This window comes from Phaenicophaeus curvirostris, chromosome 1 (genome assembly GCF_032191515.1).
Source record: "Phaenicophaeus curvirostris isolate KB17595 chromosome 1, BPBGC_Pcur_1.0, whole genome shotgun sequence".
Taxonomy (NCBI): Eukaryota; Metazoa; Chordata; class Aves; order Cuculiformes; family Cuculidae; genus Phaenicophaeus; species Phaenicophaeus curvirostris.
The window spans coordinates 4,990,643-5,062,731 of record NC_091392.1 but is presented as its reverse complement, the minus strand read 5'-3'; the positions used below and the strand labels follow the sequence as shown (position 1 = coordinate 5,062,731).

The 72,089-nt window shown below is 37.9% G+C and overlaps 1 long non-coding RNA gene across 1 annotated transcript; it reads right to left on the bottom strand.

The window, feature by feature from the left end:
* Positions 1–53,141: 53,141 nt before the first annotated feature.
* LOC138716569 (uncharacterized) lies at positions 53,142–64,804 on the bottom strand. Its single transcript, XR_011336684.1, has 3 exons — positions 64,470–64,804; positions 54,201–54,327; positions 53,142–53,383 (listed from the first exon to the last, which is right to left on the bottom strand). It is a non-coding gene; the product is annotated as an uncharacterized lncRNA (long non-coding RNA).
* Between the last annotated feature and the right edge of the window lie 7,285 nt (positions 64,805–72,089).

Genomic DNA, 72,089 nt, shown 5'->3' with positions numbered 1-72,089 from the left:
GAAACATGATCTGAAAAATCAATATATGGATGGTCAGACCTGGGCAGAATTGTTGGGCAAAACTGAGAAAAAAAATGAGAAAGAAAAAAAGACATTCAAAATAAGTAAGAATTTGGTGCAGAAGGTGTGAAACAGGCTGTTCAAATACCTTGCCTAACTTGGGAAAAAAATGGGATCTAAACCTGGAGGCCTGAAGAACGCCTTAGATAGCTTCTTAGAATACGGCTGCTGCACACTGTCCACCAGGAGCCTAAAGGTCTTTCTCAGTTTTTCAGATTGTAGGGTAGATGAATGTTTCTTTTTAACTGAATTCTTTATTCCTTTTGCTCAGAGATATTCTTGGCCTCAGCAAATATCTTGTTTGAATGTGCATGCTGACAGTAAATATGATAGGTAAATAGGTTAAGACTTTCTATAACTTATTTGTCTTAGTTTTTTCCTATGTAAATCATTATGGCTATCATTTTGATGTATCATGTCGCTTGATGGAAATAACTGTTGACACACACAGTTGGAATTTCCTTTTCTTCTTACAGTACTTCGCGGGAAGGAGTGAAGAAAATAAAAAGGTAGTTGTGATTACTTAAATTTTTCCTTTTAATAATGTGGTAGACAGTGATGATGATGTGATTCATTACTTGCCTATAACGTTAATTATACATTATTAGCTGTTTCACAGTATGATAGCTGGCAATTGGTGATATGATTCATAAAGTGCTATTGTTAAGCAAATCTGCAAATCTGTTTGATTTAGGTTAAAAGAAAGGGCGATAGGTCATAAGAAGTAAAAAAAAAAAGCGAGAATAAAGAAAAGACACCGACATAATTTGCGGTTCTATTTTTATATGAACAACAAGGTTTACAGTGAAGGGTTGTTGGATACAGTTTCGGTGAGCAAGGATTTTGCAGAGAGATTAGATCAGTTACAAATTGCTAAATCTGATGACTTAGATAAAAATTTAACCAGAGGCTTTGAAAGAGGTAGAACATGTTTCTGTGGAGAAGTGATTGCCCCGTGCTTCCGAGATAGAGCTAATCACAGAAGGCCGCATTGACTGTACCCACAGTGAAAACTGAAGAGTGAAGAAATCATTAATTTCGAACAGAGATCACTTTCATGTTTAACAGACTGAAAACTACATTTTGCTCTGCAAATGCACCCTACAATTTGGAGAACCCCCAGAAACCAGTCCCGCAAGTATATTATAATGTGCTTCCTTCCAATATAGATCTAGAAGGTCCATGTTGCCAGCTGAATAAATGGAATAAAACAATTTTTCCTTCTCCGTGATCTTTCTAAGATTCAAAAATCTTTTTGCACTTTCAGAACAACTTTTCCTTAACAACTGCTACAAAAACCCAAAGACAACAGATTTTGCCAACAGATAGCAAATATTTTCAATGTTAAACATTCATTCCAGACTGGTTCCTATTTATACTTTGTCTGAGCTAGGAAGGGGAACTGAACTTTCACCTTTCTTGCTCCAGCAAGCAGTGACTAGTACAGAGTGAACCTCCATTCAGTCATGTAAGTCAAAAGTGAGTTATATATCTTAACTCCTGTTTCCCAATAAGGGTACTGCCCATACAGGCACATCTCACAAACAGATTTCAATTTTTAGGAGTAAGTACTACCAGTGTAGAAACTACTTATTAAAAAACAAACAAACAAAAAAATCAAACTAGTAAAGCAATTCAAATAAATAATATTGCTTTGTTAATTTTAATATCTTTTTAAGTCCTAAGGGAGGGAGTTTAGATTGAATTGATATCATCTTGCTCTCAGAGGGTTTTTGTCTTCTCCCAGATAATGCTCCAAAGGAATAACAGAAATGCTACCTACCACACGGTTTTCTTATCCATTTCCTCAAATATTCAGCTCTTCTGTGAAGTGACAAACCTTATCCCAATCCATTCAGAGAAAGAAAGTACTGTGTTTTCAGAACTTCAATTGCATTAAAATATATGGCCTAGAAACACTTCATGGAAACTTTTAGGATCATTTGCTGCTATGTCTTATTTCTTAAGGAAATGGTTTAGTGGGACAAAGATAGGCCTTGGAGCTAGGAGTTCCTGAATAATGTCTCTCGTACTGTCTTGACTGTCTATTGCCTACATATCACAGTGATTGGGTGATTTATTTATAAAACATAGATTAGATTAGATTAGCTCAAACAAGATTAAATGAGATAGAACAAGTCATTTAAACTCTCACTGTGTATTTCCTCATCTGTTAAACAGTGATATCTATATTTACCTATTACACATGGTGACTGCAAAGATTACTTAACCTCCCTAAAGAATTATCATGATTATCATTAATATGGAACACACGAAACAAGTCCCGATAAGGAAACAAGCTTGTGAATCAGCTGAGGTGAAATAAAGGTACCAAAGCAATTCTTCTGCTGATCTGATAGTTAAGCATTCCTGATAAAGGTTTTGAGATGGCCTCATCTTATGCCAGGCATCTAAAAATGCAATGTTTAATATTAGATAGTTTTCTAAATTCCCCGGGTAGTCCAAATGTCTGTAGACAGACATCGTGCATTAAACGAATCAATCACCTCATGATTTTGGGATGAATCACCTTATGAATTCTCTTCATTATCTGTAGAGGGAGCCTAGGCAACTATCAAGATTTATTTTAGATAGTTAATGTAATGTGAGACCAAAATGAAGGATTTAGTAACTTATTTGAAAGACTACAGACAGATGTCATGTTTGGCCCACACTGCAGCAGAGTGAAATAATGACAAGTGCTGGTCTCCTCCAAAATGCTTATCATCATCTTCCTGCACTTTACCAACCCTTTTGAATAGTCAACAAGACTACACAACAGTTTTGGGAAAAATAACTCGAATCTTTTATTTCTTAAGACCCAAAATGCATCACAATATCAGCAAGTACCATAGCATGGTTAAGTATTTTGTCCAAGAAGCCCCTGTATCTGGGAGGAAGGATACAGTGAGGAAGAGCTTAGAGTACATTTGTGTTTCCTGGCTGATCTGTTCTTGGGGGAAGGATCAGGACTTGTCCCCAGAAGAAAACGCACCATTTTGGGGTCTTTAGCACATAGATCATCAGGACTCTTTTCTTCCCTTTGGAATACCTCCTTAGTGCTGCAAGGCAGGGGACTGGAAGAAAAGAGTGAAGATAAGCAGGTGGGAATAGACTAAGATTTACCATCCCTTAGTAAAGCTCAGCTGTGGAAAGGCTTTTAGGTTAGACCCAAAGCTTTTCTGAGCCAATAGGAAATCTGCCATCGATGTGAAGAATGCTGGAAAGGAAAGTTCCTTATGAAGGAAAAACAATGCAAAAAGCCTAGGTGTGAGAGGCAGTTTAAAACCTTAAGAACAATGACAAAAAGAGCAATAGGGTTGAGCAGACTTGTAGAAGTTCTAGAAACCAAAACATGACTGGCCTTTAATTTGTTATAGTCTTAGAACAGGGAAAAAAATCTTTCTAATCCCAAACTATCTCTTTGTTTTTCTTAGACAAAGGAAAACTATTTCAGATAAAATGAAAACCACCCTGAAAAGCCATCTGGAATTTGAAATTTATCCAGACTACCTGTGAGTAAGATCTGCAAAGAAAGGTATGCCTTTACTTGCATCTTGTACTGAACTAAGCATGCTGTCAGCACTTAATAAATAATGTTAATAGTAATACTTCTTTTCACACACCTCTTCACTTCTTGATGTTGGCTGGGATTGGGAAAAACAGAGCATTTCCAAATGGAAACAGAAAGCACTATAAATTACATTAAAAAAACCAAAAAAGCTAAACAAAACAAAACCAAACAACCAAGGCTGTGCTTAAGTTTTCAGTCCTTCAGTTCAACTTTGAAAACTCATTAGGGGTTGATAGTTCAGATAAGGTATGAATCCAGATGTTTCTGTGTTTATCTTCAGCAATACTAAGTCCAACATTTTACTAAAAAAATGTCTAGGCTTCTCAGTCTGTACTAAACATGTAAGAAAAAGCCTTGATGGGTAAGAGCATGAACACATTCAGTTTTTCTTGACCTTAATGAGATGTTCAAGGTACTTAACACTTTTGAATATCAGGCCACAATTCAGCAAAACATTTCAACATGTGTTTAACATTAAACACGTATTTAATCAGATTAAAGCATATACTTAAGCACATTCCTGAACCAGGATCAATTTAAACGTGTGCTTATGATCTTTGCTAAATATGGTTCTCACTTAATTTTCTAAATAAGGATTTGAGAGCCTAAAATTAGGTTTCAATTTTATGACATAGTCAATCTGTTCTGACTGCAATAAAAATTTAAGTGAAAGGCAAAACTCTTAATAGCCTTACTTATTTTGGTAATCACATTAATCAGTGCTTGAAAACAGTCAGGGAGCTAAAAATTTGAGTCAGTTAAGAGAAGTGAAAAAATAAAGTGTTGAAAAATGTATATCTTTCATGTTCAATCGTATTTGGATTCCTTAGATTTATGTTATGCCAGATATTTTGAATCGATATTATCCAAAATTGAAGATGCAAATGAAATTTCACTGTGATTTCCCTGATTTCATCCATAGTATTTCTCTTTATCTAGTTCAGTGTTTTGGTGGCTTAAGTCCACAGGGCTAGATTTCTAAAAAGGTGCAAGTGCCTAAGACCCACTGGGGAGATGATAATTTAAAACTCCAGACTCCTGAGCCTCAGTTTCCAGAGCCTGACAAGAAGCTTAGAAGATCCTGGTTAATTTTTTAGTTTACAGATTTGGGCCATATGGACTCATATGCCTCACAGAGGCCACCAGTCCCTTAGGAAGGCCAGGGCCTCTAAGAAAGTGGACATGTTCTTATCACCTTCAGGGGTCACGCTGTTTCTTATACAAGCCAGAATGCTGTTGGCCTTCTTGGGCACCTGGGCACACTGATAGCTTGTATTCATCAGGCTATCAACCAACATCCCCAGGTCCTTTTCTACCAGTCAGGTTTCCAGCCTCTCTTCCCCAGACTTGTAGTGTTGCATGGGGGTTTTTTGACCCGTGTGCAGGAATTTGACATTTCTTCATTTTTGTATTTCCCCAAGATCCCTGGAAAGGCTTATTTCCCCATTTGTGTTTAATTCGAGGGAATGAAACATTCTTACCACCAGTCTGCATCTGTCTCAAACTTTAACAGATGATGCTTCAGAACCACATCTCAGGTTTACATCTTGGCAGACTGAATCTCTAAGCAATTATAATAGATGCATTTTGCTGCCCTTTGGTCATGTAAATGCTAGGTGTTTGGTCAAAACTACTTGTTTATGGTTCCTTTCTTTTTCTTCAAGACACATGGCACCTCCAAGACAGTTAAGCCCAACTGAAGTCACCTCTCACTCTCTCACATCCATAGCAGCACTTTGGATAGTTTGTTTAGAATAAAAATCTAAATTTAAGATGTCTAAAATTTGATGGGTGCAAGTGAGGACTAAGAGATTCAGTGTTATATGAGGCTAAAGAAATCACTCCTGATAAACTGACATGATGGTTTATGATGTTGCTTCTGGTGAGGGTAAATGGTTATGTGGTTAAGTAGTTCTCAATGTCAGCTGGAGCTGGACTGACATGAAATCTAGTTCTTCTTGAAAACAGGAATGCATCCAAATCAGATCACACAGCATCAGTTTAGTCTTGATATATTTTTCCAGATATTGCTCTGTGAACTTCTTCCCCAGTATTTTAAAACACATTTCAGATACCAAGTCCTCCTTTTCAATATTAATTTAATACAACAAGAACATCTTGTCTAGCAAAGTGAAGGTGACTGAGAAGGAGAGCTCTGATCGCGCTCTAGCATGCCAAGCTGAGATTTTGGCTGGCACTAGCAAGTGTTGCAACATTCATTAATTCATTACTTGGGAAATTGTCTCACCCAGTTTCTTCAGGCAGCACCTCACTCATTGCTACACATTTGGAGAATAAGTTAAAGATGCCTCATGTTATTCCAGAGTCTTAGTCACTGTTGTTTGGGTGTGGGCACTCCTCAGCCTGGGATTCAGAAATTGAAAATAAATGAGAGGTGGAGGTACAGAAACTATTCTCATCAAAACCAGAGGAAAATGAAGAAGCAGAAAGATGAACCCTCAAGTAATTAGAAAAAAAAAAAGTTTTCTCCTTAATTCTTAATTCAGAGGGTATGGAAGAACCTGTATTGGATAGTGAAAATGCTGGGTGTTTGATATCCTGGAAGTCCACAAGTAGTTTTGAAATGTAAAGCAGTATAGTGCACATGGTATCTGAGGCACATCATATAATATTATCTGATATGCCTTCATATTTTGGCATTCCTTTCAATGTAGATCTTAGGCTCAGCAGAGATAACTGCCAACAGAAAATAAATAAGTAGTTATTAAGGCAGACTAGGGCTTCATGGTGATGCAGAGAACTTTATTTTATTGATGCCTGTCTGGTGTGTCTTCTTTTACCAATGTCCAAAAGTTTTGGAAATATTTCATGCAAGAAACTACCTCTTCCTGAAGGGCTGCAAGCGTTTTTGATGGTTCACAGCCTTGACTCACAAATGACAATGTCTTAGATTAGGACAAATATGGTCGTTCCCATCATTCTTCTCTTTTTCCCATCACTCTCTGAGGATATCTCCCAGGGAGCAGCCATTCATATTCCACTGTAGTTTACTGCAGAGCATATTAACATAAACCAGCAGCACCTTCATGTTCTTTTAATAAGCACCAAGCCACAAATGGTGGTTTTCTAAGCAGCTGAGATCTCCTTGAAACATTACTGAAGACTATGAAAAAATTGACACACAGACAGATGTGAACAAGACCCGCTGCTGCAAATCCAAGTCACGCTCATTCTAAGTTCAAGACCTTCCTGTCCCCAGTTTGGATTTTAGACTTCCAAGGACTGAGATCCTTTCCTGTGACCATAGTGATGAGATTCAGTGTAAAAACAGCCAAGGAAATCTGTATAGCCTGAGTTAGACAGAATATCAAACCCCTGTTATCAGGTCTCCTTTGTCTCTTATGTTTAATGAATCTATATGTGATTTCACAATATCAATAAGATTTTGGGAGTCTGTTGGCAAAGTAAATTGAGTACATGCAGAAACTATATCCTAATAGTAAAAAGAACTTTAACAGGTAAAAATATAAAAGTAACTAAATTTGCTTTCTATAGCCAAACAATAGAGTATGCAAATTACAAGGCTAGACTTAGTCTGGGCTAGTACATATTAAAAATAAATGAAAGAAAAATAATACAGACATTGCTAATTTAGCATGAAGGCAAAAACACTGCTGAAAGAATACTCTAATGCAGTATAGTTAATTCCTTTCAATTCTTTTTCATGGTTCTTAAGGATAGGTCAGAATAAATATTAAATCCATAAGAGATTTATTGCTTCCTTGGAAAATCAATATGCCATGAGTCAAGATTAACATGAGCTTTGGACATTCTGTGTGTTTTCTTTCCTGGGAATTCTTTTATGCCTGACTGTACTTGCATGGATTTTGACCACAACTCATGAAGAACTGTACTTAGCATCATGCCAGCTAATTGTGATTAATACATGGATTTAACTAGGTTTGAGGCTGGTGAGATCTGACAACATTCTTAAGCAAGGTGGAGAATTGAGAGTCAAGCTTTGAATGCAAGTGAGCTTGGTCTAAACTGACTTGAAGTCATAGTCAACATTGTGCAAGTGATTCAGACTTCACCAACGTGTTAAACACAGCCAACATTTGTAATGGAGAACGCCCCACCTGCCCAGCCTTCGCTAGTATTGCAGATAATTATATGTCATCAATATTACCACCCTCCTTTTCAGCTATCTCCCTTTTCATCTGCTGTTTCTGTCTGTTGCCATCACTGATTGAAATTTTGCTTGGATGCTATTGGAATGTAGGTTGGGTTTGTGTTGAATTCTGTAGAATTTCATACAAGGTTGGCGTACCTTGTTAACTTCTTGGGACTAAAAGTCAGGAGATTTGGGTAATACTTCCCCTTGAGTACTACCTGCCTGACTTAAGTGTTCTACTAATTTTAAGTCTGGTTTTGGTGTTGTTTAGTTGAGATTTTTTTTTGTCAAAAAAAACCCTACAGTCAAAAGTCCATTCAGCACAAAGTGTCATGGCATGTTATTCAACTCCAGATTCAGACACCTAAAATTGGAGGTAGGATTATATGAACGTAGACTTGACTCAGTTGCTCACACAGGCATTAAGTGCCATTTGAGACATTGTAGCGTATCTGAGACATGTTTTAAGCCTTTGCATGTCTGACCTAGGACTTATAAGAGATCCTCAGGCCCTCTCAGGCCCTTCTTAATACCCTTGGGTATCATGAGTGGTAGTAAAAGTCATGGTTAGGCACATATTTATATTTGGTCAGTTGAATTGTTCACATAGAGACAAAAATAGTAGTTTAAACACCAATTGATATAGACACCTGAATGGAGACATCTGACTTGGCTATCTGAGCCTGGAGTCAAGATATTCTTCAGCTATACTTGTTTCTGTTGCTTAAATAAAAATGTCTTGAGATATGCAAGGGTATCCCTCTGCATTCCCCATCTTTTCAAAAGGAAGTAGCTGATAGAACATTGGTCCTTGTTTCTACACCACAAGACTGGGCATCTTTACAGACCCCAAATGTAAGAATGAAGCAGAACACAAGCTTTCTGTCTGTGCTGAAGGTGGGCATTCTTCAAACTAGATCCAATGGGAAGAGGCTGGATCTTTGATTCTTGTTATCAGAGGTAATACTGCAAGCCTAATGAGGTTCCTGCAATAATCTCACTGTTTTATCTTGTTATACAGAAGTGAATCATGTTTAGGAACAGATTTATTTGCAGGTGCAGTGAATAAGGAGGAAGGGAGAACTGTGAGATATTAAGTTCTTCCAACGTCTTCCTTGCCTACCAAAACATGGATCACATGTATTTCTAATCCAGTGTAGCACCAAAGTTTCAGTCCCTTGAAACAGATGCAGGGAGCTAAGAGAAAGCTTATTTTCAGGTGATGCCTTGGCCATCTCCTCCCCATCTGAAACTTTCCCCTTTCTATATATTCTGTTTTCTGATTGTGAACTATGTCAACCTATTTCAGGGTTAACAAAGAGATTATGAAACAGTTAGTGGCTTGAACTAGAACTAGATAAGAATAATTTCAGTTGCAGCCAAATACAAACTAGATCTGAGTGGAAAAATCATTTCCTAAACTCTCTGGGGCAGGGTTTACCTCATACCACTGAAATGTAAAGTCATACAACAATTGGCCTTCCAGTTGTGTCCACATTGCAAATGATGGCAGAAAGTACTAAGTGTCATGATGCTGATGCTGTTGGTGACAACATAATAATAATAATAATAATAGAAGATATTAACTCTGAGAGGAGCCACTGCCTGAAAGTACAGAGAATGATGTTTAGGTGTAATATTTCTTTTTAATATAATTCTACATTACTATAATTATTATTGACTTTTTGGTTATCCATCAACACATGGTGGGTGGAAATATCTTGGGGTGTGACTGTTCGAGCTAGTTGTTCGTTTTTATTGTTCTTTTTTTTTTCCTGCTGAATTTCTTGATGTGTATGCTTTTTTTCCACGCAGATGGCACCTTTGGCAACAGCCTCCCTGGCAGGATTTCAGGGCACCATTAATCTATCAAAGCAATGCTAATGAAGTTGGACTCTTAACAGTTTACTCACCATCTGCTTCTAACTGTCATCCTTCACTGTGCTATCCCTAATGCTTCCCTTGTGGAGGATGGGAACTCTGAACAGCACTGATTAATGTTCTTAGCTTGCAAGCTCCCTGAGCCTGGTACAGTTACTGCCTTCCTGTAATGCTTTTGCTGCGAAACAGTGTTAAGAAGTCAAAACTACAACCATTGAAAAAAACTACTGATGACAAAGGTCATATTTTAGACCCAAAGTGCCTAATTTTGCCTAACCCTGTAGACACCTGGGTTTCCATGATTTTCTACGTTTCCTCTAGACTAGGTTACTTAACAAAAGTTATTAAATTCAGAATAATCATTATCAGTTTTTATTTGCAGTAAATGTTCCTGGGTTTACTGCAAATCTGAAAAAATTGGGGGTTATTTGCTTAAACCACTACCTGTTTTTTCACCAGTGGTGTCAGTTGCTCTAAATAAAGACATTGACTGTCTACAAACCTCACCTCAGTCTAACAGAGTTACCACAGCTACCATTCTTCCATTAAAATCCCTTACACTTATTCCACCACGGACTGGATTTGCAAACTAGGTGGTTTCCCTGCCTATCTGGCCCACAGGACCTAAGCCAAAAATATTCTCAGAGCATAGAGGAACTCATCCAAGGAAATGAGATTTATAACCCTCTTGCTGACTCCTTTTTACTCAAAAGTCTCATGGCTTCACTTGGAATAGGGCAGTCCCAGGTGCAATTTTCTCTTCTTCCTGAGGGGATTTGAAACCACATCTCTATTTCTCTACCTCCCAGGAGAATACCCTAACCACCAACAGATAGTCAAGGAGATTGTGGGTCTCTCAATCTTTTCCAGTGAATCTGTTCCACTTTAATTAAATATTCATTGTGTTTATGGAAGAGCTAATAACTCTAGACATAGGCAGAATGGGAAAACTTGGGTTCTAATCCCATATCTAACAGGTGATATGCTCAGGATCATGCACTGGGTTTGTGAAACTAATTTTAGGAGATGCATACGTTATTCTGTGAGTTTACCTAGGGGGAATACAGATTCCCTTTGCAGCTGCATACACCAGTAAGCAGCCAAAGTTAGAGACTGCAGCAATGAGCACTGTAGTGTTCCAGTCTTTCTGCATCTCCAGTGGCTAATACATCACTGCTGAATTATTTCCTTTTAATTAGAAAAAGGAAATAATAGCAACTCCCCAATGATGTAACTGTACATACCTGGTGATTTATTAATAATAATTGCTGTATATGGGCTAAGTAACATAGCACAGTGAGTAAACCCATTAATTATAACTGCTGCAATATTTATACGACTAGTCAATTCTAGTGACAAATTCAACATTGCAATTTGTGTGATTATCAATAAAATGATGAGGAAAATAGTAGAATTCTGAGCTTAACTTATTGTCACCATCAAAACAGAACAAAGCAAGGTCTTGGGAATGGGTAGTGGAAACATTTGAGGTACAGAAAAAATGTTTATAATGAAACATAGATTAGGAAAGAAAGAGTATAAACAAACATGAGGGATGTGATAGAGATCATGAGATGGTTGTTCCAAATTACCCTATTTCATATTACAAGAATAATGAAACATCCTATGGAATCGGATGGCAAGACATTCAGAGAGGATAAAAGGAAAGACATTTTTTCACAATGGATAATTGACCTGTGGAACTGATTGCCACATGATAGCTGCAAGTCTAAGAGCTTAGCAGGTTTTATAAAGGATTAAACATGTATAGGGATAATTAGTTCATCCATTATTAAACAAGATAAGTTTTATTAGTCACTAGTTACATTAAACAAGATAAAGTAAAGACCTTGTAGGAAACTTTAATTCTTACCCGGTGAGAAATTCCCAAATCTCAACTTTCAATGGCATTTTCAAAACCAAATGTTTTTCTATTCCTATTCCATGGAAAATTCTGAATTTTACTTCCAAAAAAGTTAGTATGCTTCTGCCTTCTCTTGTCTGATGTAACTAGTAAATAATATGATTTCATTTTGTCTTAAAGATGAATTAGTGCTGACATGTCCTGGCTAATATTTGGTATCTGCACTGAAGTAACTTCTGTAAGAGGAAATGGATATCAAGGGTTTTCTGCAAAAAAAAAAAAAAAAAGCACACAAGAGAGCTTAGACATCTTCTGTAAGTGTTTATGACTGAGTTTTACTTAAGTTTCTAGAAGACATTCTACCCTAAGAAAATCACCTCCTACATACTTTCAAGGTGGTTGGATGTCCTGCATTCTAGAGTGACAATGCTCATCTGGGGACTCCACCTATGTGCAATCAAATACCTTTCTTTCTTACTCATTTTGAAATTATTCCTTTTAACTTGGCCCAGGTTCCATCCCATGCTTTGAATTTACCAGAAGCATCTACAAGAAAGTATTCCTCCTTAGCTTTCTAGGCAATCAGTGGAAAAAGTTGCTACAACCAGATGGCAGTTTGAAGAATCATGAGATCACAGAGAAATTTAGGTTAGAAGGAATTTTGGAGGTCATCAGGTCACAGGAGGGCTAATAGTAAAGTTAGATCACACTTTGTAGATCTCTTAAACATCTGAATCACTCTATGGCAGCATGAGTATCTCTATAGAAAAATGTGGTTACAACAGAAGGAACCCACAAGAAGCCTAAATGAATACTTCAGCGTAAATGGGGTTAATCCTGGCCACTGCATTAAAGTTCTCAGATGGACTCCTTCTCTCCCTTGTATTATGTCCTTTCCACACTTCTTACTCATCCAACCAAATATATCACTAGCCCCTCAGCTGGCAATTCCCAGTAGTTCCAACAAAAGGATTGCCCTGTCCTGAAATGTTTACCATCTATGATACCCTTGCTCTGACCCCTGCTAACTCTGCAAATATACTTCAGCTCATTCCTGAAATGCAATTTTCCTTTGTCTGTCATTTCTCTCTCCCTGCCACTCACTTGTTTGTACTTTTCCCTCCCTTTCTCTTACAGTGCCTATTGCTCATAGCTGTGGCATATAACTGAAATATGTAAAACAGGTTTGGAAACCATCAGTACCAAAGCAGTTCCTTATAAGAAGTATGGCAATCTTGAGAAACCAAACTTTCTTTGGTGCTTTTTCTACCAAAAGAATATATTTTTCACTATTTTTCACCTAGGCAGCATCAATACCTTGCTCAGATTTCCACACTAACATAGTTAGATCACTAGCCTGCTTAAAGCTGACATAGGTATCTCAACATCATACTTGCAAATAAGGTGTAGACTTACCTTGTACATACTTCTTGATGGCAATCCTGTCAACCATTAATGCAAAAGAAACCCAGGATCTAGTTTCAAGAATGTGTGAGATTGATATCAAATTATTTCCTTCATTTGGCTTTTGATTATGGTGCCCTTAGGGGTATTCAGGTACAGGCACATCATCAAGCTTAATTTCATTTGTCCTGTATTAATAATTTTTCTTGATGGAAGTCAAGAATGCAATAGATTACTGGAACAGTGAATGTTTTTTAATGTATTTATCTTCACATCACTCTTATGAGGAAATCAAATACACTCATTCCCATTTCACAGATTGGGAACCAAAGCACAGAAAAAAAAACCTGTTTGTTGAGGGAGCATGCCCATGAAAAAGCAAGGAACTGAAAAATCAAACCCAACTTTCACTTGAGGGATTCATTCTTTCTATTGTACTGAAATCTGAGACCCTTCCATAATCACATTATTCCAGGAGCTGAAAATTTAAGGAAAAACACAAACCACAATAAATTCCCTGAAAACCTGAGAATTTACACCATGTTATAGATTGAGACACTCTTTCTCTGCAATTTTCTTTTAGATCCAACCCAGTATTTCCTTTTAACAACCAAATACCATGCATCTGTCCCCAAAACATCAAAAATAACAGGCAGATGGTGCTTCATTTCTCACACTCACTTCCCCATTCCAGTCTTTAGGTGTTATTTTCCTCTATCTCTTTTTATCACTGCTGTTGTTTTAACTCACAGTGCTGTGGATTATTCCCCCAAGCTCTGGAAAGATCAGTCACACATTACAGGATATGTGAGCAAACTGGCCAGATTACAGAGCAGCAGCTCTAGGTTAAAAAACAATGTGTTCCCGAAACACCTGTTAGAGTGCTCCAAAACATTTCACTCGCAGGGACTTGCTGCAACGCAGAGACCTTTTAAGGCACGTGCTTACCTGGGAACTTTCTGGTGCTGATTCTGTAGCTTGTCTAAATAAAAACCAGCTCTCTGCATGGCTAAACTTTCTCTCTGAGTGTTTCGACAAGGATGTACAACACTAAACAAAAAAAATAAGACCAAAAAGCCTGAATTCTGTCATTTAGTTTTAATTTATTTTTTGCTATTGATGAGTTGTGGATAGGTGGGTTAATCTGGAGATATCTTCAGGCGGTTAGTAATACCAATTTAGCATGGCTCTGTCTGCATTTTATCTCAGCTGAGATTCTAAATTAAACATGCATTTAAAAATAATGGCATTTGAACAGGATGTCTCGTTCAATTTTAGCTGGCTGCAGTACTTTCTTGTGTTTGCAAGTTACTCTGTAAATATTTGTGCTCCTTATCCTGATTACAGATGCAATTTTTACAGCCTGTTTATTGATTTTAAAACTTTAGAATGCCATTGACATTGGCCATAAGGAAACTAATTTGTCTGGCGAGAGATTGCAGCAAGAATATCAGACCTGATTAATTTGGTCTTGTGTAGCTATTCCACTTGAACTTGTAATAGGAAGTCTACATATTCATTGTATTGTTTGTATTCATAAAAAGCCAATGCATCACATTGGTGTATTTAAACACATGCAAGGTATTTTTTTTCTTACTCATTTTAGTTACCTTGTATAAACAGTTTGAAATAAATAAGTGTACATATGAAAATAGATAAGAATTCACAAGGTTCTGTAAAAGAAACACACACAAATAAATATGTACCATATTTCTCACCGTAAATTACAAATCTAAATAATACTGCATTTTTTATATTTAGTCATAGCCACAGAAGTTAAGTCAATTTCAATTTTGCCTGAGTAAAGAGTTCATGATCTGACCTATGAATTACCATAATATTTAGCACTAAAAACATAAATAAAAAAAAAACTTTTTCAAGGACACCTCACAGGCTGGAGTCTAAGCCAAAAATAACAACTGATTTAGACTTCACAGCAAGCCCATGGACTAAGAATCATCCCACTTTTCAGAGAAAAAAGCTAAAGCCCCGTAGCTAAAACTCCTTAGATGACACCTATAAAACCACTGTTACTATTGAATGAATGAAGAATTCACAAACAGTTTACAGGAGCTACAAATGCAGCAAACATTGCATCATGGCCAAGAAAACTGGTCCAATGTTAAATTATCATTGAAGAGTATTTGAAAGAATGTGTGACAAAGAAATATGCCTCTGGAAATTTTTTATATTACATTAATGCCACTGTTCTCCAAGCCATGCCTTGGACCTCAGCAATATTATAAACAGCTACAGATGGAAATCCATGGGGACAGGAAGTATCTGTGAGATGCTACCTAATGTTAGACAAGTTCTCCTTTGGCTGAATACGGCTTTTTTCCTAGTTCAGCTCTTATCTCCTGGGAATACCATTACTGGAAAATATGAAGGATTACATCTTTTTACAGCTTTCCCTAGAAAAAGGTGATTGATTTTTAAGAGATTTCATATTAACCATTCATGACTTGGCCAACTGCACTTGGCCAGGGAAAGAAAAACAGATAAAGCAAATAATTTCAAGAATGTACTCTATTAAAAGATTGACAATGTTTTAAATTATCCTAGAAATATCTAAAACCTTTTTGTTAAAACATAACAGAACTGATTTGTCAGCCATTATGAAGAGAAATTAAACCTTTCTGAAGGAACAGAGGAAAACAAGGGAGATGATACAAATTATTTCAGAATGTAAATCTCTTTACTGTAGAACTTATATCTGAGAGCAATCCTAATTTCTATTAAATCATTTCAGAATTTAGTCTAAAAGGGATCGACATTTCAAAGGAAAATAAAAATTTCCTTTATTACTCCAAAATGAATGTGTATTATTTGATTATAGCCAAGAGATGAGGTTCCATCTTAACTGGGCCTTAGAATAATGAAAATCATCATATTGAGCAGCAATCCAATATGACTCTTTTTTCAAAGTTGAGGTAACTCATGGGTTTTCTATTTTAAGACATCTTTTGAGAGTCATCTTATCCGATGAAATCCATAAACAGTGAGCCTTTCATAAAGTTCAGTTGCACAGCAGAGAGGTTGAAGTGATCAGCTCTGTGCAGAATTGTAAGAATGAGGATGTCTTCTGCTTTCCAACATTTAGGTGTGCAACTTCATCTATTAGCAAATCCGTCACTGTATGTTGATTTTATAACAGTTACTTTCTTAAATGACAACTTTAACGAAAGTCATAAAGTGAATTCCAGGGATAGCTGGAAGCCAGTATTCTCATTCTATCGCCAGCTTCTATTTCCAGAAAGATTCATGTATCACATTAACCTTGAGAAAAGAAGACCCTTTTGAGTCATTTCAGAAAATCATCAGACTGTAAACAAAAAGGGTAAGTGATGTGTTACCAGAAAAATACAGTAGAACTGTTTTCAAAGGGAAAGCAGAAAGTACCACAGCCAGTGATGGGAAAGATTAAAATCATGGGGAGAAGAATATTTCAGTACTAAAAACTAAAATTAAGCTAAAATCTGTCTTGGATAAAACACTGGACAGAGTAGAGCAGTAAGCAGAATCCTCCATGACCTGGGCTATCTCTGAAAGCCTAGAGATAGACAACAGCAGAAAGACGGAAAAATTGGGTACACCTGAGGTCAAAATAGATCAGAGTCAAAATAAATCCAATGGTTATGAATCACTTCAGGACATTGTTTAGTAGACATGGTGGTGTTGGGCTGATGATTGGACTGAACAATCTTAGAGGTTTCCAACTTTAATGATTGTATGTTCGCATGATTCTATGATTCTTTACTTTGGTCATGATATTCTAGAGGCAACCTTGGCTTCATTCCATGGATTTAAAATGGTACCATTGATACCAGCAGATAAGTATTAGACCTGTTTTCAGATAGCCTGATAGCTATGAAAATGTAGTATAAACTAAACCTCTTCCTGGTATAACTTCATTGAAATCAGTGAGATGCATAATGTAGACACAATCCTGTGGGGAGGAGTCTCCAAAATATCGTTTAACTTAAAATTCCAGATATCAGAAATTAAAATAAATGGGCTCATTTTACCAGAGCTGCATAAACAGAGCTCCCCCAACACAATCACCAAGGATGTTTCTTTGAGGATGGGCTAGGACAATACCCCTCAAAATGTTTGCATTATGTAAACATGGTACAGTTTTCAAGTGAGGCACAAAACAATGTCATTGTGGTATTCAAACATCTGATCATTTCAAAAAGGAGATACTGCTACATTCCACATGATGGCAGGAGATATGTTTTTCTTATTGCAAAACCATAGTTCACAGTTTCAGATTGTCCTATTAAATATAGCAAGATAAGAAATCTCTAGCTGTTTTATACTAATGTGTTCTCAATACATACTCAAAAGGGACATTTCTTCTTTCTATATTACAAAAAAAAAAAAAGCCAAACATGCAGAAGGAATTCTGCAAAGTTTACCTAAATGATAAAATAAGCGCCTTGTAAAATAAGATTTACAGTGCTTGCATTGGTTTTGTTGTACATAGTATATTAACTTTCTACAGATTTTTTTAGAATGCAGATTTTTTTATTTTTTTATTCTTTATGCCTTCTTTTTTTAATAGAAAAGAAATTTCAGGCACAATTTAATTTGAGTTTTAGATGTTTTAAATACAAGATTTTTCTGCTTATGTTTTTCAACTTAAGAAAAACTAGAAACATTAGGGATGATGTCTGTTCCTGGAGTACAAGGGGCTTCTGCTTGTCTTTTCTGAAGTGCTTTAGGAGCACTTTAATTGAGAAATGAAACATGGGATTTGTTACAAATATGTAACAAAAATGTTCTGTGTCCAAGTGTTTAGTAGGCAGCAGAATACAAAGAAATATTTTGAAAAATATGAATTTAAATGTTTTTCTTTCACTGTATTGAGTTTCATTATGTTATTATTTCTTTTCGTTCTCCATTAGCCATATGTTATTTACATATAAGAAAATTAAGGAGAAAATCGGAACTATTATATACTTAACAATGTTTCATTGTTTACTCATATATTGAAGTAAACAAAGCAGGAGAAAATCTCATGATTCCTTGTTTTTCTCTTGCAGGTAATTCATCTTTAAGCAATATGCATGAATCATTAAATACTTACACAAGAGAATGTTCTGCTGAAGAAGTGCACAGAGTTCATCCTGTGTTTTTCTCTACCAGGGAGTGCCCAATTCTTCTGGCAAGTTCCTCTTTATTAACTTGACTTTAGGGCCAGAAAACAATCATAACATGATATCCTTGTATCATTTCAGGCTTCCATTACCTACACTGTGTTGCTTCAAAGGCTGTTAATGACACAACAAAATCAGATGATTGGCAGTGACTGGCAGAAGATATTTAGACATTAAAGACATTAAAAGGATAGGCTAAATGCATGAATTTTGTCCTTTTCATGCATTAACTTCATTTTTATGGCCTTTTTTTCCCCCATCTGTCTCAGAAGTCAACCCTATATGTGGTGGAGCTGAAGCAGCGGGTGCAGGTTGCAGGACAGAGATGCTGGTGGTTCCCCAGCTCTTTCAGACTCAGTCTGCAGTAAATGTCCAGGTGTAACACCCAGAAATAACGTCAACAGCAGTTTGGACAGGATTCACTCTTTCACCAGGCCTAGAAACCCAGGGGACAGACCCCAGCTCGGGAATCACGTTTGGTTGCACTCTGATCAGGAGTTGCATGGTGGTCACACCTTCCCTATAGCATCCCCAGTATTTAGGCTGTGGAAATGAATAGAGTTTTGGGGACTATTTAGTGCTTGGGGAAACATAGAGCCAACATGCTTAAAATTTAACTTTAATGGATCTAAATATATCCTTTCAAAAGCAACACAAGACATTCCCCTTTTTGGTTTTATAATGCAGCCAGCAGAGAGTGAAGCACACTGCTTTAAGTGTGAGTCCATCAAAGGCTGGCACCTCCTTGCTTAATAAACCTTTCTCTTTGTGTATTTGACTCATACTTGATCATTTTAACTGCATTTTAGTACTGTTAGCTCTGGGGAGACAACTCAGCTTTTGGCTCAGAGATCAGGAACTGTAGAATAATCTTCAATTATGGTATCTCTCCTATTGATGATGAATGATACTCAAGAAAGAAAATAAAAACCTGAGCATGATAACCTAGTTTTAACTTGTAACCTAAACAGATGTGATCTGTGGACTTTGAGACTTAATAGTAATGGAATGCTATACTATTATTTTCCAATACTTTCTGAAAAGGAATTTCACTGAATGGGTGCTGATGACAATTTAAGAAAACATTTTTGCAGTGATTGTTCTTAAAATGCAGTCTCAGCTAGCCAAGCAGCATTCTCTGTGTAACTCTTCCTTGCTCTTGCTTTCAGCACATCCCTTAATTTGGACAGAACCCAGACTGATTACTTTCATTTTAATTTCTAGCCTGTTTTATGTCCCCACACTCATGAGCTACTACAAAATTTCTGTGATTAACTTGCAAACACTTGAGGGGAATATTTAATTAGATTTATTTATCATCTCATCTCCTTTTTTATACAACTTAACTAGATTTGGCTTGGGAAAAATCAAATCAAGAAACTCCAAGTAAGTCCCTGAATATTGAGCAAAAGTAGACCCAGCTAAGCCCCTTTAACAAAAGTGAGGGTGAATTTCAGAGAAGCCAAAGCAGCTGTTCCTTTTTTTCAGTACAAATGTGATCTTGAAAATCCACAAATCAAAATGCTTATCTTGTGTGGGTGACAGCACATAACGCATGACTCCTTGGTAGATGAGTGTCTACCCATAGAATGCATTATTAGTCTATTTAGCTTCATGTGCTGTGGTGACCTACTTTAACTTTTCCTTAATAATGCACAGCACTGGAGCAATATTGATTCATATACACTTTTCTCATATACTATGAGTCATCAATAATGCATTGTATTTTTCCCTCCAAAGTGAAGACATGGTTAAATCAAATAGTTCCTAATGTGAACATCAACAAACGAAACATATTGGCCCTTGTATGAGCAAAACAATATTTATAAGGAAAGTATTTAATTTTGTTTCCCTTCATGAATGCTTCCTTAAATATGTGATTGCTATTTTTATGGTGGGCAAGGTGGAATTTCTGGTTTTGTTAGGTTTTAGTATAACATTAACACTAGTTTTTCTTACCAGCATCTATTTTGAGCATATTTTCAAAAGCATTGATAAATCCTCCCAGAAGTAATACCTTACAAAAATCCCTTTAAAAATAGTTTTGTTAAAAGGTAACTATGTCACAAATGGGAAAAGATTCTGAGCCAATAACAGCAAAGCATTAATTCAAGGAGTTTGACACCAGCTCAGTCTAACGAGACAGAGTTCCTGATAAGAGAAACTGAAAAAAAGAGACCAATGAATATTATTGTGAGTGAGTAGTTGTTGTTGTTAATTTGCCCAACAAATATGTTTCTATATTCAAATCTTCCATGTGACCTTGAACATCTTGGTGAATCATTTAAAAGAATTCCCTGCCCCTTGCAATATTACTTTTGACTATTGTTATTTCCTAGCATGAACCAGCTGATTCTAAGTGATGACTGGACACATTGCAGTGCTGAAATGCAAGAAATCAGATTTTCTCCTTTCCCTCTCTATCAGGGTAAACTGCATCTAAAAAGCAACAGCAGTATAATATTTATATACACTGCAATGTCTCTAGCCACTCTCCTTGCACCATGAAATTCGGAATTAAGGTACTACATTAGCATCCTTAACTCCACTCCTTTTATTATTTTTGTAATTGTGAAATATGATTAACTCCGGTAAAACAGCAGCATTATACTACTTTCAAATAAGGATGCATGAGATAAGGGTCAGCTGGGATAAGTTAACCTTGACATATTTTAAACTATTGATTGCTTTATATAATTTGTTAGAGTGTATGACAGATCTGCAGTAATGAAATAATTAGCAAGCTCTGTTAAGTGTTAATAATTTGGCTTTTTTTTTTAAATAAATGAAAACTACTCCAAATTTTCAGCTTTAAGCCTAGGATAATACTTCAATTTTCTGTGGAGTTTCAAGAAAATGAGTTAATTACTTTTTCAGAGATCTAATCAGATGGATATTGGCCTTGAGAAATGTTTGTACATGTAATATCATGACTTTTAAATCTCTACTACTTCTAAAAGCCACCAACAGCAGAAAAAAATATTTTTTTTTAACATCATCACCTTCCCTGGAGGTGTTTAAGGGATGGGTGGACAAGGTGCTGAGGGGCATGGTTTAGTGTTTGATAGGAATGGTTGGACTCGATGATCCAGTGGGTCTTTTCCAACCTGGTGATTCTATGATTCTGTGATTCCTTTGGTGAATTTGGCAATGTTGGGTTAACAGTTGGACTCAATGATCTTAAAGGTCCTTTTCAACCTAAATGATTCTGTAATTCTGTGAACATGAGAATATTTTGTTAATAGGCAACAATTAAACAATGTTGCTAGAATTATGTGATTAGGAAACTTCTCAAACAAAGGAAGACTGACAATTTTCTCCAGCACAGTGCAGAGAAATGTTTTAGAAATAATTAAAATACTTTCTTTTTTCCTAAAACTTATCTTTTGATATTTTCCTGCATTAATATTTAAGGACATAGAAAAAAATATTTAGATGACTTTTAGGAATTTCCAGGAGATAAGACAGCATATTTATCCATTATCTTTTTTTTACCAAATTACATCTCTGATTAAAATACCCAGTCACTGAAACAATTGCATAAACACATCAAGGTTCCTGTGCTTGCACATCCTTGCCAAATCCTGTGGTGATCTGTGTAACTGGAAGGGAAGGACCCGATCACAGAACGAAAAGGTTGGGTAAGTGTGCCAGAAATCCTGTTTCTGCACGTGACTTGCAAGATATCTTCAGAACCTCTACAGTCAGATTCTTTTTGCGGTTTTTTTACAAACACAAAAGCACTTTAGTTTTACCAATACGGTTGTACTGAGGGTAAAGTCAATGAAAGAACTAGACTCGTTGACAAAAGTCTCTTTGTTCATGTGACATAGCATTGCTCCCTCATAGATCTCAGTAAAACAATGTGGGAGTCGCAAGCTGCCAGGCACTAACTTTAATGGTAAATAAGCATGATCAATCACTGGACAATGCCAACTCACAAATTCATTTTATTCACTCATGATTTTTTCCCCTAGATACTGCAGGATAGATAAAATTTGTGTAATAAAATGTATCAGTGGAGTCCGAAAGTTTGTGTGGTCTCATCTTCTTAATCCTGTGCAGTAAATATCAGATTTAAAACAGAGAGAGAGAAGTCCACAAATGAAAGGTCAGTTCCCATCTCTTCTCTAATAAACTATTAGCTAATAAACTATTAGCTAATAAACTATTCACTAAGCTTGTGCTTAGTGAATCTATTCTAGTTTTAGAAAACTACATCCATATGTGATTCAGAGCACAGTCAAATAAGCTTCTTCCTCGTGTATTGTTGCGAATAGCATGTGATCAACATTGTCTTTGCCTTACTTCATCCTCCCTTAGACTAATAATTCCTTAGACAAAAATAACTTCTCAGAAAAAAAAACCAAAACAAAAAACAGCACTTGTATGAGTTGACACTTTTATGTACAGAAAAATAATCTATTTAAAAAATTCTTAAGCAGCTCCCCCTATAGATGAAAGTGCTATCCCTGCCTATGTACGGTTTATTTCAGTGGGCTGTTACAGACATTGTCAGAGAATTTCTTATCTCTAGCTTTTAAAGATCAGCCAGACAACAAGAAGTTTTCTCTTCAATGAGACACGCTAGCACATGATGAAATTAGACTGCAGTATTGAGAGTTCATTAAAGGTGCTATTCTAAGAAAGATAAGTAGCCACAGTTTTGCCAGCTAATAAATTTTTTAGTTATCGTGTATTACATTTGGAATTGCTTCATAATTTGTGAGGACCCATTTTCATAAGATTTAAGCATGTGCACTCTTGTTCACTGTTTCTTGCAGACAATATCTCTGGGTCACACTGTATTATAGGATCTCACAGCCTCAATATTCTTTGAGGTTGATACAATCTTTACCTTTCTCATCATCATGATCTGCAGTAACAAACACAGGATTTGCTGACCCTGGGTTTTCACAAACCAAAGGAAATGGCATTGGGGATGAAGAGGTTTCAGTAAAAGCTACGGGATCAGTCCCATTCTGCTTCATGTGACTGTAAGTTGGTATGGATTTCACTGGGCATGGGGAGGACCACATGGCTATTCTCACACTACGTATCCCAAAGCAAATGCAGTATCCTGTTCCCCTTTGTGCAACAATCTAAACCTGAATTTGTACAGTCTTCTAAAACAAAACAGAACAAAATACTGGTACTAAAAGAGGCATCCACACTATCATTGCTCTAATATAAAGTCTGCAAATTCTACCTACAGCTCAATCTCGTAATGATCAAGAAAAGCCTCCAATTTAATAACTAAATTCATTTTTCCTTCCTTGTACTAAATGCACAGTTATTAAAACCAAAAGGATCATTGGCAGTATCTCCAAGCTTGCACTGTAAGCTGAAAATGGCATTCTCATCACATGATTAATTAATGTTCTTGATGCAAGGAGATATGGGATAGATTTATGTTCCACATGTTACTGAATAACTCTCATGTGTAATATTGCTTTAGCACGCTTTATGTTCCTGGAGTTAGAGTGCACATCAATAGCTCAATGCATCGATAACTTGAATGTCAACATATATCAGCTATAAAACCTGATTCTCCTTGAATTTTGCACAGTTTTCAGTACACTGGTCTCCTGGAATTGGTCTTTTTTGGATGCTATGCAAGTGGCACACAAATCAAAGGGGCTGAATGATATAATCTTGTATAAAACAGATTATTTTCCTTTTTTCTTCTTTTATTTTTAGTTTAGTTTGCTTTGTTAGCCTTCTTGCATCTTGCTGGAATGGTGTTTTGTGAAGTATTAAAAATTTTTAGACCTATGTATTGCAAACACTTTGCTTTCACTTCTGCACTGCTTGGAGTTTGTCCCCTCACGGGTGAACCAGAAACTTCCAAACTCAACTCAGGTCTTTATTGGGTTCAACGCGGTATCCTTGGTCTTAAAGTATAATATTAATTGCTGAAATAAGGTGTTTTAGAATATAATAAGTCAGCTGGAAAGGACCTACAATGACCATCTAGTCCAACACCTATTATTGTGTTTTGTTTTCATTCAAAGGACCAGAAATGGCAGAATAAAAATTGCACAACCCCTCAGAATGGTATTTTTCATTAGGATGAGAGGTATGTTTTGAACATTTTGGAGAGTTCTATAAATGTATGTGAAGATATTTAGGAGTGTGAGGTTTGTTGGGCTCGTGTCAATGCCTTATGTAGCCCAGATGGAGGGAGTTGAATATAGCTCAGTTGAATATAGCTTAGTCTGCTTGCTTAATCTGAATAACACTCATTTTATATATGCAGGTTTAAAGCTAATTATTTCTTCTTTTCTCTTTCTTTATTTCCTTCTCTCTTTCCAAAGTGGGCAATGTTTTGCCTCTAAACAAACTCACGAGCAGGCTTTGTGATTTCTCTGAAGAAAGAATGAAGACATGAATGTGCATCTAACTCTAGTCACATGGCAGTATCATACCAGCAGAATCACCATTCAAGTTTTTTGAGCTAAGTGCAGTAAAACTGGTGTGTCATCATACTCAGCTCTACACTTAACCAGCCTGCTCTCCTGGTAAGATATGATCTAATATAATTTGGAAAGAGATAACATCAGCTGGGAGGAAAGTTTGTGTCAATAAGCTTAGAAGGGCTTTTTGTTTGCCTAGTAGCACATCATTTTACTTGCTATTTGATTTGTAAAATACATGATATATAGTATAAACTGTGCTTTCATAATAATGAAAAAAAAATTCTAGTATTTTCCAAATAGTGGAACCTAACAGTGGTAAAGTTATACTGGTATCTCCTTTTTGTGTGTAAGACACTGAGGAATTTAAAAAAAAAAAAAGAATATGATTAATTTCAGCAGATTTCAGGCATACACATGCATTTTTGACATCTGTAACTGAACTTTTCTTCTCTGACTCTCCTTACAGTTAGAGGAGAAAGGCAGGCACTTCTAGGCATGAGTCATCTGACCTAACTGAGAAGAATATTTGAGAATATGATGAATAGTGCTCTGGGCTTCATAGGATATATCAAGCAGATTTCCTGCGACTATAAAGAGAAATTGGAATGACTTGCGAACACATAGATGTCTTTGTTGTCAACACCTATACTTGGTTAGATGAATCCTATCCATCTTGAATGACAATAAGGAAGTCCATGATTGAATGATTTTTCCTCTCGGTCTCTATCCTGACCACCCCTCAGAAACCTTAAAAGTAGGTTTTATCAAATGTCCCTCCATATCTCCCAGCCTTTATCCCCAGCTATTCTACCTATCTTATATTCCTCAATAGAAGTGTTAGAAAAGAAATGCATGTTAGTCTGCAAACTTGCACTATTTGCTACCAAATTGATAAGGATGTTATATCACATAGTTTAGTGCTTATGACCAACAGACCCCATTGCCAGAGTCGTTATGCTAAAAGTGGAAGGAAAAAAAGAGTATAAAAACAGCTCCAGGTCATCTTAGGTGCTTCCTCTACATGCACTTATCTCTGTTGGATTCAACTTGACTCATTGTTATAGATTTAGTCCATGGTGTGCATGAAGCAGCAGACAAGGATGCCCAAGCTGTGGGTTCTGAGTCACATGTGGCTCATCTATAACAGCTGTCACCCTGTGCCAGGACAGTGTCACAGCTGAGGGACAATCTGTGCATAGGACAGGAATTTCCAAGCTAAGCCAAATTCCTGGATGTTGGAGGAAGTCAGGCAGGGCTGCTAAGGCAGGATCATGCAGCCCACATCCACTGGGCAATGGCATGAATTAGACAAGACCTGTGACTCTCTCAGCTGTGAAATAAGGCAGGAGTTCCCTCCATCACTGCCACTCTGTGCTCATGGCCTCTCTCCCCCACATAAAGATTTTGGAATGCAGCCCATAGGATCAGGGAGGTAGGATGGGAACCACAGTATCCAAAGAACATGGATAATTGCATACTTACAATTAATACTGACGATTGCACAATCACATGTGAAAGAATTATATTACACAATCTCTTATATAACACTTAACCTAATTTTACTCTACTGGATATACATTATGCTCGACTGCTGTTTAGGAGAAAGGATATCCTCATTTAAGTAAAATTAAAAATTGGATGTTACAGCTCTTGTACTATTCAGAAAGCTGATGACAAAGCAATATTTCTGGTTTTACTAAGGTTTATTTTATCTAAGATATTTTTGCCATAATATCATTTGCTATCTTAACTCCTGGGATACTGATGTAGATTATTAAGTTGTGCCTGAAGTAATTTCTAATGGTTCTAATAGGAGGCAAAAAATGAGCTCCTTAACTGAAAATGACAGTATATTTCCCCTGCCCTACTCTTTGATTTTCTTTTTTTCAGCAGGATACTCCCCATTGACTTAAAGGCATTTTATATTTCAATAGGAACTGTTCCCAGTCTCAGCAACCCCAAGGGTAATCTTACCCCTGTTAAGGAATGTGCTTTGCTTTTGAGTGTTTTCATAAGCCCAAATTCTGTATCGCTGAAACACAAATGAGTACTTTAAAACAATTCAACATCTTAAAAAATGATCTGCCTGTGTCAGTTACTCTTTACCATTAGTATTATTTTTGAATATAAGCATTAAAATGAACTATTGTGCGTATTCCCTAAGCACTCATCCCCTTAAGCTCTGGAACCACTCATCTGTTTTTAAATTGCATCATGCTTTCTAATGGAAACCAAGGTCTTCTCTGATTTCTTGTGACAATTTATCAATAGGAAAAGATTATGAGGAGGAGAGGTGTACTCTTTAAGAAACCACCCATTTATATCTCACTAATGAGATATAGACAGATGTAGCCATAGACAGGGATTTTTCCACAGTCAGACTTAGCTGAACTTCAGCTAGAAAGTCAGCTTATAACTGTAATTTCTAACATTTTGCCCCATCTCTTGCAAAATGCAAGCCAGAAGAACCCTACAGTTTGCTCCTGAAAAGTCCTGCACTATCCAACTTCTGCTCCAGTTTGGAAGAGTCACTCAGAGACACATTGTGGTTTTATAATCCAGGAAGCAACAAACAATCCTTTCTGTGCTCCTGTTGCAGGACACTGAGCAAGAAGGCTTGGTATAATATGGTCTCAGTGTTTTTTAGGCTGCACATTGATTTCTGTAGCATAGAATCATAGAATCATAGAATAACCAGGTTGGAAGAGACCCACCAGATCATCGAGTCCAATCATTCCTATCAAACACTAAACCATGCCCCTCAGCACCTCGTCCACCTGTACCTTAAACACCTCCAGGGATGGTGACTCAACCACCTCCCTGGGAAGCCTCTGCCAGTGCCCAATGACCCTTTCTGTGAAAATTTTTTTCCTAATGTCCAGCCTAAATCTCCCCTGGTGGAGCTTGAGGCCATTCCTTCTTGTCCTGTCCCCTGTCACTTGGGAGAAGAGGCCAACACCCTCCTCTCCACAACTTCCTTTCAAGTAGTTGTAGAGAGCAATGAGGTCTCCCCTCAGCCTCCTCTTCTCCAGGCTAAACAACCCCAGCTCTCTCAGCCGTTCCTCATAAGGCCTGTTCTCCAGCCCCTTCACCAGCTTTGTTGCTCTTCTCTGGACTCGCTCCAGAGCCTCAACATCCTTCTTGTGGTGAGGGGCCCAGAACCGAACACAGGATTCAAGGTGCGGTCTCACTAGTGCCGAGTACAGAGGGAGAAGAACCTTCCTGGACCTGCTGGTCACGCTGTTTCTGATACAAGCCAAGATGCCTTCTCTCTGGCTATCATTAGATTTAATGTAGACTAGAAGTGATAACAAGATAGATCTTTGTGGCTGGAGCATCCTCTTCCCTACACTTATAGAAAGATGACACTGTCATTGGCTGAGGGTGGAAAACCTTAAGGAAGTACTAAGTTGACGATGATTGTGACCTATGTATTTATGAGCTTTGTGTCCTTTTAGCAAGGGGAAAATACATTATTCTTCATGCTGCTGTAGAACTTACTGCCACAAGATTTTGTGGAGGCAAAAATAAGAAATTATTGGAACACCCTATCAAAATAATCACACATTATGCTCCAGATAGTTTCAGCTAAAGTTGACGTAAATCTCTGATTATCAAAGCATGAATTATTCTTATTCTCTTTTCCTCAATAGCTTCTACCATTTACTGTTTAAAACAATATTGTGGGACAGATTAATCTTGTTCTGACCCTGGATGTTGGGTTTGTGTTCCGTGTTCAGATCAGCACCATCATCTGAGAAGATGTCAGCAGAAAGAGGGGAATCCCACATACAGGAGAAGAGTTAGATCAGGATTCTCCTTCAAGGGATAGAGCATCTCAAAAAAGAATACAACGCCTTTCCATTTTAGTGCCAACCAGTATTTTTACTGACGTCTAAAAATAGACGTGAGCCTTAAATGCTGAAATGGCTTATAATGTCTAAAAGGAGTATTATGTCAAGCGTGTTAGGTTTATACTGCCCAGCTTTTCTCAGCTGATGATCTGTTAAAGGACCACCAGTTCTTCAAAGTCCTTTGCTAGCCACCATCACTTCTTTCATGTTTTTCAGCTGCAGCTGCCATCCTTGTAAGCATCCTAAAACATCTACCAGACACCCCTGAATTCCCCTGAGCTAAAAGCTGGAGCAATAAGGATTCCTGTACCTATCTTTTGTCAGTAAAAGAATCATCATTGCTTACACATTGGAAGGCTGAAAACTATACTGGACATTTCTTGGTTAAATGTACATTCTGTGACTTAATATGAATATACGTTGATTTAGTTTCATTCTTTATGAATTTATGTCACTCAATTACAGGAACAAAATAGGCTTTGGTTAAAAAAAAAACATTGGGACAGAAGTTATTGAAAGACACACACACTATCTCTATGCTTTGTAGATTTCTGTAACGTAAAGGCAAGCTTCAATTAGCTCAGCGTGATATTCAGGTCATAACTGTCATAATGAAAGAATGAATCATTTTCCATTTCAGGAGAGAGGGCAACAAAAAGTGGTTATAATCAGTGACGTAAGTAGAACTTGTCAATATATTGAGAAGGACTTTCATTTGAATTGTTTAGGTTTCAATCAGTTTTATTACTTTATTAATCAGACTAAACCAAAGTTATTACTCTGTCTTTTTAATCACTGTGGTTCTCTTGGTACCTGTTGAGGGACCCATGAAGGAAGGAGAAAGGTGATAATTACAATAAATTTCTTCAGTCACAACGAGTTCTGTAATTATCTGAATCATTTTGCCAAGCACTGGAAATGTGAATCCCCAATGCTTCAAGAAACAGTTGCCCTGTTTCACTGCTATAGGACTGTAGGAGAATACTTCATACCGCTCTGAAATTTACACTGTTCGGCAACAGAGCAATCATACACTATTCCCTTTACACAACAGAGGAAAGGGGGATATGTTGCAACTCAGAATTAAACCCGGTGTTTCCTTTGTGAAGACTAGTAGAAAAATTCTTCTTCTAAGTATGCAGAAATCAGCTCTTGCACTGAGATGCTTCACCTGCCACTTGTGATTAATTTTCCATTCCGTCCAATGTCTCACTTTGATGATTAATGATAGTGCTTTGACTGATGACTGGTGCCTGCTAAATATTCTATTGCCAAGCAGGGAACAACACTTGTATTGAAACAGAGACTCAGTGGAGAGAACAGCGCAAGAGGCAGACAAATCTATCTCTTCTTGAGCTAGGACTTGAATCCAGCTTATGCTAGGATCTTTATCTATCAGCATATGTCTTTGGTTGCAGCTTTGGAAGAGGCTACAAATTCTTCGCAATAAGCAGGGAAGACAACCATAAAAGAGTTAATCTTGAAAGTCAGCCTGTGTGGTGATGTCCATGGAATGTCAGACCAAGGAAAGGGCTGATAGCGTTTTCTTCCCTTCTTTTAATTTTCCTACCACAAGGCACTGGTGGGACCAGACATTGTAATTTTATCTCCTCTTAACCAAGGTGAGGTCAGCCCTCGGCTGCAGGGAAGGGAGGAGAGAAAGCTTGAAATGCTGACCTCATTTAACTACTCTGCAGAAAAAAATAACAGGTGTCTACTTTCTGATCAGATTTTACACTAAGATTATTATCACACATTAATTATAACTTTATTAAAAGAAGTAAAATACACTTTAAAGGTTCCTATCCCAAAACTAATCAGTATCTTACTATTACCTCTTCTTATCTCTGATGTTCATTGCATTTTTACTTTTAGTTTTGCAAGAACCTAGGACCCTAAACTGGGTCATACATAGACTTTGTATAATGTACACAGAGTAAACAATGTACCTGCCTCAAACAGCCTGCGATCTAGAAGGCAAGATGCAACAGGTGGGTGAAGAAAAGAAGAAAGTGGGAGTAGGGAAACTGCAATTATAGGATGTGTTAACACTTGTACAGTTCACAGATGAATCATCAAAATAATTGAACTAGAGCTGCCTTTCCCTTCTGTCACATAAGACAAACCTTGGAATTATCATTCAGTTTTGTTCTGTGTTTTATTCAGGCAAAAAGTCACATATGGTTCAAAAGTGGAATGATTTAAATGAGATCTAAGCCTGTTTAGAGAACCAAAAATGGGATAATTGCAATGGATAGGCAACTCCAAAACCAGATTTCCATAACTACCCAATTAATTTGCTTCAGTCCAAGGATTCTTACTAATTAAGTATTCATTGTTAATTTAGTGAAGAGTTATGCACTGAGGTAAAATGGGAACCTGAAGCTATGGTGAAAATCCAGATCATATCAAGACTTAGAGGAGAGTAAGTGCCCATATTTGCCTGAGTATCAGACATACCTAAATTTCATTAATACTGCTGCTGATTACCCAGACATAGAGGAAACTAAGTCAGAGTGACCAGGAAGGACCCTAATGAATCCTAAGGACAGAAAAACAGGAGAATGGCAGAGGGAAGACAAGAAAATCCTGACAACTGAAAGACCTCTAAGAGGCAAGTGGTACTGCAGGATTTTGAGAACCTGGAAGGAATCTGATAAAGGAAATGCATTGGTGCCAGACTGTGGCTCTACAAAGGCACGTTTGACCACATACAGGAAAGGCTTGGTCATCTTAATACATCTTTTCTCAACACATGGAAGGAATCTCAGTGCCCTCATCTCCCCTCATGCTGAACAGCAGAACCCAGTGACCATGGCCTGGGCAGGAATATCTTGATGCCAGAAACTTTTGTAGTTACCAAACAAGAACAAATGCCTAAAAGCAAAAGCTGCTCAGTCTTTTTAATCCTGTCTGTGATGTGCTACTCACCTTCAGACTGTAACATTGCATCTTGGTATAGTTAATCCCATAATGCTGTTGAGTCTCTATTGCCCTAAATCTATGTACCAAGATCTAAAAAGATCTGAAACAAATTTCACTTTGATACAGTTAGAAGCCCATGCTATGCCCTGAGTAAAATTAGGTAGTCATCAGTAAGTGCTTTTTTCACATTTTGTGATGTAGGGGTAGAATCTGTTCCCATAGATATACACTAAGCTTTGAAGACTTCAGTTGCACTGTCCATGAAGCATAAGCTGATTCTTGGTTTTGTGTTTTGTCATTTACAACTCTGGATTCACAAGCAACGCAAACAAATGAACATATAAGAAATGATTAAAGTCCCAGATAAACAGTTACAGTAGGGAAAGGGGGAGAATTTGGACTGGAATTAATGTGAAGACCCCCTAAGACAACAGGGCTAGGTGCAGCTCGGAACAGCAGATGTCTCTGTAGGAATCAAATGTCCCATCTTCATTTTTTTATCTTAGAATCACCAGGTTGGAAGAGACCCACCAGATCATCGAGTCCAACCATTCCTATCAAACACTAAACCATGCAGTGCCCCTTATCTTTCATCAGGAACACATCCAGTGTGAGAAAGCTGTAGGTTTGTGGGCATTCATGTAATGAATGGCAGACAAAATAGAATTAAAAAATTAGGACCCCAAATTTCTAAGCGAACCACAGAAACACACAGATACTTTTAACAAACAAGAGTTTTGTAGTTATGATTTGCCATGGAAGGAAACTCCACATGTCATCAGAATTTATAAATGCAGTGTTCAGAAATGGGTTGTAAGATTTGAGATAATTTTTGCATCTCAGAAAAAAAAAATTCTTTGAAACTAAGCCACAACTTAGTTTCACCCTGATATTCATATTTTATCGAAGATCTCACTTGACGCACATGTTTTTGCTTGGGATTTTGACAAAGATAGTTATCATTTTTGCAGCAGGCTTTGTAGACCTTAGTGGGTTTAATCTTAGTTTGACATCTTGTGCATTGAGAACATCTTTCTCTTTTTGGGTCTGAATAATCACATGTTTCGGAAGCAGAGCTCTAAACAGTGTGGATATTTTGGGTCCAAATGAGGTTGTATGAATTATTAAAGGTTAACCTGAAGTACAGTTTGTCTGAAGAGTTTTAAGGAAACAAGACTGTTAAACTCTGTCACTTTATACCATGAAACTACTGTCATTCTAGAGGCTATTGAGCAGATCTCTCTATTAAACTTCATATTTTAAGAGTTAATTTCCAAACATCTCAAAGTTATTGGAGATGTTGATAAAGCATTGCCATTCCCCAAGGAGAGAACAAGTGTACTGGTCTTTCTTCAGAGCTGCCAAAAGCACCGGTTAGGTGTCACAGACAGGAAAAAACATGAGAAAAAATCATTGTACCCATTGTATGGGTGGGTAAAAACAGCAAAAGAAAGCTAAAAAGTTGTCACAGTAAAGTAAGGAAAATGTGAAAACATGCATAAGGAGCTTATTAGTAGTTAAACTGGAAAAGATGAATGTCACAATAACTTGTTACGAACATTTCACACTGCTTGCTGGGAGAATCTGAAGGACTTTGTTGTTCTACATGAGAAAGGCCCAAGGGAAATGTCCTTAATTTCCATAGGGACATCTCAGACATGCTTTTCAGAGGGAGGACAGGCACTGGATCACTGATTTGGACTGTGATAACAATCCTGAGCTCTCTGGATGTTGAACCATAGCTTGGAAAGGACATGCTATCGCCTCATGTCTCAAGTCACTCCCAATGACTCTAGAGACATTTTTCCTGGGTCTTGTCTTTTCAGAGAGGGGGATCAGGCTGCTGGGACTCAGCGATGCCTTAGAGAAGTTCATCTTGTCCTCCTTCTTTCTCACACATATTTACTGCAGCTATAAGAGCAAAAACTTGTAGGCCAAAGACTGTTCCATTCTGAAGGCTGTGGTGACAGAAGATATTGAGCACCAGGCAGGCACATCTGAGACTCAAGGCTACCTCCATTATGAGGCTGAGCATCAGCAATGAGTGAGAACAGACTCTCCACTTTGATACTCAAGGTATTACAGAGGATATTTAGAGTTGTTCTAAACTCATCAGAGGAAAATGTTTACATTTGTCAATATACTCAAAAAAACCTAATTAAAAATTAACAAATGCAAACCAACCCAAAATCAGGTTTACCATTGAAAGCCAAAAATTCTAGCTGAAACTGAAGAAAATATATATACATATTTAGGAAAAACACTTGGATTGTTTTCTTTTATTAAAAAAAACAAACAAGGTGTTTCCCTTTAAAGTATTGCATTTAAAGTATTTCCCTTTAAAGTATTTCCCTTTAAAGTATTTCCCTTTAAAGTTGTAAGCATATTTTCGTATCTGAGCTTTTATTGACAGAATAATTTTGCCCAAGTTGCAACTTAGAAAATAATTTGCTTCATAGAGGCATAAGTCCTAAAGCCAAAAGAGATCGTTAAATGCAGGAAGCTTCACTTTTTTCAGAGCATGGTCTCTCACCTCTCAACACTTTCATCATAACTTTTAGATGAGCTGTAGCCTGGACAGGCAATCCTTCTTGAGCTTTCTGTATGTCAAATTAATCACATAGCCAAAGGCCACCCTAGGTAACATTGGAGGGACAACTGGGAGGTGACAACTGCTCCCAAGGATCCCATCTTTCCTTTCACTGTGGGACTGGGCTGGGACAGGTGCATTGGTGCATCCTGGGACATCTTATCCTCAACAACCCTAACAAATAACTCTCTCCTTTGCATGGCTTACTCAAACTCAATGTATCAGAGAGCATATAAATAAAGAATCCAATTTCAAGTGCATGGGTTACAAAATAAAATTCATAGCACAGACTTTCCACAAGAAAAGCAAGTTTTTACTCTTTCAATAGATTTCTATGAAATACCTTCTATGACAAAGTGACCCGGCTACTGGATGAGGGAAAGGCTGTGGATGTGGTCTTCCTGGACTTCAGCAAAGCCTTTGACACAGTTTCTCACAGCGTTCTGCTTGAGAAACTGTCAGCCTCTGGCCTGGACAGGCGCACACTCTCCTGGGTGGAAAACTGGTTGGATGGCCGGGCCCAGAGAGTGGTGGGAAATGGTGTGAAATCCAGCTGGAGGCCAGTGACAAGTGGGGTTCCCCAGGGCTCAGTGCTGGGTCCAGCCCTGTTCAATGTCTTCATCAATGATCTGGATGAAGGCATCGAGTGCACCCTGAGCAAGTTTGCAGATGACACTAACCTGGGTGAAAGTGTCGATCTGCTGGAGGGTCGGGAGGCTCTGCAAAGGGATCTGAACAGGCTGGACCGCTGGGCAGAGTCCAATGGCATGAGGTTTAACAAGGCCAAATGCCGGGTCCTGCACTTGGGGCACAACAACCCTATGCAGTGCTACAGACTGGGAGAAGTCTGTCTAGAAAGCTGCCTGGAGGAGAGGGACCTGGGGGTGTTGGTTGACAGCCGACTGAATATGAGCCAGCAGTGTGCCCAGGTGGCCAAGAAGGCCAATGGCATCTTGGCTTGTATCAGAAACGGCGTGACCAGCAGGTCCAGGGAGGTTATTCTCCCTCTGTACTCGGCACTGGTGAGACCGCTCCTCGAATACTGTGTTCAGTTCTGGGCCCCTCACCACAAGAAGGATGTTGAGGCTCTGGAGAGAGTCCAGAGAAGAGCAACAAAGCTGGTGAAAGGGCTGGAGAACAGGCCTTATGAGGAACGGCTGAGAGAGCTGGGGTTGTTTAGCCTGGAGAAGAGGAGGCTGAGGGGTGACCTCATTGCTCTCTACAACTACCTGAAAGGACGTTGTAGAGAGGAGGGTGCTGGCCTCTTCTCCCAAGTGACAGGGGACAGGACAAGAGGGAATGGCCTCAAGCTCCACCAGGGGAGGTTTAGGCTAGACGTTAGGAAAAAATTCTTTACAGAAAGGGTCATTGGGCACTGGAACAGGCTGCCCAGGGAGGTGGTTGAGTCACCTTCCCTGGAGGTGTTTAAGGCACGGGTGGACGAGGTGCTGAGGGATATGGTTTAGTGTTTGGTAGGAACGGTTGGACTCGGTGATCCGGTGGGTCTCTTCCAACCTGGTTATTCTGTGATTCTGTGAAATACATGCCAATGAAAGAAATACCTGTGTAGTAGCTATTTCGTTTTGAAGTAGCTGAGGATGTTTGTGGACAAGTTTATGTCTTCAGTGCAAAACAGCCTTCATATATCCTGGATACATCAGGATTAAAACTTTCAGATATAAGCTTTGACAAGTGCAGGGAACAACATAAATGACTGTGGATTCATATTCTTTTAGGCTGTAAAGTTATAACTATGTAATATGAACACAGGCTCTTTAGGGTAGTTCAGAGCCAATCTGGAACCCTTCCAGGCTGCTCCAAAGGATTTAATGGCATAGTTTTTATTTTCTGCTTAGTGCAGTGTACCATTAATTGAAGGTAATTGTCAAGAGGAGACTGCCTTTCAAAAACTACATAGCTCTTAACTGTTCTGGTACAGAATGGATGCCCTGAGTTTAGGATCACATTTCCCCTGTGCTCTACATTACATTTGTCTTGTCACACAATTGTGTGATTGTATTCAACTAAATAGTTATTCCGTGCTATTGCAGCATTTCAAAATGGGGACTCAAGTAACACTGTAGGGAAATACAGAGAGTGAGGGAGAGCCAGGTTTGTACTGGGATGAGGACTTGTCTGCTCAAGCTAAACAAAACCCTGAAAGGTATCACAGGTCTGAAGCACTTAATGGAGCATGTCATCTGTTTTGCTGAAGAAGGAAGCCTTGTAGGAATAGAGAAGCAGCTTGCGGCAGAGTACATTAAAAGGAAGAACCAGCTTAATTCGCAGAGAGGTTCAGCAGTCGCAAAATGTCATGTGAGACTTGGCAGTCCTTCCCTGCTGCCAGGATGACATGTGAACATGAACCACTTCTCTACATCCTCTGTTTTCCCTTGCACGAGGACAGGACAAAATCATGGTGAGCTCCACCATGGACAGTCATGAGACCAGGACTTTGGGACACTGTACCATGCAGACCCAAAGCTGACTTGCTGACATGCTCTGCATGAAGGATTAATATAATTTTCTTAACTGATATAATATTGCTATTTATTTTCTCTCCTGTAATAATTCCCAGGAATCTCAGATGTGATCCATGAACCTCATCATTCTAGGCACCGCACAAATAAAGAGAAAAGACCTTGCCCCAGTCTGGAGGCCATTTGTATCTCTGGGTGTAACTTGGCCCCAAAGCTAGAACTTGATTAGCATTGATTTTGATGAGGTGTGAGGGAGAATGGAATCTGGTCCATCCTTCCACAGCTGCACTGACTTTGCAATGTGAAAAATCAAGATGAGCCAAAAGCGATTAAAAAATTATTTCTGCAACTGAAGTCAGCACATGTAACACAGTTAGACAACAGTGATCAGCAGATCTGCAATGTAAGGAGGTTTGAGTCTTATATAGCTACTTTAAAGCAAAGTTCCACTGTGCAAGTCCCTCCAAATTTATCAGCAAATTTATCAGCAGCATCAATTGAGAGGCCAAGGAGTGTGACCAGCTATGGACGAAGATCTGCTTTCTTGTCTCTTTTTTCTTAGAAATCATTTACTAAGGTTTTATAAAAAAACATTTTGTCTCTCTAAGGCATTCTTCGGGTGATTATGGGCGTAGTCATTTGGTTACAGATAGAATAAATGCACCTGTTTCTATCAGAAGTGCCACATACAGTAATTTATCTAAAAAGTATGAGTGATCCCCATTATAAATATTACTGTGTGAGCTCCATAGGTGGTCTCTGTGCTTGTGCATGTACAGGTGGCTAAATACTGAACAAGATCAAAATGGAAATTCCAGCTGATGTTTTCAAACACTAACTGAGTGAGTGCTCTTTGTAAGTCCAAACTTCTTGAACACATGAACAGTATTTGTGAAAAATATATGTGTATATATGTCTATATACCTACAGACATAATTAGGTTTCAGGGGACTCATATATAGATACCGCACAGTCTGCAACTCATTAGGAAATAACTTCCCAAAGTTTCCAGACTGCTGATGGCAGAAATAATACTTTACCTGGTCAGAGCTATTGGGAATGGAAAGAAAGTTCTTTTATATGTTTTTGAAAGGAAGAAAAAAGATCAAGTTGTTCTGGGTGGAATTTAAGACTTCCATGTGACGGTTTGTTGTTCCCTTCACTGAACTCATGATCTCACTCTCACTGTGAAAATATCTGAAGAGCGGTCCCAGGGTTCCCCAAAACCCATTACTGATCAAATATGGAGAACCCATGCACGCAAACAAAAGACTAAGGCACATTTGCAATCACATATCCTTCCCAAACACAAGATCCTTATTAGATTCAGAAGGGTTTCAACTGCATTGGGTGAACCACTGGACTCAATGGAGCAGAGCCCGAAACATTTTTTCAGGTCCTCAAGCTACAGCCCTCAATCACCTTTACTTTTATTAAACCTTGATGCTCATATTCATGTAGGATGTACCCTTATTTTCACCAGGCTTGTACCCTCTCATGTGAGCAGAAATCATGGGACTAAACCGAGAGTTCAGTGGAGCCACACACAGCACAGATCTTAAAATCAATAGGAAAGAAGATTTTGGTATTATTGCATGAATGCCCATACACATAGGAAATGAAATTTTGTTTTTTCTGTGTGTGTAAATATTTACACATTAAACTGCTATCTCCAATGCATTTTTTCAGCACATTCTGTACTATTCTGAAAATATGAGGGTAAAATTGTAGCTTAAAATTGTTCTGAACACTTACTCGTACAATACTGAAGAGCTGGATGTGAAAACAGAAGAGCTCATCTGTACAATAAATTGTTTAATACAGCCTCATAAATCATCAGTGATTGGTAGAAGGTGAACCAATTCTGGTGTATGTTTTAATGAATAACAAAAGCAAATCTCCATTTCCTTTCATGCCCTCCAACCAAAACAAATGGTACCAACCAGTAGCTTTTAGTACTATTTACAGTTGACTATCTTTTGGACTTTTGGTGATTAATTGGCGAAGTGGAAGAAGTTAAACACAGTGCTATTAGCTTGTCTTCACCGTATTCTGATATAGACCAAACTTTGCATAACCCAAAGACATGAAACTCAGTGTTTGGGAATTTAAGTAATTGAGGAAAGTAATAGCTCTAATGCATTTTGCCATTTGCCATGTACTTTTGTGGAAAGCATATTGATAGACTGTAAACATCCTTAAAGAAAAAAAAAAAGTAAGAATTCTTACTGAGGAAGAAAAAAAAACAGGGGAGTAAAAGGGTTTTTTTATAAGGATGGTGATCACCATAAGCTTTTATAAGGATAATTAAGAGGGGGGGGAAAAGAAGTAAAATGATTTAGCAAAATTTTGTAATTTAATTCTGACATCCTTGTCTGCTGGCTGAAATATTTATGAGTTTATAAAAAATGCAGGTTAAGAAAATAGAAACTCCTTTGGACATCTTTCTAGATGATTCATTTAGCATTCCTAAATAAACTGCAATTTATTTGCAGATTATGTAGTTCATTTACAGAATGTTTCCACATTTGTAACCTATCAGCCTTTTTCTCTGAAAAGCAATAATGGAAATGTAAATGGGAAAAGAACTAGTTAAAATCAATGGAGAAGAATCAGAAAACATTTCAGTAAAAGTATGGAAATAAGAAACACAGAAAATGCACATTTGTCAGTATAGCTGGAAAGATATAAGTATGTGTGCACATATATATATATATATATACACACACACATTTCTTTAATTACAGTTCTTTAAGAAAAAGAGCAGAGACATCTACAGATTTGTTCTGATATCCTAGCTTTGCTGAGGTTTCCTTTCAAGCCAGTGTTGTGATACTTTATAAGGGCACATATGGCTTAAACATCTTTCTTTCTCCTGGTGTTTGCATGACCGGTCACTGGCAGATCCCTGGATCAGTACATTGAACAACTAGCCTGTATCCCCACCTCTACTGTTTTGTGACTGTGGAGCAACATCTTCAAAAATCATTATCAATAGTTTCCTTGGTAAACTTTATGAGTTGTCTGATTAAACTTTAAGTTTTTTGGACTCTCTGTGCCCAATAAAGCAGTATTCAGCTTTAGTGGACTATTTTCTGGGCTTTCTGGATATTTCCTTAGCACAAATAATACTAAAATGGGGAGAGCAAAAAAGTTCTTCATCCTAGACTCCAGATTACTGTCTGTGCCCTGGATAAGCATTTAGAAAAGATAAGACTTGTTTTGACATCTACTACAATTCATTGCTAAACAAGTCTAATTATCACTCTGGTAAGCTAGAAAGATTTAAGCCAAAAAAAGAAATCCATCAGGATGGAATTGGAACAGAAGAGAAAATAGTGGAACAAAACAAATTTAAGGTCATAAATCGTATGTAAATAAATCATGTGCAGAAATTAATGATGATCTTACTGGCGTAGGTTAAAGACTGTAGTAAATTATGCTCACACTTGAGTATTTTGCCGGTTGTACCCTAGCATTCCCAATATGGTTGGTAGTTGGAATATAAGAATAAAATAGTTTCAAATGCGTCATTGAATTTAAAAGAATTTATAGAAGTGTGGGGAAATTGTAGCAATGGAAAAACTGACTCAACAACTAAAAAAATCAACAAGAGAGACAATAAATAAATATCTAGATGTAGGGTTTCCGTTTGCATCATTCTCAGAAAAAATGGAACATTGGTTCTAACACAAAATTCTTTGAATTTTGACGTGAGGTCTTTTGTGCAGCTGATCCATAGCCAGCTGAGGTAAGTGGAAATTTTTCCTTTGTTTTTCATAGCCTTTGTACAAATTCTTAAATTATCAGGTCTGAATATAGGATGAAGTATTGCCCAGGCAAAATTTTTGGTGCCCAGGAAAACAACTGCCAAAATGGAAAGCCTATCAGCTAAGGAAGAGTCTAGTTAGCAAAAAAAAAGGTTGTATCTTGTCATGAAAAATACAATGAAGAAGGTCCCTTTGGAGTTTTTCAAGTAGCTCTAAAGAACAGCAATTAGGTCTGTGCAGAATTTCCAGTGAAATATATCTTCAAAAGAAAATAAAACCATCTGTTATATTTCTGATATTACAGTCATACTTGAAGAAAAATGGCTAAGAACTAGGACCTGTTCTCAACTTAATGTACATAGATGACCTCCATTGGTGATAAAGGAGTTTCACATGCAGGCCAGAAGGAAACCAATGGCTATTCTGGCTTGAAATATAAAATGGGCCCTCTGAATCCAGGCAACAGGAATAAATAATTGGAAAAAAAGTCTCTTCCTGATAACATTAGATCAAAAATATCTTAGTAGATTCAAAATAAAATTTTATGAGCTATTGATGATTACTTGATTTAGTTGAGTACCTAAAATGTGTATTTGTCTACAAGAAAAAATACTCTGAAAGAAAGAGTAGAAAAACATCATAATCTCTCTTTGCATGGGGTTAATCAGCTTTTCCTTCACGTATGACAACTATTGCTAAAAATACATTTAGAAGTGTTATATAATTTTTTCTTCCCAATAGTGGACACAAATATGAATTTAATATTCCAAATCTTATGTTAAACTAACACTTAAAAGTAATTATACAGTAAAAACTAGCATAAGGAAACAGTGATTCAATAAAGTGTGCATAAGGTGAGGTCCACAAACAGGTATTTGTTGAACATACAAGAGAAAGTTTTCATCATAGTTCTTTATTAGAAATATTCCTCAGTGCATTGAAAATCTAATTTTTATCTCATGTGTAACAATGCAAAACAAGTGTTAGACTTCTAAAATCAATGGATTTATTTCAGAATGAGGACAAAAATGGATCCATCCTCTACAACTTTTTCAATGTGGCTGCTCTCTGCATTTCAGTAGTTCCAGTTAGATCATTAGATAAGCAAATGCAGTGACTAGTGAAATAAGGTTGTGAGCATCTTAACTTCAGGTAGATGTAGATGTGGCACTTACACACATTTTTTAGTGGTGGATTTGTCAGTGCTTGTTTACATTTGGACTTTAATGATGTTAAAGGTCTTTTCCAGCATAAATGATACTGTGTGATACTATGTGATTATGAGTAAAATACCACTTATCTTTCTGCTCTCCAGTTGGATAGAACTAAAAAATAAATGTCAAAAAAATTCTAATTCACATTTAGGTTATATTGAAGTTCCAGAAGACAGTTCAAGCAACAAATAATCACACACACCCCCCAAAAACTCAAGAAGCTTTAAATGATCCCAGCCTGTTAAAAGAGAGTAGCTAAAAGCCAATGGGGAAAATTTCTTAAAATTGCATCTGAACCCTAGCCCAAATATAGTCTTGAACCTAAACATAAAACTGTTGCTTCCTAACACTTCTCCTTTATCATTTCTCTAAAAAATACAATACAAATCTTGCTTATTTTGTAGCTGGATTTTCCATTCCTTAATAGCAGGGAGAAAATGCAATGCATGCAAGCAAGAGTAATACAAATATTATCAAAATATGTTCTACTCATTCAAGGACTAATCTAAGCTAGTAAGTAGCATACTATCTTTCGTGATCTTTTCCATGTGCTTATTTCTTTTTTATTTTTTTAACAAGAATTGTGCTTTCAGACATAGCTGTGCTTCATACCAACCAGAAAAGTGTTTTCCTCACTCTTCAGCATCTCTGCTGGGAATTCAAAAGGATGGCCAAAATAATTTCATAAGGGAAACCGCATGGAGACTTGCTGCTTGAGAACAAGGAAAGATGATCACTTATAAAACACAGGTAGGAAATGAAACAGGAAAGCTATCAGATCCAGACTTCCTCGCTGAATAGAGGTTACCAAAACAAACACACACACAAAAAAAGGAAATCATTGACATTTGGTCAATCAGGACAGAACTGGCTGGAGTTGTTCCGGTCAGAGGCTGAACTGCTGTGACTCAGACAACCAGGCAGGAAAGTTGCTGAGGGCCAAATGCCAGCAAAAACATGGGAAATGTGCTACTCTGCTGGAGTTAAGCAGACTTGCCACCCACCCTCCATGTGGCTGCTCCCCTCTTCCTGGTGAAACTAGGCTTGGGCAATTGCACAGCTCTTCAGAAGGCTCCTAATGAAGCTCTGAATTCTCCCTCCTGCCTGACTGTCCCTTTCCATCCCACCAGCCTTACTCCTTCTTGCCATAAAAAGACATGTTATAGATATCACATCTGCTTTCCATAATGCCCTTGTGGAGGAAATCTTGCCTTATCCCCCATTTTCCTCAACTCTAGCTACAGAGGTGTACTGGTGTTTCTAAGATCTCTTAATGGCACAAATGAATCAAAAGGGTCATAAGAGACCAAGGGGATTTCACCTGAAGACTTTAACACCCAGGAGGACTATTATCATATCTTCATCTGAACTGCCTGCTGCTATCCATGGAATTTCGTTGGTGATTAAGTTTACTGAATCCCCCTAAATTGTTCTGAAACTTGTAGGTATTATTCACAAAGATGTTTAGTCCAGATTTTTAAAGTGCAGATGGCTGAGGCTCTACTTTTCTTGATAAGATGTAAAAATGATTAATTACTCGAACTTAAAAAAATTCTCTACATTAACCCTCACATGGCTTATTGGAAGAATTTTGGAGGTCAGAATCTCATCTGAGGTCATTCCATAGTAACTCCCTTAGTCCTAAAAAGTGTTTGCAGATGATTTTAAATGTTTCTATTGCAGAATCCAGCTTGTATCTTATTCTTAAATTCTTTCTCAAAGGAATCTATGTCATCATTATTTTGATGATATAGAGTTTAAATTCTGAGTTGTGCAACTACAGTTTTATATAATCAGCACTAGGCATTGATAGATCAGTTGCATTCCCACTTTCATTAACACACAGCTTGTTTTATTAAAGTTATAGTATTATTAATGCCTTTATAAATATACATTAATATTACTCGTTTCTAATATTTCCATACTAGGTAGCATAGAGGAGTTACGGCTGAGCCAGAGTCTCAAAAAAAACCCAGAAGTGTAAAGTAAAATGAATTTTGATACAGTCACTCTGCAGTATCGACAATATCTGGAGCTGGAACACTTTACTGAAACTAATTCAGATATGAAAATATACGCACCAGAGACAGAAGGTAGAAGTGTCTAATAGAAAGAATACACATTTTATCTCCTCTGTAACTATGTTTTTAACATAGTCGCTGACTCACACTTTCTTATATGTGTATTTAAGATCCCAATCCTTAAACACGGAATGCAATCAGAGAAGGAAATCAGGAGAAATGCATGAACTGCTATTCTGCTGATGTGCTGTGCATAAGTACGTTCATAATAAAGGGAGTATACAAGTATGTGATATGTAGATACATAGATACACAAACAGATAAAAAGTAGATTCTCATTAGCAGAATTCCTCGAATAGATGCATTACTTATTTCTGGCTTATCTGTTTAGATATCTGTCTTCAGGGGGAAAATATGCCTAGGAATTCTTTTCATTTGATAGTTTAAGTCTGTCAAAATTTGCCCAATGAGCTGAAATATGCCAAAGGATTCACAGTAACTGTGGGCATCTCACAGATACATACAGTGAAGGCTCACGAAGTCCTCATATACTTACAAAATCAGTCTTAAAAGGTCATATTTGTAAAACTTTACACAGAGCCCATTCAAATGTGAATCTAGCTGAGATCAAGGACAGGTTCATGACTCGGCCAGTAGCTTCACCCTTCAAGCCTACAGTAAGAGAATTGTGCAGCTTTTTTTCTCTCTTTGCCATTAGGATCTGCGTATACTTTCTTCCTGTCTCTGGCAGTATTGGATGTTGGTTTTATTCCCCACATTAGAGCTCTAAGAATATAATATTGTATCACATGGATGCAATCATGTCTGTCACACTTCTCAACATAAAATCACAGAGTCTCAGCATCAATCAAGCTGCAAGCAACCTTAAAAGGTCTCCGATTCAATCTCCTGCTTCCAAGGTAGACCATGATGCTCAGAGCCTTGTACATTAGAACTTTTAAAATGTCTACAGATAGAGATCCCACAGCCTCTCCAGGCAAATTGTTCCAGTGCTTTACTACTTCCACAGTAAACATTGTATCTATGTTGAAATTTGCAAGTCAGTATTGCTTTTTATCCTTTTTTAGCACACAGTTGGAAAGAGTCGAGGCTCATATTTCCATAATCCCCCTTTAGGCAGTGGAAGATGGTCCAACCAAACCTCCCCTTCTCCTAAAGAAGCCTTTTCCTCTCTTCTTCCTCCATTGTGCAAGAACCCCTGTGTAAAGCTACGAGATGAAAATGCACAGCCAACACATCACATCACATTAGAGGCTCCTCTGACCATGTTCTAAGCAGCCATGCAGTGGCTGGTCCTGTGATACAGGAGAGAAAACAATATCCATCATATTGGACTCAGGGAGCATCCTTTCTAATGGTGACCTTCCCAGAGCAGGATCCTGTTGCGTGCTGTTGCTCCCATTCTTTCAGCCAAGTTTCAAGCAGAGCTTATTAACAGGCTACTTGTCAGGCTGAAATCTGTCTCACAGAGAGGGGAGGCCATCACTTGTATGCAAGTGTTAGGTAGGGAGGCTCGATCTGTGAGGCTGGACAGGTAAATCAGAATAATTCCTTTACTACCCCTTCATCTTCATTCCCAGAAGATGACCTGGCCCATGCTGAGTCATCAACATTTGATGCTATGCTCTTTGAAATCATAGAATTATAGAATAGTTAGGGTTGGAAGGGAGCTTAAAGATCATCTAGTTCCAAGCCCTTTGCCATGCGTAGGGACACATCCCACTAGATCAGGTTACCCAAGGCCCATCCAACCTGGCCTTGAACACCTCCAGGGATGGCGCAGCCAAAACTTCCCTGAGCAACCTGTTCCAGTGTCTCACCATTCTCATGGTGAAAAAATTCTTCACGGTGAAGAAATAAGTGAACAAAACATGGTCAATGTGTAGTTCAAAGACAAAGGAATAGCTCCACTACTCCAAAGTAGTGCAGTGACAGCTGATTCGCCAACCATTTCTACTCATTCCCCATGACCATATCTTGAGAAAATACAACATATAAAATACCAGCGTACAAAATCACTCTCCTCCAACACAACTTTTGTCAATATGGGGAGACTATGTCACACTGAAGGGGTGTGCAGACATAGATACACAAAAATTAGACACACAAATGTTAGACGCTTAAGTTTGAGCTAACCTCTTTGAGTACTCTTCAGTATCAACAGAGAAGAGAGAAGCATGTGCAGAGAGTGATTCAGCTCACTGAAAAACAGCCATCTGATATAGGCCAGATAATTTCTATTCTGAGACTGCCTCTTCCTTTTCACTGTGAGAGTCTGATGTGATTAAAGCAAGGACAGAGACTAACTTTGGGGTATTTAAAGTTGGGGGTTTTTGTGAGATTCTCCCTCATACGAAGACATTATCTGCATCATGAGGAAGTTCAAGAATTCTTGAATCAGAAGGTCTGATTTCTGTGTGTCATCAGAAAGTCAGCTTTGACTGTCACTGATCTGATCTATCAAAAGACCAATAGAAGCTTCTCCCAACACTTCACACATTTGCTGCAGAGTATTTTCTGCATGTCCTTTTTAAGCCAGATTTTGTCTCTGACAAAACTCTCATACACTTCAAAAGAAACCCATCTGTGATTCAGCATTAGCAAGAAATAAAGTAAAATAAGAAGTGTTTGAAGCAAACTCAGGGCAAAACAATTTTTATATAGCTAACCTCTAAATATTCAACAACTTGCTGAAAAATCTGCGCTTTCTTCCTGCAGCCAGAAACAGAAAGATACTTTTAAAAACAACTGTGAGCTAAATCGGATAGTTCTGAAAAGATGTCAAGATGGGCTTTGAACAATCAGAAGCTTTGAATGTTTCAAAAAACTCCCGAAACTTGAAGGCTTTGCCTCAGCCTGAATCCCTGAGCCATTTGAGATTCATCATTCACTGAACTTCTTAGAAGTTGCTCTGCCCTAATCACCAGCCCTTGGACATACGAGCCCAGGATCTCCTTGAAATAACGTCCTTAGCATTGTATTATTGTGGTGTGGGAGAAGAGAGCTGGAACTACTCAAATACGTGTCACCCACGACTAGGCTCAAAACTATACAAAAGCAAGTTCATAAATCAGGAGGTGACAGTAAATTTTTAACAGAGTATAAACTCAGGCATGAGCAAGAGCCTAGTTTATTTTATGGGGATGATGATAGCTGTGAAGAATGCTGCAGAGTGATATAGATAACTTGGTGGCACACCTGTAACCTCCAAGACTGAAAGAGAGAGCTGTTTGCACTTCATCATTCCAGAAAGAAAAAAATACCAAGTTCTCCTGTCACAACACACCCTAAATGGAGCCTTACTGTCCTGAGGAAAAAAAATACATAATGTACAATGCACACCTTGTCAGTCTAATTCTCTGTTATTATGTATTTCCATGGTATGTGAAAGTTTCATAGAGCAATTACATCCTTTGTGACTTTGTAATTACAGTATTAGGAGGTCACGGACAGCCCAACTTTGCCTACTCTTGATTCTTAAGGCTAGCCAGAACAAGATGTAGATTTGCACTGGACTTGTAAGATTTCAATACGTACACAAAGTGCAGTGTGCTCAGGAGGCTAAGACTGATACGTGATGTTCATGCTAGTGATGGGCCAGATTCTGATCTCTTGTGCTCTTTCACAATAAATCTGCATAATTACCCTGGAATAAGAATGTCTTTGTGGAAATAATTAGAGACAAGTCCTAGAGACTCAAGTAAAAAGTTAAAAATAGGCTTTAAATGTTTGAGTGGCTTAGCAACCAAAATCAAACTTTACTGACTACCAGGAAGATTTGGATTGTGTTTACAGACTGTAACTTTTGAAGCATTCATTCTACAGAAAAAAAATCAAACCTGAACAATAATGTAACATAAGACATGATCACATTTTTTTCAAACTCTGTAGTGTAGTTTCACTAGAGAAGAAAATCTAAGAAAGAAAGAGTTTTTATCTAGTAAGTTAAAAAATTGCTTGAGTTGTTGAACAGAATGAGGTTGGACATATCTTAATAAAGCAGATAAGAGCTGTGTTTACAGAGCAGAGTGGATCCCTACCACAGCAGTGTTAGTGAGAACAATGGGAAACCTCAGCAATCATATATATTCTTCATTATAAGTTTAGGCACAGAGCTTCTTGTCAGTTAGGGGTACCTGTATGATAGAATAATTTTCTGCAAAATGTTAAATGTGTTTTTTTTAGAAGTGAGTTTTTTACTGGGGGATGTTAAAACAAATTTAAGTTTGTATTTTTTTTTAAACCAAAGGAAAATGTTTTAAAAAAATCAGCGACTGCACAACACTTTCCACTAATTCTTGTATGGTGCATTTTAGATTTATTTAAAACATGATAAAGTTTCTTGTATATACCATCTTTTAAAAGTGTGCAGAAAATTTATAGAAAAAATTACAACTCACTGTAAACAACATATCCATAGAAATATTGAAATGCAATGCCATACTAACCATAATTCTTTTTTTTTTTTTAATATAATGAATAATTTGGCAAACTGTAGGTGGCACCATTAAACATTTTGGTATAACTGACTGGGTTTTTTTCACTGAAAGAAACATTTCTACTTAAAAAACTCCTCTGTTCTACTAGACACTGGAAAGAGTTAAAGAGAAAAATTATGTAAATTTGTCCCAACTCCTACTGAGAAACCCTTACCAACCTTTGGAAAAAAATCCCTTCTCAATATGCTTCAGAAAAATCTAGAGGTTTTTTTTGGTTGTCTTTTTGTTTGTTTTTTTTTTTAAATCAGTTACACTGGAATCAATGACCCTCAAGTTTTCTATTGGCTTTGCAATATACATGGGCATATTCTAGATTGACCTGAAACTTATGTCTGCCTAAAATCTGACCCAACCTTTACCATAAAATTGAACATTACTGTTGTTTGAATAAGATAAATTATTTTCACGGAACAGAAATACCACAAAAAGCACAAATGAAATTTGCTTCTCTAAGACAGCAGAGTGTGGAAGGGAACTTCTAACTGACACAGCAGACAAGACTGTCATATACACTGTGATTACTGATTACTGCTCTGTGTAATATTACAAGAACATTAAATAAGGGTAAGTGTAATTAATACATAACATTAGTAAGAGTCAATTTTCATTCTCTTCTGGAGGCTGACTGGCTTTATCATTATTTTATTTTTTAATTTCCTGGTGATACTGCCTTCTTTACCAGTCTTCTCATACGACTGAGATAAGCTGTTGCACATTTTGATTTGAAAGCAAAAGGGATAGTAATTAAGTAATTTGAAAATGAAAAGAGCTTAATCAAGGGGGTTTATACAGTATGAAACTGTGCAGAAGCTCCATCTACCTTTGAGAAAAACTGTTCTTCAAAATCTCTCCTGGGCAGACAACAAGCTGATCCTTGTCTCATTTATTTCAAGAGCAAAGCTTACATTGATTTTCTAAGACGACACCTCAAAATATCCTTTCTTCAAGGGGGGCAAAAGTAGGGTTTTTTAATGTATGTTTTGAGGCTGGAGATACCAAAGAAGCTCAGTCTGGCACAAGAAAGTTCAGAACAGAAAAGAAATTGTGAAACCATTAAGTGTGGGACAACTCCTGAAGCTTCATGCTCAAAGGAGATGTGATAAGATTGTTTTCCCGATGCAGCCAATGCCATAGTATTCCTCAATTACCCATGCTTAATCCTTCACTATTAAGGTTGATGCTGGACCTCAGATGAGAAACTGGGGGACATCTAAAGGAGGTGACAATTTACCAAGGGTATAGTGGTGTTATATCACTTCACAAAACAGGTAAAACGTCCAATAAAGAATAGTACAACAAAGCAGACACAGGTAGAACTTGTTTTTCTTCTTGTGTCATTTGCCTTTGCTTCCTGGTACAGGAGGAACACGTGAAAAACAATGCATAGGAGGAGAACATTAGGATGGTATCAGTCTGATTGTGTACTAATTACATAGACTTACTCAAGGATCATAACAAAGAAGGGTTCAGTGGAACTCTGAGACCTAGTATTTACAGCGCTCAAAATAAAAGGAGAAATTGGATTCTGGTCCTAACACCCCAGGGTTTGCTCATCCCATAGCTTATCCCAAAGCTTGTGAAACAATAAGTAAGACTGATGCAGGGACCAAAACTGAAGGCTGTTTCCTTTTATTTGATCATCATGTCACTCAGGAAATGGACACATAAAATTATAGGTTCCCCATGGCATGAACCCTCAACTCTGGCCTCCACAGCAAAAAAAAACCACATTGCTTTGTTTCAGTTCTGATATAATCTGCTAGATGATGTCCTGTGGCAATGCCTGGGGACAAAAGATGATAGAATTTTGAAGGACATAATTCTTAAATTTAAAGAAAGAATGACATTTTGGCCATCCACATGCTGGACAAGTAATCCTGTATACATAATGACTAGATAAGGGAGAAAGCAACCAGGTCTTGTGTTTCCTTTCCAACTAATATACATGTGCATGTGCACACAGTGAGTTACAGGTTTTTCTGGTCATTTTTCTATACAGATTATGGTAATGATTAAATGATTATGAATACGGACGTCTGAAAACAAGAACAAGTAGGGGAAATTCCATCCTATTTTGTATCTCTATCTTTTCTGAGAACATTACTTTGTTATCTGCAATATGCAAGCCTTTTGAATAGGTGCGATTAATTTAATATGCATTTATTCTTTCTGATCTTTCTTTAATTTTAAATTAAGTGAAGCCAGTGATCAAAGAAAGGCCAGAATAATAGCCCTGTAGGTTGATTTTTTTTCTTTCCTTTTGGTCCACAGAAAGCAATGAGATGTAGCACTGTCTGTTTTTTTTTCTGCAGTATGTACCTAGGTGATAATGTGGCCTGCAGTAATGCTGAAATACGTGGGAGTCGCGCAAATAAAAAATCACCAAATAGAGCAAAGGCCTGTGATCAAGCTCTCAGCATCCTTATTTACCTTTTGTGTTTCAGCAGTTGCTAAGAGCCACAAGCTTATTGCTCTAAGTCACTTAACTTGGAGCAGAAGGATGATCCCTGCCCCAAAGAATCTACAGTAACAGGTTGTTTATAACTCAACATCGTTACAAGCGAAAGACATTTACTCTCATATCCAAATTCCCTTCAATGGAACATTTAACTGTGCCATTTAAGAATCATGTCCGTGATCAGAACCGTCCATAAGCTCCAAAGTTATTTGTCATTCTGCAGAAACCAATGTAATGTTTATTACAGAATCAATACTCAAATATTATTCAGGAAGGAGTGGGCTGAGAACTTACCAATTCATGCCTTAGAAGGCACTATTAAAGCAAATTGCTTCCAAACAGAACTCTAGCATGTCCACAGCTTTTATACAGAAAGAAAACCTCTGCAGACAGAGGATACAGCTTTTATTAGACTAAGCAGTATGGTCAGAGTCAGAGGAAAAACAAAAAAAACAAGCTCTGAGGCACAACAGAGCTTCATGCAGTCAAAGGGCTTGTGTATTGGACAGACAGGAGATGTAGTTCTGTTTTTCATCAGTTAATTGCATCACCTCTTTCTTCAAGACTCGTCTTACATCCATAGACAATGTCAGTCGGTAATTTGATGAGCTATATGATGCCCAGCATTATGACACAACTCAAGATTAAATCACACCTTTGAACAGAGGTGCCTTATTAGTGCCAGGACTTAGGCTCTGGACTATGGAGTCGAGAAGTTAGTTTAGAATTTTCTTGAAAGTTTGCCCTGCTCTTGACTTCCCATTGACCTGGCAGTTAAAGACACTAAATAGCAAGCCCTAAGGTTTGGGTTCTGTGTGATAGATGGACAAAGGAACTCCTTTTTTTTTTTGAACTGTCATAGAGAATATTAAAATATTTGAACCTTTTTTCCTTCACACTATGTATTGTAATGTACATTAACTCACCATGTCCCAAAGCAAGTTCCAGTTTTGCTAAAATTTTCTATTGAGCAACAAAAGAAAATTTTGTTGAATTCCGTATGGGCTTTAATTACTGAAATAAAGCCTAGTATCAGAAAATGTGTTTAAGTTCCTAAAATCAGTTATTTCCAGCTAATCTTTGCTGCTTGGATTATACCTACTGTGGTCAGAATTAGTTGTCTCTACACTGGATCAGCCACAGCTGTATTAGCATTCATCCCATGTTTCCTCCTGCCTCCTGTAGTTGTTCTACTTCTTTCAACACTTTTTTCTTTAATTCATAATGACTGAAATAATAATAAATTTGCGTCACAGCTGGTTGGTTTTTTAATTGTATTTATTATTTTTTGAAAAGGGCTTTTATTTACCATCACAACATTGAGGATATAGGTTGAGTGCCTTGGAGTGTGTCACAAGATCTGTTGGTAGTGTTTCAGAGCATGGAGTCTTCTCTGTTAAAGAAAATGGGTGAGAGGGGAGAGACCTTCTCATTGTATGGCCTCCTCCTCTTCTACCATATAGCATACAGCACATGAGAAGAAGTCCAGAAAGGAATCCATCTGCAGAACTGAACCTAGATCTGTGTTATACTGAGTACCACAGCATTTTTCATCTGAGGCTACTGAGGACTTCAGCAGAAAATTGGATTTTGTGACAATCCAGAAGAGAAGATCCTTATCTCCACCTTGAACAACTTTCATGCTGCTGGTTTTGCAGTTTTGTAAGTCAGTTGTTTCCCTCTTCTCTGGAATGCATCTAATCCTAGGGTGGATTGTGGGAGTTGCTCATTTCACTGGTAAACAATAGGTTAAGATAGGAGGCAGTGACTACTTTACCATTGGCAGTGACTGGAAGAGATGACCTAGGCAAGTACAAATTCAGGCACGAATTTCTTTTTCTAGAATGCATTACTATCAATCATTTGGGAAACTTTGTTTGTTAAATCCCACGAGGTATACAGATAAATATCATGTCCTGATATCAGCAGAAATTAACCCCAGTATCAACAATAAGAGTAATTACTTATGAAGAGAATCATCTCAGCTAAATTTAGTTATCTACAAGTCAGGCATCTAATCTAAACTAACCACCTAGTCTCCCTCTGTAATGAGCAGACAGAAATAGGCACCAGGAGACAGAAGCTTGTTCCACCCCCAAGATAAATGTCCTGAGATACGTAGACTGAATCACTTTCCAGAGGTGCATATCTCTATTGACTACAGAAGGAACATAGATAATTAGCCATGACTAGGCACCTAATTTTTAGATACCTAGACACCTAACTTTAGTAAGATGAATCAGAGCTGAGTGATTACCACTAGGCAAATTTCCTCCTACCCATTTATCAGTAAGAGAATGTCTGACACCTGAAACATAAAGCTTGGATCATTTCCAAAATTTTCTTTTTCTTTCTCATTTAGATTTTTTTATTCTTCTGCTTTATCTCGTGCTGCCTCATTATGACGATATTCAGGTAATGGTTTCTCTTATGCACTTTGTTATTATTATTAGACTGAACACAAACTGCTATTTTTATTGAAATACCTGAAGCAATATTCTTTCAGATAGAAAAATGAGAATATGTGATAAATACATATTTTAAAATATTATAACAGCATCACTTGTATTTTATTAGCTTTTCTTCTAAATCTGGTGTAATTTTATGAACAGCTTCTATTTCCTATGGGATTTTAAAAAATTTCATCTTTTTAAGAAGATCTGTGCCTACAAGTAAATCCAGCTTCATTTTATTGTAGTGTTTGATATAATTTCTGTAAGTTACAGCCTAATAAAATGTAGGGGAACAAACTTCAAGCCACATCATCTGTTTTTTCCCCCAAGTACAGATATATTATTGTATTTGTTCTGGGTTTTTTTATGTGGTTCATCAGATTAGGAAATTTTATTAGACCTCTTACTTCAGGCTTGTAACAATATGATCCTTCCTATGCCAATAAGTAAAGTTCTGTTATGCTTATAAGTAATATGAAAGATATAGACTGGAAAGGCATCTTCCTTTATTTAAGCACATACTTAGTACAAGATTAAAGTTATTTGCTTACATGCTGCCCTTAATATGGATAGGCTTAAAGGCATTTCCATGTATTTTCCTGAATGGGAAAGAAATCGTTAGATGTGCAATGAATTTCCCTTAATTTTTTATTTGATGTTGAAAGTATTAACATTAGACATGTTAATGTGGAGACAGACACTGTTAAGTAGAGTTCATAGGGTGCAATATAGGGGCAAAAGGGTCGAATGACACATGAATAAGAAAACGTACCTTTGGGCTGCAATTTCAGCACAAAATTTTGCTCTCATCTTAAATGTGAACAGTGCATAGTTGTTACTCTGGATTTTGGCACATTTTGTCTCATTCACATTATACTTTTAGTAAAATAGATATTTAGGCAGGGCCACGTATGTTTTTTAGAATCAAAATTTCTCTAAGGCTCACTTGGTGGCATAGAAAGCCATGTGCTCTCACTTGTCTAGATTAATGTTTTCCAAGTCTTGTGAAAGGAAGTGAGATTATTTTAACGGAATTCTAGATGAATTCAGAGACTTGAGCAGTGGTATAGGGCTTGCACTGAGCTGGCTGCTCAAACACAGGTAGCAAGGAGCCAAGTAAAAATAGGCATTATCCTCAAAATCATCTGACCCTTTGGAGTGTTTGTAAATATGGACATTGACATCCCTGGACCAAATCACAAAGGGAGATGCTAGAAATGACACGTTTGGAATTATCACAGACCTAGGGGAGCTAGTCTCTTTTTTACCAGCTTTGAGAACAGAATGAAACCTAACCATAAAATTACTGTGATAAAACAAGCTGAACTTTCTGTAACAGACAGGTGGGTATTTTCTTTTTCTGAAGGGCCTGAAACCTTTCCTTTCACAGGAAAAAAAGAAACAAAAACAGCCAACCTGTGGTTTTGTGGTTAAGGCACTGAATTAAGAAGAGGCACTGCTGGAATCTGTTCACATTGTTGCTTTGGTGTGAACTGAGAACGTCTTCTGCTTTTCAAGCCTTCAGCAGTACTTAAGTGCCTGCCTGGAGCTAACCAAACCGAAGATACTTAGGTCATCCCAATTAGTAAGCTTAATTGAGAGTAACTATATCTGCAGGACCAAGACCTTCCTTTTTATCTCCCTCCTTTCCGAATGTTTCCTTCTTTTTCTCACTCAATTTGCCCCATATATTTAAATAAAACCTGTGAAACAACACTTTTGTTCTGCTCAGCTTCATTTGAAATGCAGTGTTCACTATTGAGGAAAACAACATACTACTGGAGAAAAGAGAGCAAAACTGAGGCTTACTTAAGTTTGAGGAGGGAAGAAATACCATAATGGTCATCTGCTACATAAAAATAAGTAGCTGAAAAAGGTAATCTCTTCTCCCATGCACTCGTAAGAAGGACAAGGATGGCTTATGCTGGATGACCCTCCCACCATGCCCTCCAAACCTGTTATCTGTGATTTCTGTGACTGCAAATTTTGTTTGGATACAGGATGGTATCGTAGGAGGTGCTGAGCTTCATACATACATACCCCCAGCACTACTGCAATATGGAAAAACTGGGCATAAACAAGAATCTTTGTGTTGTGGTTGCTTTTGGCCAGTTTATAAGAAGCCATCCATCAAAGAGCAAGAACACTTACAAGTTTTGAGTTGAGAAAGTGCAGCAGCAAGCTTTTGGGGGGATTTCACAATACTGATTTCTTGGTTTGAAGCTAAATATATTTACAAGAGCATCTGCTGGTGTGAGTCTCTTAAATATGGCATATACTCTGTGTTACTGCTTCATCATCGTGTATAATTGGCAATAAACCTATTTAGAATTCAAGATGCATAAAACTGAAAGTCTTTGAAGGGAAGAGCTGCTGAGATTATATTTATTGTGCTTTCCCACAATATTTTTCTATGCATAATGTGATAAACCTCCAAGGTGATTGTAGGCAAAGCTAAAATATTCACAAGTATGTAGTTATTATGAATTTAGACAGGTTGTAAGACATTTTGATATCAAACCCTTAATGAATGGCAGTAAGCATATTCTACATTACTTTATTAAAATGCCTATTAAAACATACACATCCATGGAATGATCACTGGATGTGTTTACTTGCTAGTAAAAGCTCCATGAAGAAAACAGCATGGAAATAAATTTTCTTTTCCTGTGCTACTGTGATAAGAATTAAAACATACATTTAAAGTTTGTAATATTTTCAGTGCATTCACAGTGTATCCAGATAATCAGATATTCAAAGAAAGACTCCCAGCCAATTCCAGTATGCCACAATTCAAAGTAAATCAAGGTGTGTAAGTGGTACTTCCATATCCCACAATGTTTTTGAGATCCCAGAAAACCTGCTTCATTTCAAAGCAACAAACCAAACAAACAACAAATATAAAAAAAATGCATTCTGGTTAATTCAATGTTTCTGGAATGAAATTTGTTCATTTTTTCAAATTTTATTTTTCTAACCTTTTATTACTAAAAATTTAAAACAAAAATAAAAGATCACATTGAGCCAGAAAAGCAAGAGGGTTTGTTTTTTTTCAACTTTTCAGAGTGCATATGGACAATTTGAGGAAAAAAAAAATCAAACTATGAGTTGAAAACACACGGATTATTTTTCTGCCTGAGTGCATGTTATATTTTCTTCACAAAGACCTGATCAAGACTAGTGACAAAGACAAAGCCAGAAGTCTCCTGTGGCATTTGATAGCATTTACATAGCTCTATACCGTGCTTTTTAAACTAGAGATATTGCAGATCTTAAGGGGGCTGAATATGTGACATTTGCTCTAGGCAGTGGATAGCGACTGCCCTCCTAACGGAAATAACTCTCTGTGTGTTGCCTCCATGGGAGGCATCCAAGCCTCAGTGTGCAATGAGTGTCTACTAAACCATCAGAAATAAAAGAGCTATTGTGCTGTAAATTCACACAAAACATCACTCTAACGTGAAGTGTGTGCTGGACCAGCACACGGTGCCCTGTGACTGCAGATCCGGGAGGCACTGGGACACACATAATACTTCCCTTAGGATACACTGAGCAAAACTTAAAGCCTGGAGCTTTTTGCCTGTTAACAGAAACAGAGAAATTATCTTTGAATGTCAGAGTCTTCCTGATACATGTAGCCTCTGCAGTTATTTGCCCTGAAAATACTGGTGTGATCTGGTTGTGTGCTCACAAGCACAGCTAGCTGCTGTATATATGAGGCCATGCCATGAGATCTGTACCTTGCAGAAGGGATAAAATCATGGGCTCACAATAACGAGTGCTCAGGCTCCCTTCCTCTTTGGCAAAGCAATATCTTGCTCTCGATACCTGTATTTTGCAGTCCTCCATAGAGGCTACATTGGCTTGATAGGTAAACTGAGTCCCCACAAGTTGAATTAACACAGGAAGAGGCTTGCAAAGCAGGTTACTGGAGTGGCCTTTTCCCTTACCCAGTAACTCCATGGAAATAATCAATACTATGCTAAAAGAATGATACTTTACATCCTAATGGAGATTATTACTTTACTTTGCCGTGATTACACAATGGCACATTACTACCTACCTGCTGGAGGAATTTTCTCATTCAGAACTGAATTTTTGGGTAATGTACAAGAGCAACATACCTTACCAACCTCTGTTTTGCAGCACTGCTATAGCTATACAAACTGGTTTTTTACAAATAAATAACAGAGCCCACAGCGTAATATCTTTCACTTGCCTAATATACTTTTTGACATATGATGAGAAACTGCAAACTTTAATCCCCAAGCCTAGGTTAAAATGACTGGGCAACATACCATCCAAATGAAAGGCTGTCATTGTTCTGGCTGGAAACAGACACACTTATTTTTGGGTCTGACAATAATGTTGTTTTAAAGCAAACTGTGAAGAAATTATGCAAGCTGAGTCAAAAATTGGAATATGTATTTAAACATCCTACTAATAGTCCTGGAAGAGCATGCATATTAAAAAAAATTGCTTTATAAGGAACTGTATTCCCTAGGTAAAGTCTACTTGACATGTCTTTCTTTACTGTAGAAGCTGTAATACACCACTATAGTCCCTCTGATACCACCAATAAATGCATTGCAGAATGCTAGATGGATAAAGAAAAGTTTAAGAAAGGAAAAAGAAAGGGAAAATAAAGAAGAAATGACATTGTGTCACTCTGTCTGACACTCCAGGAATTCAGCAGACAAGCAGCCTCCCAGCCATGAGGGGCATTTATATGCTCATTGCATCATGAAAAAGGACATTATCAAGAAGGGCTTGAAAGAAAAATCTGTGACAACATGATTCCAGGGTGTTTCCCCCAAGCACAGACACAGGCATGAGGTGTACTTGAACAGCTAAGAAGAAGCAAGGAGAGGCTGGAGGAGATGTATTAGCAGTGAATGGAAAGACATAAGCACAAACCAGTTGACACAGAGTGAATGGAACCATAAGAAACCACCACCCCATCCTCCTCTCTGTGTCCCTGTCATGGACCTGCACTTGTACACAGAGGTCCCAAACCCTCCAGCCACAGGGCACATTTGTGTGTTCATATGTGTATCACACCTAGCACTGGTGATATAAACACAGCAGCTGCTTTGAGCATTTCTCAGCACAGCTCAGATCCTACCTTTATGTTATTTTATAGCCACCACTGGTGTATCCTACTGAATTTACATTAAAGCAGAAAAGTCCTTCATGCCCCCAAAATGAGCAAAGTCTTCACAATGTCCCCTTCAGTTACTTATTTCTCCTCTTCTTTCCACCCTTCCCCTTCCCCCTCATCTCCAGCCCTGCTTCTCAAAGGAGAAAGTAACAGAGATATTTGAGATTATAAAGGGTTTTGGATGAGTGAACCTGGAGTGAGTAAAGCTCTTAGAAAAGAATTTAAAGGATCGCAGTGGCATGCAGTCATGTTATATAAACATATTCTGAATGGTACCATCATACACCCAGCCCTGGCGCCACAATTGCATTAAGTGAAATTTTATACAGAAATTGTGAAAGTGCACTGGGCTTGGTTGATTATCTGCTCTTTCTGTTCCCTTTCAGATGTGAAGTAAGAAGCCAAGGTGCAGGAGAAGAATGTGGACAGTGCCAAGAGGTTCCTGACCTAATTTAAGCAAAAGGTTTTCTTTTTCTTTTTTTTTTTCTTCCCTTCTTTTTTTCATCTTTCCCTTTCTGGTTTGGTTTCCTCCACGGAGTTCAAAGCTGTCATTCCTGTCAGAAATGAACACCTGGAACTTACTGTCACTGGGATTTAAAATTTTCAAACACTAAAAGAAAGAGAGGGAAGAAATTGGAATAGAGCCATAGTGTAAAAGCTGTATATTACTTCCTGAACTGTCTAATGAATATTTTCCTTCATGTACCTCCACAATTTTGAAGCATATTTGGAAGGGGAAAAGTTACAATACTATACAGGAATTGTTTATTCTTGGCAAAATAAGTTCATTAAAATGAGGTTCTGATTAAAATGAAATATTAATTTAGGCCTTGAATTGTGCAATCTGCCCGCAAGGGTCTCCTTGAACAATCAGTGCTATGTTTGTCAAGTAGCAAAGCATTGTTGCAAGTAAAGCCAACTTTTTTGCTTTTAATGTTGTCTGATCTCTTTCCCTGAGCTAGCCCAGGTCTGTTGACCTTCAGGGCAAACTGTGAAGCCTCACTATTACTTGCACTAATGATGAGTATATGGTTTATGTTTGAAGGGGGAAGGGAGTTGGGAAAAATCTGTTATGTGGGCTATGTGTTAGATTTGTTTGGAGGTTACCTTTCCTGGGGATGCTAACTTATCCCTGGTACTACCACTCATAGAGTTTCTCCCCATTACCTTGTCAGTAACAACAGGTAGTGCACTAACAATGAGAGAAGAGACAGTCACTGTCCAGCTGTTTAAATACTGGAGTGAAACATTGCAAGTAAATAAATTTTATAACATTTCTATGACTTTTCACACATATACACACACAAACACACACACACGAGTTATATTTATTTGTCATCAGATAAAATTTCTGGTCCCTGAGATATGTGCAATTTTGATTTAAACATTTTTCCTCGCTTTCTCGACACACACACACAGAGGTGCTCACAAAAAAAAGAAAAAAGAAAATATGCCTCCCTTTATTTTTTACATCAGCTCTGAGTATAAATAGTAACCTCTGTGCTTCTCTAGTGGAGGAATTCAATACTGTGACGGCACATATCCTAAGCAACAGAAGAACCCAACAGGGAGCATCTGTGTCAGAGTTAACGTCAAGAGATGTTTTCCAAAACTCTTAAATTGCTAGAGCCTGGGAAATCCCTTCAGAGAAATCCCACACAAGAAATTATAGATAAACAGCAGAAATTGTTTCTTCCTACACATGAACTTAAAAACTACACCAGTGATGTCAAATAACGCCTGTTTTACTACACAATGAGCAAATACATTATGAAAATTCCACACAAATCCTGTTATTTTACTGGCTGTACTGGCACTGCATCAACTAGCAAAGAATCTCTTACTTTTCCCTGGGCAGCCCTGGGTCACGCTGGTGTGGTAGTGTATTTTAGATCTCTGAAGGATGCCCTGCTGTTTGTATCCTCATCGAACAGTATCTGTTGTTGCCAGTACAGCACTGCAGTTCCAAGGGGGAAGGGGGAAGCTGTCAGACTGAGCCAGTTTTTGTTTTCTCTGCTGTAGTTTCTGGCCCCTTGCTTCCTCTGAGAATGTATTAAACTGTTTAACATAACTACCATTTCTATTTGCCTCCTGACCTGAGAAACTCCGATATGAACTTCAACTCAGGCTGCAAGGAGATGCTGGGCACAGTAGAGAAGCGGGTCTCCAGAAGCTGAGAACGGCACACACTAAAAGTTGATATTGCCAAAACATTTATGAAATGAGAATATTTAATCCAGATCATTGTTGGGATAAAAAATACCCACAGCAACAAGGCATGGCTGAAATTGTCCTCCTCCCTTCCAGCTTAATGAGTGCCCTATCAGAGTCTAAGTGAGGATTCCATGAAAAGCATCCTTGCCCCAGTGCTACTTTAAAGGTAGGAACGTCATGGGATGCCACAGTACACAAACTGAACAGGCAGCAATGAAGCTGTCCCAGAGCATTTTACATCCCCTTACATTTTACATCTCCACAGCTCCTCAGCTCCTCAGCTTCTCACTTGCTGCAATCACATCATATTCACTGCAAGTGAAATATGATCTGTTTCTAACTAGTAGGTACTCTGTCGTGATTACAGGCATCTTGGTTTTTCAGTTTGGGGTTTATTTCTTCCCCCAACAACTGGAAGATCTTTGCAAGAGTGTGCCCAAAGATGTCCTCCCCTTTTGGGTGGGAAAGGGCCCCAAAGGAATTCCCAAAGGAAACAGGAATGGATGGAGACTGAAAGGGGATGGTCCAAGTCCTGAATGACACTAGTTCTACTAAGTTACTGTATTGCTACTACCATGAGCAGAAAGCAGATAGCCCTCCATTTAGGATAAAGCCAGTGTGTTATGCATGATCTGGACACTCTCTCAGGATGGAGGCTTTCAAGGAAGAGCAGTCATAGAATCATAGAATCATAGAATAACCAGGTTGGAAGAGACCCATCATATCATCGCGTCCAACCATTCCTATCAAACACTAAACCATGCCCCACAGCACCTGAACCACCTGTCCCTTAAACACCTCCAGGGAAGGTGAATCAACCACCTCCCTGGGCAGCCTCTGCCAGTGCCCAATGACCCATTCTGTGAAAAATTTTTTCTTAATGTCCAGCCTAAACCTCCCCTGGCGAAGCTTGAGGCCATTTCCTCTTGTCCTGTCCCCTGTCACTTGGGAGAAGAGGCCATCACCCTCCTCTCCACAACCTCCTTTCAAGTAGTTGTAGAGAGCAATGAGGTCTCCCCTCAGCCTCCTCTGTAGTTTTCAGTTCAAGAATAAGACATACACGGGTAAGTTTCTATAAGAGGTGTCTACTAGTGTGCAGAGAATCTAAGTTGTCATTGTAGTCAAGAGGTACGTAGGGCTCAGCTGCTCCCACATTGGCATTACTGCATTTGAGAAGCCTTAGAGTACTGAGACTTAAACTTAGTGCCCTGAGTATACCTTACGTTCACAGAATCATATAGAATCATAGAATCACCAGGTTGGAAAAGACCCATCAGATCATCAGGTCCAACCATTCCTATCAAATACTAAACCATGCCCCTCAGCACCTCATACACCCATCCACCCCGTTCTGCTGAGTATGGCTGATTCCTTATGGTATTGACTTGGTAAATGTGAGAAAGACATGGGAGACCAAAGGCCACTTCCCCATAAAATAGACATCAAGGTTTGTTTAACAGAATTGCTTTCCAGAATCCATTCAGTTATCTAGTTATCAATGTCTACATCCTCAATATCCAGTTCTCTTCATCTAAACGCTTAAACATAAGCGTCTCCATCCCAGAACGAATCCCAACCCTGTATTTCAGTTGAGCGTAGTTATAAGTAGAGTTCTATAAGCCAGCATCAAGAGTGCAGTGCCCACTACTATGTTGTCAGGTCACTGCTTAGCCCTGGGGCCAGGTAGCATTTTCCCCAAAAATTAGCAGGCACAGTATGGGATTTAGCACAGGTCAAGGACTAGTCCAAATAAGCAATTTAGATGCAACTGACCTGTTTTGAAGGGTAAGATTCATATAGCATGCTGTATTCACTAGCATATTTGCAAAGAAAGATTCTGTAACACATGCTCCTACAGCTCTGACATGTGCATCATATTGTTGAAGGTCAGCTAAGTGGGATTTACTGGCATTACAATCTCAGATTCAGGTTACAAAAACCTACTTTATTTATTTTCAATTGTTAGTCTGTAACCAAGAGTTAAGTACTCTAAGTATTTCCCTAACTGGAAAATAAATCAGGATTTGACATTTTGAGAAAATTTAATATCTAACAGAAAATATTTGTCTAATATATTTCAGAGAACATCACTTAAAGATTCCATTATATTCTGTAAAATTTCAGTGAATTTCTGTTATCTGGAGTCCCTGTTAATAAGGGTGATGAGGATAATAGAGACGCCAGAGCCCATATACATACATTTATATGATACCCAAACATCTGGTTGGAAATTAATATCCCCCCTGAGCTTGCAGAGGTGGTCATTGCAACTCCAAGTGAATTTTCAGAGAAAGTTATAGCTGTATGCTCCTCCTCTTGGCATCCCACATGCAGGCACTGAGCATGAGACAGGAAAGAGCAAAGTCCCTCTCCTGAGTCTAGCTAAGCTCACCTGCTTGGCCTCCATAAAATATGTATTCCCTTATCTACATTTCCCTTCTGAGAATGTTTATATTTATTTTCCTGATACAAAACATCCCCACTCAGTCCATACTTGCATTTCACCCTCATCAGTGTGGATCTTTCCTTCTATTACAGTGCAGGTATTTGGCAAAACAAGATAACAGCAGGGAGCTTTGTTACAACCCAAAGACTAAAACTGAAAAGCCTGTAAGTGGGAGTGTTTTTCTGATGGAAAGTGAGGCACCAGCTGCTTCTTAAGGGTAAAACCTTTCCTTGAACCAGTACCCCTGTGTTTGTATTATGTGGTTCTTCTCCTTATATCTATTTTAATTTTCATTTACATCAAGATTGTTTTCTTAGAGTTGTCTCACATAGCGAAGAGGAAGGAAAGCATGAATAGACTATTGACTGCTCTAGCTTCATATATAATGCATATGGCACTCTTATCTGTCAAAAATATTATCTTTATAGCAGAATATATTTAAGAGGTTGGAGCACTCTGTTTGTTTTGGCAGAGGACAGGATTCAGGATGACTAGACACATATAGCATTATCATAAGGGTCAAGATGCTCGGGTTGTGTTTTCCCCTCTTCCTACACTGCCTTAGGAAGTCATGTATGAATGTGTTTATGTGCTTATGTATGTTAGATATTTACCTCCAAAGCTGTGACAGGATTTTCCTTCACTTACTCATAGCAGTGTGTTTTCATCCATATAAGCCCATTTTGATGCCCCTCCTCTAGTTTCACGGCAGAAAAGACAGAGGGAGTATTTACGAGTGCAGCCATTTTATCTCAAGATCTTGGCACCTTCTTCCAGCCTTCCTACCAACACTTTAACCTCTTACAGTTGCCTTTAACAGCTGCATGGCTGTCTCTATCCCTTCTCTTGTTGCCTCCAGTTCTGGGCTTCATTCAGAAGTGAAGGGGAACAGTAGACAAGGTGCTACACTTACCTTGTAAAGGGGTTGTTCCATCTGCCAGCAAGAAGAGGTGAAGCATTGTCATCATACAGGGTTAAGGGGAAGAGGCTAGGATAATGCCCCATCCCCAGCCTTGCCTGCCTCCCAGGACACAGCGATTCCCCATTGCTTAAATGCTGTCCAATCTTTTGAAGTTGTCAGATGAAAGATAAGGTGATAGCACTGTTCCAGGTTTGTGTGAGTACAAAGAAGTATGACTCTTTTCACAGAAGCTGAATAAACTTGCTGATTTTTCTCATTTAATGGGAATTTCCTCACTTCATTGAGTGGAAGCTGTTTTGCTAGTCTGCTGAGAGATGTTGATCCAAAGATCTTGGGAGACTACTCCTCGGTACCGTTAGTATTTATGCTTTACCTCCAAATATGCATGAACAAAGGCAGGTAGATGCAAGAGGAGAAAATAATCTACTCCTTCCTGCTTTTTTCTGTACATACATTGCCGCGAGAGTGCCAAATAAGAGAAAAAGGAACGGAATCTTTCAGAGCTCTGAGAATGGAGTATCACCATAGTAGACAGAAGCAGTTCCTGAATGACAAAGCAAGCTCTGTCCTAGCTTACAGCCCAAAATGGGAGCATCATCATGCAGGAAGAGAACCAAGGCAGAGATTTGCAGTATTATATGCTGTGTGATCAGTTGAAGGGTATGTCAGTCATAACCAAAACTGAATTTCAGTAACAGGAACCTTTGTTCAAAAATGAAAGTATGGCTACTATTGATACTGATAGAAAGACTTGTAAGTTTGGCTAACAGAGGAAGGCTATCGCTTTTTGTTCCTTCTATGTGTTTAAATACAGTCCTTCAGATTAAACCAATATGGTTATTGTCACTGACCTGTTCAAATTAACAGAAGACACAAACTTTCAGTAAAGAGCATTGGCATAGCTACATAGAGATGAAGGATAAATTCACCGTATCGACTCACCTGATATGCAGGATATGCTATTTAGAAGGTTTGCGTATATCTTCAGTAGCCTGATGATCTTCAGTGGGGTGCTCACTTTGAAATGCTTGACAAAGGCACAGGTAATCTATATTATATCCTGCACAACAGGAACTTTGTTAATGGCAAAGGAAGGAGGGGGAAAGCGCATGGTGGGAGTCGCTCAAGCTCCTTCTTCAAGAAAGATTTTCACATGCCATTTTGTACAACGTGTTGTATTCCAAGGACAAAAGCAAAAAGCTCTTCAGAAGTTTCTTCATGAATTGGAGATAAAAGTAATCCCTGCCAGGGATGGTTTAGCAGTATGCATATATGGAGGAGGAATTTCAGAGGAAGGGAAATACCCCTCCACCCCATCCTGAGTTTTCAATACTACTTTGTAGTTCTGCCCACTTTTGAAGTAGCTTAAAAGAGATGGAAGTAGTTGGAATGTTTTTACACCAGAAATACTTCCTTTTGTATAATTAAAGTTACTGTGTTTGGCTCCTGGTGTGAGAGGCTCATAAATTTATTTCCAGTAGCAACCAGTTAATAGTTAATACCCATCCTATCAAACCGAGTTAACTCATGTTCATTTTGGGTCTCATCCAGAGCTCATTGATGCCAGAGGAAAGAAACGATTGACTTAAATGGGCTTTGGAGTAGACCCTACAAGCTGAAAGGGACAGATAATCTGGTTATTTTTGTAACAGAAAGGGACAAAACAAAAAACTACCATATAAATGACACCATGATAAAAGTACAGAGTGTTTTGTACGATGCAAAGTTGCAATAGGGAGAGACAGGCACCCTCATACTTCAGAAGGTTATCATATCTACTTTTAGAAATCAGGAGAAAACATAATGATGAGATGAAAATTTGTCTTTCACATCTGATACTGTAGGATTCATGTACCTTTCTCAGGATTAACATCTGGTCAGGGATGAAGAAAAAGTATTACAAGGGATGACCTTGGATTTTATGTGTTCTGGCCAGGCTTGCGATATCAGATGTTGAAGTTGTCTGGTTAAAAATAGAGATCAAATACAGATATAAGGAAAGGATCCTGAAGGACACGCAGACTTCAAGGCTTATAAAGAATCCAGCTCAATATGTTGAGTGGTTGTTCTGGCCAAGCTGGATGAATTATTGAATGCTACTAGGACCTCTGACATGAGTTCAGTACTCAGCAGGTTTCCCATGGGAATAGGCATCAGCAATGCAAATTCTGTACCCAAGCCCCGCAGCATGATTGCCAGATCCAAGCATTACAGTCATGAATAAATCCCCTTTTCACTACTCTTACAAATAATGAAAATGTAGGAAATAAAGAATTTGAGCTCTTGTTTTCAGTTCACCTTATTGTTTAAGGAATTAGAATACCATGAACACTCTAAAAGCTCTATGACTATGACTATGAGAAATTACTTTGTTGCTTAAACCAAGGATGAGGTACCCATTTCCCAACAGATTTCTACTTATGTTCCCACTTGATTTGTCTGCATCCCATTTCCACATTCTTTCTTAGATTTCTTTCCTCAAACCCCTAGTGCCCATGTTTTCCATGACATCCTGGAGGTGAACTTTTTCCCTACAATGAAACCAACAGTAAAATGCCTATTGAATTCAAAAGGGCCAAGTTTGTGTCAGTGACAATTGACTTCACTTCCTAGTTTGCATTTTGATACTGCAGTTAAATCCTTCTGTGAAGCTCTCTGCTGTGAGAATTTTGCCAACATTAACAGCCATGGATTTCCTGTGGTGAAGACGCTGCAGCTCCCCTGTGCAGTTCCTCCATCCAAAATCAAACAACATTATTGGTTAGATGTCACTGTCTCATTCACATCAGTTACAGTGGCAGTGATATTGCATAATAGTGTACACATGACATTCGATATTAATTCTTCCACGTCACTCTGGTTTGCTGTGTTCTTTTTCTTATTTTTAGGTTGCAAGTTCAGCCAATGTCATACTTTATGTACTGTCTCGGTGTTCTAGAGATTTTTAAATCAATGTAGAGAACCTTCCCATAGTTCCAGTAACCCAAAAGATCATCTCAAATCTCCCAGGCAAAGAGCTGACATGAAAGTCTAGTCTTCCAAAACCTTCTTTAATTCTGCAAAATATCTGTTGGGTGATCTGATATGTTGCTTAATTTTGCCATACTTTGATATCTCTAGTTCTAAAGTGAGGTAACAAATTTATCTTTTTGAGGGCAAAATGATGTTAATTCTTCTCTTGACAGATTATTCTGGGGACTTCTATCAATGCAAAGCCTTACTAAAGAATTCCAATGGACATACGTCTAGAGGAAAAACAATGCAGAGATATGAAAATAAGAGAAAAATATAGAGGGCCTAACCTCAATTTGCCATTGCATATACATGATTTCCTTGTTGTGAGATTAAATCCTTAATTTGTGTTTACTGATCTGGGTCAAAGGATGAGAGTGTGGGAAAGATGATTATAATTTTTTTCTGCGTGCAGTTTTAAAGCAACAGCTTTTAAAGCAACTCCCTTTTCTATTTAGAATTTAAAGCATGATGGTTTCTTTAAAGGCAACAAGAGCACGTAGGTAAATAAATAAGACTTATATACATAAGAATTAAAACAAAAATGCAAACAAGCAAACTACGCTTCCTCTTTAAAACAAAGAAACGAGAACAAAATAATACTGCAGACTCCGCCCTATATTACCCCCACTTAAATCCCAGTCTACACCAAAAACAAAGTGCAGAAATGGTTAATACAGTTAAAGGAGGTAAATTGAAACACATGAGAAATCAAATAGAAAGCTATTTTATTCATCTTATTAGGGTAAAAATAATATTATTATTTGACTATAACGCTATACAGATGCAAATGGACCAATAATATTTACAAATACTGCTGTGAAGGAAGTTTTCCTGTTTGTTTGCATAGGGGAGAAGTCCTTTCATTCTGGCATTTGAAAGGGAGGGAAAAGGCCTCATTTGTAAGCAGACATACGGGAAACGAAACCAAAAGTACATGCATGTTCAAGTACCTTGAGAAAAATATTGGCTTTGTTCCAAAAATCCAGCACCATTAGTGGAGCTGATGTGTCTCCCTAAAAGTGTCACAATTATTTCCTTCATCAGAAAAAAGGGAGCTGGTGATGCAAAAGTCTTTCAGGGTTCTTGAAATATTAACTTTTAAACCAGTGTCTTGTACAGATAGGAACAGATATAAGCTGTGTAAAGAGAAGGAAAAGTTCTTGTACAATGTTTTCCATATAAGAGGTTAGGTTGGAGGAATTTTATTTTTTCATTTTCTGCTGTATTTGACTGGGATAAAGTTCGTTTTCTTTATAGTAGCTAGTAAGGAGTTATGTTTTGGATTTGTACTGGAAATAGTGTTAATAATACAGGATGTTTAGCTACTGCTGGGCAGTGCTAACACAGAGGCAAGACCTTTTCTGCCTCTCACACCGCTCCACCAGAAAGTCTGCTGGATGCACAAGAAGTTGGGAGGGGAAACATCTGGGACAGATAACCCCTGCTGACCAAAGGGATATTCCACATCATATGGCCTCATGCTCAGCATACAAATCTGGAGGAAGAAGAAGGAAGGGGAGGACATTTGGAGTGATTGCATTTGTTTTCCTGAGAAACTGATAGATGCGATGGAGCCCTGCTTTCCTGGAGATGGATGAACACCTGTCTGCTGGCAGGAAGTAAAGAATTAATTCCTTGTTTTGCTTTGCTTGCATGTGCAGCTTTGCTTTACCTATTAAACTGCCCTTGTATCAACCCATGAGCTTTCTCAGTTTAACTATTCCGATTCTCTCCCCCATCCCAAGGTGGCAGGGACTGAGTGGCTGTCTGGTACTTAGCTGCCAGGTGGGGTGAAACCATGACGTGGTTAAAAATCGTTTGCACCAGAAAAAAATCAAGAATGAAATCAAATACTAAATGGAAAAATATTGATAACACATTGTTTTTTAATTAGTAAAACAGAAAAAAAATTAAAATGCAAATTTTTCAACCAAGACAAACAGAAGTGTTTAATTTTAACAGCTGATATTAATTCCATATTTTGCCAGCCTATCTCACCAGAAAGGAATATTTTCCTGGCATTTCCAGGTAGTTTAAAAGGAAACAAGATTTATGATTAAAGGGTGGTTTGGCACTGAAGATTTGTGGTTTATTTCCCATACGTGCAATAGAATATTCACTTCTGAATATTAACAAGACATGAATTCTATGACTACTTTTTGTTTGTAAAAATGTAATTTTTTTCCAGAGATATTTTGATATGATAAAAAAGTAACTGACCAGCTGACCTTTAATTGTTTGCCAAAAAGCTAAAATGTATTTTTCAGTGTGTGCTCAAGCTGTTCTGGCAGATAATCCACTTGGGCTCACATTGCATTTTCTTAGTTCTCATCTTAGATTGGGTGTATCTTTGTGAACTTTACTGATATTTGCATACAAAATCAAGTTGCGTTCTCCTATCTTTTATTAGAAAAAAAAAATTATTTAGGAAAAAAAAATCCTCCAAGTGTCAGAGTCCGAAATCAGTTCCTACACCTGTGCTAGTCCTCGTGACTAAAGCTCATTCAGACATCTTATTCTGAAATAGATGTCTCAGATATGTGGGATGAGTCATACCTAACATCTCATTCTCCATGGACTGCAAAGGGAATTGAGGGGGGTTACTTCACCTCCAGTCACCTCACTGTAGATTATTTGAATTTCACCTGGTCTATCACTAATGTAATTAGTGAAAAAATGTGGGACATCAGCAGGATCTTATAAAACAGGCATCATGATTTATCTTCTGGAACTGTGTAACGCTCTTCATAGACTAGAGAGTGAGCTTTTAGATGGCTAAAGCAAGAGAAGATAAATCTCACCCAAAATGCATAAAGCAAGAAGTCTGTGACCCCAAAGTGGGCTTTTTTTGCTTTTACAGCAATGCAAATACTACAAGAAATAGAAACTCACCAACACAGCTCAAAACAGGCTGAAAGCTATTAAACCTTTCAGGTGAAATATCTCCTTCCAGCTTCTGTTGATATTATTGTTTTTTTCAGCACTGTGCAAGAAAAGAACCTTTTCAACCGTATCGGCCATCCAGCACCCAGACAAGTCAGAGATCAATCACTGCAAATCCCACCTAGTAACCACTGCTACTGTTCCAAATGCACAGTTCTGGATTTCTGTCCCAGAACAGCATCAGAGATATCAGCATATGTAGCATTATATGAACCTAACCTGAAGTTTGTTGAAAGGTTACTCAAAGGCACCCACCTCTTAACAACAACATCGCTCAAAACCAAGATTGTCACCAGATATAGCGACATTAACATCCACATCTACCTCAACTCATATCACAACTCAAAAGTTAGAACACCCAAAAAAACTCAGCTCCACAGACAACTCCCTTTAAATGCTAGTGCACAGCTGACCACAAAAGTGATCAAAACTACATCCCTGCCTCCTTTCTGGGGCTGTTCTTTAACTTAACCACTTTATTTGCAGAAACAGGGAAAAACATCTACGTCTGAGCAAACAGCAGAAAGACTAAAAGAAAACCCGCATTGCCACTTTCTCTTCTCAGTGAGTTGCTCAAGAAAATAAGAAAAGTCACCTTCCTCCGGGTTGTCAGATGCCTACAGATGGCAATGTAGCCCCTACAGCCCAGCTCGAGCACACTGAGGGTTATGACATACACACTGCCACTGCCAAAATGTGACTTGAAACGTGCAAAGTGGCCTCTCAGAAAAACTCTCAGAAAAACTTTTTCTTAGCTGACAACAGAAGCAGTCTAAGAAGGGTAGATTTCATAAAATATATCAATAATAATAAAGACAGTCAAAGAAATAAGCTTGCTCCCTACATAAACCTCCTCTTCTTTCCCCCTTCCTGAACATTTCTGACTGTTCGTAAGTACATTAATACATCCGTGAAAGGAATTTAGACCTTTCAGTAGTCACAGGAAAGACAGAAAATTTCCATTTCTTTTGTTAAGTGTAGTAAATGAGATATTGAAAAAAACAAATCAAATTTGCCACCATGGGAGCTAAGACGAAGCATCCAAAAAATGTTGTGAAAGAACTGTTGGGTTTCAAAATCCAGCTTGTGTTTTAAGAAATTGGGTTGGCATCTTTTCCAGAAGTCCAATCATTATCCAAAATATTTCAAGATACACTACCTCAAAGTACTGATGCTCCAGCTGTGGAGCATTTCAGACCGCAACATGGGGAGTACAGAGCGCTTTAAACTTTCTAAAGAGATGAAGTTCATACATTTTTCAGGCAAGTGGAAGCTTAGGTTGTGCTTATGCAGGATTCAAACACACATTTACTATGCTCCTCAGAAGTTCCCTGACCACTGCACTACAGTGAAGGTAGATTTGTCTATTTGGTTAATGAAAAGAACATAGTCATTCAACTGGGACTGTAGGACAGGCAGCGAGAAGAGATTAAACCCCACACCACCTAAATCCTAGGTAAATTGTGTTTACTGTTATTGATGTCCCACTGTATCACAACTGGGAATGTTCCCTCTGCTTTGTCAGGCAAGGGCTGATCTGGGGTCCCGACTGGACAGAGACATCTCCTTACAGCACTAACTCAGTCATCTTCTGGTTTAGAAATGGTAGGATTCAAGGCAAAAAATCATTTTCTCATGATGTTTCCTTGAAGGAAACTTCCCTGTACTTTGTGCTTATCAGATCCCATTCTATGACAGCATTTCATACAGGGTATATAGGATTTTTACACAATATACATTAGTCACATAGTTTAATGCAACCTCAAAAAGTCCTTAGATATTTATGTACTAGGGGAATATAGACACTATATAAGTGGGACTATGATGGGATCTGTATGAAACAGTAACAGAAATTAGTTTAATTTCAATAGAGCCTGTTCTGGTTCCCATTTATGTCAATGCAGAGACTCTAAAAGACAAGTGGAAATAAAAAGAGGATGCTGGTGTGAAAACATCAGGCTGAAGGCAATTTGTTTAAAGCTTCTGCATGATTGTGAATTAATGCTGTAGAGGAATAAATGTGCATGCAGTTTCAGGACAGATGCATGGGAAGAAGGTGTTTCTAGCTAATGCAAAGCAACATACTTTCTGGAAAAAGAGCTTCCAAAAGTTTTCAGCACTGTTGTGGGCTGAGTTAAACTGATATACAGTGGAAGAGGACATTGCATTTCTCTTGGAAAATGAGAATCACATGGGAAATAGAATTGTCAGGGTTTTTGCCTGGAACTGAAAATTGTTGAATGTTGAAGTCTTTAATGTAGGGGGTTTATCAACAGAAGCAGAATCTGTGGTTTCTATCTGACTAGCAGTGAGGTCTGCAAAAGGTACTTCCTGCTGATGAAATTTTATAGCTAGAGATTTCGGTCCAGATTTTGTACTCAGGAAGCCCTTGAAAACTTGTTTGCCGCTGTCGAACTGTGGGAATTAATAGATTTAAAATTAACTACTGACATATTTTTGAGGCAGCCCAAAGTGTAACAGCAAAGACCCTAGTGCAAGTGGAATAGACAAGTGTCCCTCTGTGTCACTGTAGGCACGAGAACAGTCAGTGTCGCAAGCTGCATTTTCCATGGGCTGGAAGGCAATATATATACCCAAATGGCA